This window comes from Lemur catta, chromosome 6, assembly GCF_020740605.2.
Source record: "Lemur catta isolate mLemCat1 chromosome 6, mLemCat1.pri, whole genome shotgun sequence".
Classification (NCBI taxonomy): Eukaryota; Metazoa; Chordata; class Mammalia; order Primates; family Lemuridae; genus Lemur; species Lemur catta.
In genome coordinates this window covers 76,697,353-76,769,441 of record NC_059133.1, presented here as the reverse complement: position 1 = coordinate 76,769,441, position 72,089 = coordinate 76,697,353, and the positions used below count along the sequence as shown (strand labels likewise).

The 72,089-nt window shown below is 40.6% G+C and overlaps 1 protein-coding gene across 1 annotated transcript; it reads left to right on the top strand.

Annotated features, from left to right (window-relative positions):
* The first annotated feature begins 20,557 nt into the window (after positions 1 to 20,557).
* On the top strand, positions 20,558 to 52,244 carry SSPN (sarcospan). Its single transcript, XM_045554172.1, has 3 exons — positions 20,558 to 20,889; positions 45,849 to 45,935; positions 51,809 to 52,244. Exons 1-3 carry the CDS (start codon positions 20,686 to 20,688, stop codon positions 52,175 to 52,177), a joined length of 660 nt encoding a protein of 219 aa, XP_045410128.1. The 5' UTR covers positions 20,558 to 20,685; the 3' UTR covers positions 52,178 to 52,244.
* Positions 52,245 to 72,089: the final 19,845 nt, after the last annotated feature.

The following is a 72,089-nucleotide window of genomic DNA, read 5'->3' as shown; positions in this document are numbered from 1 at the left end:
TGCCTTGTTTACGACCTAGTAAAGATGAAATAAAAATAAATCGAGAAACTTCTTTGTGGTAGCCGTGAAAAATGTTGGGCGTTATCTGAAGGTCGAACTCACATTTTCAGGGCATCATCACTAACTTATTATACACACCTGATATCTAAATACCACTTTGGTTAGATATTGATTGTGCTTCAGACTCCACTTCAACTACAAATACTGACCACATCTAACTGTTTTTTCCATTAACAGCTTTATTGAGGTATGATTGACATACAATAAACTGCACATATTTAAAGTGTACCATTTGATAAGTTTTGATATCCATCACCCTCCAACATTTTCTCATGTCCCTTGGAAATCCCTCCCTCCATCTCTCTCCCTGCCTCCCCTCCCATCTCTGGCAAACCATTGGTCCACTTTTTGCCCCTATAGATTAGTTTGCATTTTCTAAGATTTTATAGAAATGGAAACGTTGGATGCATTTTTTTTGCTCTGGCTTTTTTCTCTCAGAATAATTATTTTGCAATTCAGCCGTGTGTTTGTTTCCACGTCAGGGCTATTACAAACAAAGTTGCTATGAACTTTTGCCTACAAGTCTTTGTGTGCAGACGTTGGCTTTCATTTCTCTTGGACTGGGTCATGTGATAGGTATCTGTTTAACTTTTTAAGAAACTACCAAACTCTTTTCCAAAGTGGTTGTCATTTTGCATACCCACTAGCAGTATGTGAGAAATCCAGTTCCTCCACATCCTCACCAACACTTGGAATGCTCAGTCTTTTTAATTTTAGCTATTTTAATACATGTGTAGTGATAACTCATCGTGGCTTTAATTTGCATTTTTCTAATGACTAATGATATTTCACATCTTCCCGTGTGCTTACTTGCCATTATCTTCTTTTGTGAAGTGTCCAAATCTCTTGCCTATTTTTTAAATTGGGTTATTTCTTTTGTTATTATTGAGTTTGAGAGTTCTTTATTGTCAGGAGCCAGCTCAGCCTTATGTAAGCGCCATTTTAGGCTTAAGTGCCATCTTAGGTCTTCTTCTTCTTCCTTGCATAGAAATAGAGCGTGAAGAAAGCCCGCGTAAAGCCTGCAACACCCCTCCCACTTCTCCTCCTCATCTCACGCCACCCCTCTCCTCCTATCAGCAGCTGCCACAAGTCCTTATTCCTACCCTCCCCCGTTACAGTGCATATAAGCAGCCACCCAGCAATAAAATTTTGGGGCTTGATCAGAATTTTGTCTTGCCTCCATTTTGTGTGTCTCTTGTCTCTTTTCTTTCACCAGCAGCAGGTAGTCCTCCTCGCTCCCCTGCGTTGTATGCCCCGCTGGTCGGGACACTTTATATATTCTGAGTACATGTCCTTTATCAATATGTGACTTGCAAATATTTCCTCCTAGTCTGTGGCTTGTCTTTTCATTCTCTTGTCATCTAGCTAAGTTTTTGGTGTGTGGTTTTTATGAAAATTTTTATTTTTTTAAACAATGATGATAATCATATTTAAAAGTAGCACATCCAGGAATTCAGTTGTCTTAGAGAGCTACATAAAAAAGTTGAGATGATGCCAAAATTTTACCTTAATAAACCTACATTTTAATTTAAAAAGGCAGTTTACTTGATCTGTTAGATATGTCTCTATAATGGGAAATACAATTCTATGTAATTCACAGAGCTTGCTTCTTAAAATTAAAAAATTACAAAAATTATAATTTTAATGGGATTTAAAAAGTGAATTATATTCTGAGCATAAAATTTATTTTGAGTTTCTTAAATTGAAAAAAATATTTCAAATGTAATTCTTTTAGCTCTGTCTCTCTCTCTCCCTCTTTTCATTTAGATATCTTAACCTGAATTATTCTAATGAAATAATTTATTCAGTCTATCTTTCAACCTTCTGTAGATAGAAGATTCATAATCATTAGATTGCCATAGAATATTTGATTATGTGGCTCATATTTGGTAATAAATGAAAGAGAAGACTACGAGAGATGGCCCTAACCCTTTTACAAGGCTCTCTAGATTCTTACAGTGGTATCAAAGTTCTGCTAAATTTGATCCTGGAATTCAGACAAACTCAAGATAAAGATAATCAAGCAGTATATGTTAAAGCCAGCACCCTGGACTTGGTTATGCCCCTTTCTGCATGCAGTGGGAAGCTGAGTGTCACTGCACAACTCAGTAACTTCATTATCAAAAATCTTCTCCTTTATTTCCCCTATTGTATTCTCAAAGGCTTGTGTCAATTAAAATAGTTATTCTTCCAAAAACAGTTGAGGTTGCATGTTCTAGATAATCTTTGGAAGCAGCTACTTTATCTTCTATCATGGAAACACCATTTTCCCGTTGCTGAAGTCAGATACTTGGGCACTATTTAATTTCTTCTCTCATTCCCAATGCTCCTGCACTGTCCAAGCCACCATCACATCTCTGCTGGGCTGTCACAGCAGCCTCCCTAACAACGTCTCCGTCTCTAATTTTTTCCTCCATCGGTCCATTATTCACACTTTAGCCAGGTGACATTTTCAAAATATAAATCCAAACACATTACTTTCCTGCACAAATATTTGCAATAGCTTTGTATTACCTTAAGAATAAAGTCCTAATTATTTTTAGTGTGACTTTGCAAATCTCTCTTCGTGGGACTTTATAAGAAGAATACAAGAAGAAAGGGAAATAGAACCCAAAAGAGTTAAGAATGTAAAATTAGCAAAGCTCAGTGACTGGATGGATATAGGGTTATGGAGAGGACAATGAGAGGACAATGAGACAATTTAAATAAAAGGGCTTTGTGAGACATGAAACATTATTTTAATGCTATTATCATATTATTATTATTTCCACCTGTCTCTCAGTGAATCTCTGAGTATAACTGAATGCCAGAATTTCACTTCTAAGTGGCTTGTTATACCAGCCTAGGCTCACGACACCCTGGGATAGGGGTTGGTTGCTTCCTGGCTCTAGACATTCAGATAAACGTGGGAGCACTGGGCACCTTTATCTGTGTCCCCAATGCTTAGAGGTGCGACCTTGAACAGCCATGCTGCCTGATGGCCAGTCAGGGTCACCCTAGGGAGGAACGAAGAAGGTGATGGAAGCTCCTCAGGCCTCACATGGGATACAGACCCACTCAGCACCCCCTGTGGCTTCCCCCTCCCTTCAAGGAGCTCCCCGTTTTCTCCTCCTCTTCTTGGACTCATCTGGAAGGGCTGAGCAGGGCCCTTGAAGGCCAGAAGACTTGAGGCAATGGAATCTAGTCATAAATTCTTGGGTTGCAAGGGACAGGAATCTTGGAAATTGGAAACTAGAAAAACAGCCACTGGAGCTTGTGTCTCCAGGTCATAGGTGCTACGTGGTCCCAACACGGCTCCCCGCCCAGTTCTCTCTCTTTCTCACGAATATCATGACTGGTCATCTCCCACGTGCACTAATGACAGGTCTAGTTGCTCGTTTCCCAATTCCATATTTTCTAATATGATTGGCCCAAATTGTCATTTGAGCAAGACCCCAAGTCTTAGCTCACTGACTGGCCTATGGATCAGGGCTCTTGAGTCAGGGTACCCATCAGTTAGTTGTCTAGTTACTTGAGGCCATAAAATACAAGATCACGTGCTTTGATGCTCACTTAGTAGGTACTAAGAGCAAGGATGCTTCCAGAAAGCAATGTGATTAGGGCAACAATAAGTGGCATCCCTAATACATGAGAAGCAATAGGGTATATTACCTAAGAGCATAGACTCTGGGGTCAGCCCACTTGGGTTTAAATCTTGACTCTATCTGGTAATGTTGGGCAAGTTACTTAACTTCTCCGTGTGCTTCAGTTTCCTCACCTGTCAAATGCAAATAATGATAGTACCTGTCCCACAGTATTGTTGCAAGGACTAAATAAGTGTGTGTGTGTGTGTGTGTGTGTGTGTGTGTGCACGTGTGTGTATGTGTGTGTGTGTGTGTGTGTGTGTGTGTATGTGTGTGTGTGTGTGTGTGTATGTGTGTGTGTAAGCACCTGCATGCTTCTTATAAGTTATATAAGTGCTAGCAATCATTATAAGGATGGAAATATGAAACACAGAAGTGGGTAAATTACAAAGGGCAATGGATGACTGGTGTATGATAACTACCCAGATATAGGGTGAAACCCAGCTTAAGTAGAGATGGGTGGGGGACAAAAGCAAATTAATGAGCACACTAAGAATGGATTCAGAATTCCTCAGTTGAAATTTTGGGGACAGAAATATGGAAGGGGTTAGGGACATAAGAGAGCTCGGGTGCAGGCACATGCCTCAGTAGCACAGGCACAAGGAGCCTGGATATGCCCTTGTGGCCACTGCATTTTCCACATGGGTCTTCAGCAGCCCCTAGCCCTAGTCTGTTCTCGCTGTAGAGCAGCTGATCTGGGGTAAACACCTGAAAGCCTCCTGAGATATTTAAAGATATTATATTCTCTAAAGATAACAATTCCCATACCAAAAACAACAATATATGTAGATATCTGGACCGGATCAATTCATTAAATCATTCACTCAATCAAAAATTCATCTGGCACTCACTGCAGGCCAGGATCTGTGCCGGGGATGCAGCGATAAAGACGTCTGTTGTGAGAGCTGGCACTCACAGCTTACAGATGACAGGTCCCAGGAAGGACTGACAGTGACAGGAAGACTTGCAAAGGAGAAGCCCTGGGGAGAGGGCTGGAGAGCAGAGCTGACCTGCTGGTCGGCAGCCTTCCTGGGGGAAAACACCAAGGTTGAGCTTGCTAAGGGGAGAGGGGAGGAGAGTGTCCCAGATGTGGAGAACCGGATGTTCAAAGGCCGGGCAGCAAGAAAGAGAGCAGTGCTTGATGAATGAAAGGACCTGAGTGTGGCTGGAGAGAAGGTGAGGGTGGAGGGGCCAGCTGGGGGCCACGCCAAGAGGGTGGCACTTAGGGTGGTGGGAAGCGGCGGATGAGATTGAGCTGGTCACCTGTGGACTGGACCTCACTCACGCTGACAGGCTGCCCTCTCCTGTTCTGCTGGGGACAGGAGCCTGGCAGGTGCTCCAGGGGGTGTAGGGGCCACGGTCCCATCAGGGCAGAGGAAGATTCCAGAGCAAGGTGGGTCTGTGTCAAGAGCAACCTCATCTATTAATACTTCACCGTTTTGCGAGGGGCCCTATATTCCTTAAACCATCACCAGTAAGCAAAAGCTCTGTGTGGGTGTGTTTGCAGTTTCTCACGACTGCTCCCCATACAGCATCAGAAATACTCTTTTTACTGTTTTCCTCCTGATGCAGTAAATGCCTCTTAAAAGGCCTACAGAACGATGCCAGTGGACTATATGAAAGTCGTGAAAAACAAACAGAATTTCATGCCCCCTGGTGTCAGACTACCTGTTGAAGGAGGCCACAGACCTGAACAATTCGGTGGTTTCTCTACAGCCCTCACCCATATCCAGATGGGTTGCAGGATCTCCGAGGATGTTCGTCACTTAGGAAATTGAAACCCTTGGATGATGGGATTCTTGTTTTAGCCGGCATTTTCCTTTCTTGCAGTGCCATAGTCAATTATTTACTTGGGCTGCCGTCTTTTTGTGTGAACAGGATACAGCTTGTCCTGAGCCGAGGATGTGGCCTGCGTTGTGTTTGCCGATGGCACTGCAGAAACCTGTTCCCCTGGGCCTGCCCTGTTTTCCCACAACCCGTCTCGGAACCCAAGAACCGGCAGGACTAAGTATGGATTTGAAAAAAGTTGATGAATTTATGTTTCATCTTCCTTCTTCACGTCTTCTCCTGGAGGTGCGAACAAATCCCGAAACTGCTAAGGAGGAAGGCAGCACGAGACAAGGAGGCTGCACACTCGGCCCTTGAAAATTCAGCGTCTGGATCTTGGCCATGAATCTGAGTCGGAGGTGCTGAATATTCATTCACACGATCGTGCATGGAGCGGCGAGATTTCTTTTCTTGACGCAACGAACGGAGTGTCCTGACACCTTTAGACATTAGGGTGCTTGCAGAACCTAGTCAGAGGCAACAAGGGAAGGGACTTTTATTGCACCTCCCACGCCGCCCCCTAAAAGCCTTGCCATGGTGCAAAATGACAGACACAGTCTCATGCCACAAATTATAAACCAATCGCTACATTTAAGCTATGTGATTTCTCCCCCTTAAGTGTCCCCTATGCTTTGTGAGTACAGAGCATATTTTTCCCTCCATCTAAAATTTAGCTTCGAAGTTCACTGTTTAGTAACTAAGCGATTTTGGTCAAGAGATACATTCTGGGGCATAAGAAATATTAAGTTACAGCACTCTGGGAGGCTGAGGCAGGTGGATCATTTGAGCTCAGGAGTTCGAGACCAGACTGAGCAAGAGTGAGATCCCGTCTCTAGTAAAAATAGAAAGAAATTATATGGACAACTAAAAATATGTATAGAAAAAATTAGCTGGACATGGTGGCACATGCCTGTAGTCCCAGCTACTCAGGAGGCTGAGGCAGGAGGATTGCTTGAGCCCAGGAGTTTGAGGTTGCTGTGAGTTAGGCTGACACCACAGCACTCTAGTCAGGGCAACAGAGTGAGATTCTATCTCAAAAAAAAAAAAAAAAACAAAAAAAAACAGAAAAAGAAATATTAAGGTACACAAAAATGTGAAAGGTACTTGAATGTTGAAGAAGTGCTCCTGTCTAAAATATCTGTCAAATGTTGTTGGCATGAATATAGTGTACTAAGGGTAAGCAAAAAAGTGGGGGGATATTCAGCAGAGTTTATAGTTCTGAAAGGGAAGAAACAAAAATTTCCAAGGGAGAAACAACCCTTTCTGTCTGCCAGTCTGTTCAGAAGGAAGCACTGGCTTACCCACCATAATTCTGCACAGCTCCTCTGTGCTCCAAGGAAGACATTGCTAGAGGACAAGAAGGCTTAAGGGAATGTAGGATGATTTAAATGTGCAGACTCTCAAACAAGTCTTACTTTTGTGCTGTTTAAAGGAGATCTGTTTTCTTTCCCACTTGGGTCATATCAGTACAGAAACCATGATCTCTGTGAAAATCTTTTCCCCTTTTTAAAGTTTAGTACTCATTTTTTCCTTTTATCTAAAGCTGTTGTTCCGAATAAAGTTACTCAATATCGTTGGAAAAACTTTTATTTGATCCCCTTCTTTGTTTACCAGAATTCTGAAGTACCTTCCATTTGAACAGCAAAAATACTGTTGTAAAACAAAATAATTATTGAAGACTGAAGTTGGTTAACTTTCTGATTGTTGAAGTGAGATTGGTCAACAATGGTAGCCCTCTTCCACAGCCTTGTTTTTAAGAACATGTAATATTATAGTTGTTTTCTCAATGGTAGCTTAAAAAGAGGTGTATGGTGAGGATGTATTCTAAAACCACCGTTCCTCCTGGTGCTACAGGTCAGTTTACAAAAGGCAATTAGGTAGGCAATGTTATCTTATCTAAAAACTGCATGATTGTGAAAACAGAGACACCAATTATGGATCAAAGTTTAACTACCTTTTTTTTTTTTTTTTTTGCTTTGTAGGATGATCTGAGCCAAAGTTGTGCAGTAAGATAATCACCTGACAGAAACCAGTGAACTAATCCTGGCACAGGGATGCTGTTCACTGGGACATCTCTAAGTGAAGGGTAACACTGTGCAACTCAGAGATAGAAAATCAAAGACTACCTTTTAAGAAACCAGAATTTATACATGGAAATAAAGATCATCTTGCTCAAAGTCGTTGCTTTGAAGGGCTTTCCATTCATGCAGTGTTGCTGCTGCTCAAAGTATTTTCGTTAATTATTTTTTGAAGATTGCTTCCGAATTCTGTGTGACACATTATTTTTAATACTCTATGGGAGCCAGTAGTATTCGTGAAGGATGGGTTTAGCTTTTGGAACAATGGACAGTCGTTTGGAGGTGAGCGAAGCATGTGGCAGGGTGAGAGGACTTGAGCATCGCGGATGGGCTCACCTGGGTTTGAGTCCCGCGCTGCCACCTACTAGTAGTGAGAATGTGGGTGAGCCCAACAACCAGCGTGAGCCTCATCCCAAGCAGAATCATTCATTCACTCATTCATTCAGTCATGTACAAGTTTACGGACCATTCACTGTGGGGTGGGGATAACAGAAGATGAGGGATGAAGTGATTACCTCTGACTCAAAATTTCTGTCCTAGGTTGGTGGTCCATCTTTAAAAGAATAAACAAAAAATAACAGCCTAGGTTTACACTAGTATTGCACAATAAGGATGATTATCTTGGATGGCTCTTAAATCACCTTTGATGAAATGTCCCCCCCAAAAAAATTCCGAATATTTTGAGCAAACTTTTACTAAGTAAACGTTTAACTTTTTTTTTTAATTGACAAAGGTAAAGACCAAGCTCATTTCAGGTGCATTAGTTTAGTACCTGGATCTATCGTCCTTCCTTCTTCTTTCTTTCTTCCTTGCCCCCCCTCCCTCCCCTTCTCACCCCTTCTTTCTTTTTCTTTTAAATTTGGGACAATGGCTTGCAATCCTAGCCATGCATCAAAATCATCTATGGAGACTTTGAAAAGTACTGAAAAATCTGTACTTTGAAAAGCACAGATGCCGTATGCCAACCCCCTTCCTGAATTAGAATCTCTGGAGGAAGGTCTAGGTCACAGGCATTTAAAAAGAGCATCATGGGTGATCTGGACACACAGGGATAAGAACCACTGGCTTATATTAAATTATAACTCCTTGTACTTTTAGAAATTTTTGCCTTTATATTAGTATATTATACCTATCTCTTCTCACAAAACTTTCTTTTAAAAAAATCACTTTTTTCTGGGGAAACTGGATAGCCACATGTAGAAGACTGAAACAGGACCCACACCTTTCACCTCTCACAAAAATCAAATCACGGTGGATAACAGACTTAAACTTAAGGTGCGAAACAATTAGAATTCTAGAAGAAAATGTGGGGAAAACCCTTATAGACATTGGCCTAGGCAAAGAATTTATGAAGAAGACCCTAAAGGCAATCACAGCATCAACAAAAATAAATAAATGGGATCTGATTAAATTAAAGAGCTTTTGCACAACCAGAGAAACTGTCACAAGAGCAAACAAACAACCTACAAAATGGGAAAAATTTTTCGCAGGCTACACATCTGATAACGGACTGATAACTAGAATCTATTTAGAACTCAGGAAAATCAGCAAGAAAACATCAAACAACACTATCAAAAGTGGGCAAAGGACATGAATAGAAATTTTTCAAAAGAAGACAGAAGAATGGCCAACAAACATATGAAAAAATGTTCAACATCTCTAATCATCAGGGATATGCAAATCAAAACCACAATGAGATATCACTTAACTCCAGTGAGAATGGCCTTTATCAAAAAGTCCCAAAACAATAAATGTTGGCGTGGATGCGGAGAGACAGGAACACTCATACACTGCTGGTGGGACTGCAAACTAGTGCAATCTCTGTGGAAAGCAATATGGAGATACCTTAAACAGACACAAGTAGACCTACCATTTGACCCAGCAATCCCATTATTGGGCATCTACCCAAAAGAACAAAAGACATTCTATAAAAAAGACATCTGCACTCGAACGTTTATAGCAGCACAATTCACAATTGCAAAGATGTGGAAACAACCCAAGTGCCCATCAATACATGAGTGGATTAATAAAATGTGTTATATGTATACCATGGAGTACTACTCAGCTATAAAAAATAATGGTGATATAGCACCTCTTGTATTTTCCTGGATAGAGCTGGAACCCATTCTACTAAGTGAAGCATCCCAAGAATGGAAAAATAAGCACCACATGTACTCACCGTCAAATTGGTTTCACTGATCATCACCTAAGAGCACATTTAGGAATAAAATTAATCGGGTGTCAGGCAGATGTGGGGGAGGGGGAGGGGATGGTGTATACATACATAATGAGTGCGATGCGCACCATCTAGGGGATGGACATGCCTGAAGCTCTGATTTGGGGGGCGGGCAAGGGCAGTATACATAACCTAAACTTTTGTACCCCCATAATATGCTGAAATAAAAATAAATAAATTAATTAATAAAAATATATCACCTTTGCACATCTTCAGTTAAAACATGATCTGGGCCGGGCGCGGTGGCTCACGCCTGTAATCCTAGCACTCTGGGAGGCCGAGGCGGGTGGATCGCTCGACGTCAGGAGTTTGAGACCAGCCTGAGCAACAGTGAGACCCCGTCTCTACTAAAAATAGAAAGAAATTATCTGGCCAACTAAAAATATATATAGAAAAAATTAGCCGGGCATGGTGGCACATGCCTGTAGTCCCAGCTACTTGGGAGGCTGAGGCAGTAGGATCGCTTAAGCCCAGGAGTTTGAGGTTGCTGTGAGCTAGGCTGACGCCACGGCACTCACTCTAGCCAGGGCAACAGAGTGAGACTCTGTCTCAAAAAAAAAAATAAATAAAATAAAAAAATAAAAATAAAAATAAAACATGATCTGATCCAGAGAGAATTTCTCTATCAAGTTGCAATATCTTTTTAATTTATCATCCATTATGTACCTCATTCTGTATTTGTTGTTTAGGTGACTATAAAAGAAATTTAAGATTCAGCCTTCACTGAATATGGCCAATGTTAGAAATTAGGGAAGATACTGATAGAATTATGAAACGGGCATACAGAATACTCAGGTCTGCCACAAGCCGCGGCCTCCCTTCCTCGTGGATTTCCTGAGGATACAAACGGGTAGGGAGTGCTGCAAGTTGCTAGCTGGACTTTGCGCCCAGACACCTCTGCAGATTGCAGTGTGGTCACAAAGGCTGGGCCAGCAAGGCTGGGCTAGACACCCATGCCGAGCCCTATCACAACTTCTGGTCATCTCCCCACATCATGCTGCACCTTAGGTAGCAACATGAAAGGAAGAAACTGGAAAAAAAGAACCTGCCAGCCCATGAGAGCATCAGGCGGCCATAAGCCTTCTAAGGAAGCAGCCCTGACTCAGCCTGCTACCTTTGCTTCTGGGTGGAAAGTTGGGGAGAGAAGCAGCAGGCAAGCTTGCCCAGTTTCCAACCACTGTGCACAGAGTCCAGCAAGCCCACAGTAGCTTCTGAGGGGTGGCCGTCAAGGTGTGGGGTGGAGCATGGGAAGATTAAATCACCAAAGTCTGCAGACGACAATCTGAATGGGCAAAGAGTAAGGTATTCCCTTTGTGGATGTGCAAAGCACTAGGTATAGTTACCAATTGAAGTTATTTACTACATTCATTATATTCTAAGTGTTGCCTGTAATCCACGCTGCTTATTTTCCTTATGGCTAACACAGTTCCTAGCACACAGTAGGTGACCATAATGCTTTATAAATGAATGAAGACTATTATCTAAAACAATTATAGAATACAATACCATGTAAATAATAACTGTGTCACACATATAATGCTAAATTCAAGAAATAGCTCAATGGCCTGGATAGTTAGGAAAATCTTGATGGAGAAGGTAGGCTTGGGATAAGCCCTTACACAAGCTAAGCTTTATATTTATGAAGAGGACGTCTGACCTGTGACCAGGGCTGTGGACTCTTTGGGTGTTGGAAGGAGAGTGACAAATCAGCTAATGCTTTGAAAGCCAGCATAAACTGGAAATCTGTGCAAAGGCCATTCTTGGTCAATATAGGCCATTTAGTGGCATATTTAAGCTCTCTTCTAAATGAGCATCCGTGGAGGAAAAACTATTTTATAGAAAACAATAAATAAAATGGAAACATTTTTTCCCATAGAGAGGAATGGAGTAAAAATGCAACCTGTACAATGACTGAAGGGAGTTTCTTTTGAAAACAAAGAGTTTTCTTTTTTTTTCTTTCCACATCTAATGTAATGTGCTCATTAGAGGACAACAGAAAAAGAGGAAGAAAAGGAAAGTATCACCCAGGTCCCACTGCCCCCAAGCAGCCATTTTTAACATCTCAATGAGTTTTTTCCTGGGTGCTGGTTTTGTTTTTATTAAACCTCAAAAGCGACTTGATTCAAGAAACATTGCGCATATCCTGCCTTTCCTTCTCTTTCGTTGCTTCCCCTGCTTTCTCCAAGCAGAATGTATAAGAAGCTTAAGTTATTTTGATTTAAAATAGAGATTGTTTAGGCCTTTAGGAAGAGAACTTAAAATAATGTATGATACTGGAAAAAATACTCCTTTCCAAAATTTACCTGCTATAGTAAATGTTTATTGTGGCTTGCTGTGGACAAAAAAAGGTTAAGTGAAAAACAGGTGTTGAGGAAGAGTGTAAATGATCGACAGTCGCGAGGTTGCTGACCTCTGGCCAGACCTTGCTTCTGCAGCATTCGGGGCTGCTAGGAGCCCTGTCACCCCAGGGGCCGACCAAAGAGTTGGGTATTTCGAGTGAGTCAGCCCCTCCTCCATCCACGCAGCACCTGGGCCTGACCTGATGACACCCGCACTACCCTGGGCAGAGGAGGAAAGAAGTGAAACTGAGAAGAATTGTCTCTACAGACTAGGAATAGGGAAGAAGCCATAGGCTGGGTGAACACATGAGGTCAGTCTGAGGTAATGTCCTGACTGCACCAGGTCTGCCCTGACACTTCCAGAGTCATCTCCCGGGGATAAATAACCACAAGGCGCCAGTGACCCCCCTGCTTTGCCAAGTCCGTGAGTGATCAGGTCCCCGCACATTTCCCAATGACGGACTGTGTGCCTGAGACTGACACGTGGCAGTGGAGTGACTTGGCCCCGTGTGCCCTTCTGCACCTTACACACGATTCTGTTCTGGCGCATGTCATGCTTCAGGACACCTCTCTGGTTACGTGTCTATCTCTGTTCAATTGAACGTGAGCTCCTTGGGGTCAGGAACTTGATGGCTACCAGCTGGCTTGGCAATATTAGCCACCCATTAAGTGCTCATTGAATGAACTAAAAGAAAGAACACTGCCCAGGCAGCCCACTACTGAGAAGAGATAAAATGAAAAGGTAACAGTCCGTACAGAACAAACGCTTCCTTTTGCCATAGGGATGGAAAGAGTGTTGAGCTTAGCTTGGGGTGTGTCCTGGGCAGGTTTTTAGAGTAGGACTTAATCAGGAGAGTACATCATACCTATGCCTGGAGCACACCTGCAGCGTAACTGAATCAGGCACGTGAAAAAAACACTTTTTAAATGTTCTACAGATGCTTCCGACCTGCATCCCTGGCTAAAAACCGGTGTATTCAAGTATCTGTTAACAAACCATTTAGTTTTATGATTTAGGCTAATAAAAGAGAAATAAAGTTCCAAGTATAATTAACTAGTCGAGCATAATGGTTTATGGGTACAAATACACCTAAGCTAAAAGTGGTACAGATTATTAAATAGTACCTGGCATTTCCACACATGCCAAACTGCAAAAGCATTGCAAATAGACACCTTATACAATATCTACCCTGCCCCAGAATGGCCTCATATCTTCCCGCACAATTTGACAAAAACATTCTGTTATTTTTATTTATTTATTTTTTTTGAGACAGAGTCTTGCTCTGTTGCTGGGGCTAGAGTGCCGTGGCATCAGCCTAGCTCACAGCAACCTCAAACTCCTGGGCTTAAGCGATCCTCCTGCTCAGCCTCCCGAGTAGCTGGGACTACAGGCATGCGCCACCATGCCCGGCTAATGTTTTTCTATATATATTTTTAGCTGTCCAGCTAATTTCTTTCTATTTTTAGTAGAGATGGGGTCTCGCTCTTGCTCAGGCTGGTCTCAAACTCTTGCCCTTGAGTGATCCTCCCGCCTCGGCCTCCCAGAGTGCTAGGATTACAGGCGTGAGCCACCGGGACTGGCCTCTGTTATTTTAATATTCCTATCTTTTTGAGAATGAACTCACTGCTCACTTGTCACTTCCACACATTTTCTTTATTGCTCCTGCAGGTCTGTGACTGCAGAGATGAGGATGCTCACGGCTTGTGCTGAGGGTCAGCGCAGTGGGTGCCTTAGTCAGGGCACCTTCAAGAAACAGAAATAACTTTCTTAAATAAAAGGAATATTTATTGGCTTATTTATTTAACCATTCAACAAGCATGAATTGAGCAAGTGTACACCAGCTACGGTGATGCGGTGGTGAGCAGGACAGCCTCCTGCCTCGGGATGCTCCCGGCTGAGCTTGCTTCAGCCGTAGTTGTTTTCCAGGACTCAAATAACGTCATCAAATCCACCTCTCTCTCCCTCTCTCTCTCTTCTCCCTCTCTCTTTCTCTCTCTCTCTTTCCCACTCTCTCTCTCTCTTTCTCCCTCTCCCCTCCTACCCCATCTTTTTCGTTCTTTTAGCTTCTATTTCTCTTTGCACGTTGCCTTTATTCTCTCCTGCCACAGAAAGACTCCCTTCAAGTTGTGGGAGAGAAGCCTTCCACTGGCAGCCCCTCTTCCCAAAGGAAGAAAGGACCGCACCCTCCACCCCAGCCTCCTTATCTCACGCCTAATGGAAGGGTTCTGATTCATCCTGCTCTGGCTTTGCCCTCCAGGCACCCAACCCTTAGACTCACTGGGAGCAGGGATGCCATGCTGGCCTGGCCAGGGCCAAGGGCCCACTCCTGTGGCCATGGGTGAGCAGCAGTCCCACCAGCCATGTTGGGGTAGGCGAGGGATCCTTCCTCAATATAAAGGGGATTTTAGGCCTCACCTCAAAAATGATGTGTGATATTTTAGGGAGTAAAACGTTTGAGAAATGTGTACTTTTTCTTGCCAAGATTTGGCTAAATCTAGTTTAATATTAGATTACCAAAACATCGTCCTTGAAATGCCTGTAATTCAGTACTTTCTAGGAGGTAATTTAAAATCAATTGGGGAAATCAAGTGTGGATTTCCTACTTATTTTGATGGAACCTTTACAAGGTGCACAGCAAAAGATTAGAAATAAAATGGCAAGCCTTTCATGATTGGCTGGGGTGGGTGACAGACAACCTCTGAATACAGTCTCTTCCCTGCACCTGTGGGTGGATTCAGAGAGGGGGTCCAGGGCTCTAAAGACATACAGTACACTACGGAAGAAAAGGGGGTGAATCATCTTCCTCTAGGGGCCATTCTGGAAAAGTCTCAATCACAGAGTTGGGTGAGAGCGCAGAGGGTAGTGGTGAGGAGAAATAAAATGGTATTGTGAAGCAAAGCACTAATTCAGTAGTCGGAACCAGCGATCTCAGGCAGTGAGTGTAAGAGAAGAGCAGGGAGGATGATCCTTTTCGTGGAGAGTGTAGGAGGAGAAATAATGAGAACAAGATTGCCAAAGACAAGCTGCAGAGAAAGATAATGGATGTGAAGGGAAAAGCGAATAAGAAAAGACGGCAGGCCAGGATGTTGGTCAGCCATTACTGATTACTTGCCCATACCGGGAAATGTGCTCCATGTTTTCATCAATTATTGTATTTAGATATCATAGCAACTGCCTGAGGTAAGTATTTTCAATATTCACATTTTACTGGGAGGAATCCGAGGCGCAGAGAGGTTAAGGAACTTGTCCACATCACACAGCCGTTAAGAATTAGAGCCAAGATTAGGACTCAGGCAGTCTGAGTTCAGCGTTTATACTGATAACTTCATAAAAGTGAGAGAATGCATAGAAGAATAGTAGGGGCAAAAGAACACAGCCTACACAGACTTAGGGCCATGATGTATTTAAAGGTGTTGATGATTAGATCCAGGAGTAAGTCCATGGAAACATGCATATTATAAAAATGATCAAAGATGTCAATCTGGCTTAGAGTCAGTGACTCCCCTGTTCCAACTAAGGAGGGGGATTAGTGGTCAAAATGAAAATCTTACAGTTTTTGTATAACACACAGGATATTTAAAATGACTCTCAGTCTCTGGATCTCTCTTTCTGGTTCAAACAAGCCACCACGTTGTGAGGATACTCAAGCAACCGGGTGGAGAGGCCACATGGAAAGGAAACAGCTTGCCCACAAGATGAGTTAGCCACCTTGAAGCAGCTCCTCCTGCCTCAGTTAAGACTTCAAATGATTCCAGCCCTCCAGTCTAAATCTTTCAGCTGAGACCCCAGATAACAGGCAGAAACAAACCATCCCTGCTGTGTACCGTTTGAATATTTGACCCACAAAAACCATGAAATAATAAATAATTAGCAGTGTTTCGAACCACTAAGTTTTGGGGGTGATTTATTATGCAGCAATAGACAATTAATACAGAGGATCCAGAAAGGCAGGAGAGGAATTAGGAGAATTTGGTAAGATAAATTTACAAAAACCCCCTACTTGTTCTACTGTTAATTACTGACTCCCTGCATTTCTCTTTTTATTATATTTTTAAAAATTGAGGTGTCATTATATACAATAATATACACAGTTGTTCAATGAGTTTTGACAACTGTTTACACACATATGACAACCACCCAAGATATAGACTTGCTTCCATTGCTGAAGGTCACCTTCTGCTCCTTTCTAGTCAACTCTCCCATCCCAACTTCGAAATTACTTTTTAAATTCTAGTACCATAGATTAGTTTGGCCTTTTTTTTATTTTAATATAAATGGAATTATGCAGCATGTATTACTTTGTGTCTGGTTTCTTTCACTCAGCACATTGTTGGTGAGATTCATCCAAGTCATTGCCTTTATTAGTAGTTCACTCCTTTTCTTATTGGCAAGTAGTATTCCACTGTATGGGTATATATCACCATTTGTTTATCCATTCTTCTCCCTGTATTTCTCAATTAAAATAAATTTAGTTATTTATATTTCATCATGTGCAGTGGAAACATCAAAATTACATGTAGAAAAATTTGATATTATAAATAGCATCTTATATATAGGTGAAATGCATGATGAAATGATTAATAGTTATTATCTCTATAGAATCTCTATAGAATGAGAAAGTTACAAGCCTTCTCTTGACTATAAAGAGTACCTTGCCTATATGATATTTAAGTTGAAAATACAAACTGCCACGTAAAAAGTATAAATGGGCCAATTCTTCTGAGAAAAAAATTGAGCCAAAGACACATTTAGAATTAATGACATAGAGATAAAGAAAAAGAAAAAAAGCTTTCTTTTCTTGGTAATATAAATATCTACACACACACACATACACAGACACCAGTAATATCCCTAGAGTCACTTTAGGTATGGAGGCCAGTGAGGCATATGGTACCAATAATACCACATACCACAAATTAATTTCCAATTGTTTTCTGCAGATTATTTGATACTTCTTTAAATCAAATCTAATTGAACATTTTATATATATTTAATTACATATTTAAAAGACTTGATACAGACCTTGGAACTGTAATAATTTTTCTATGAAATCCTTTTTTGTTCTTGTATAATCTAAGATCATATGTTCAGAAATGTGTTGGTTTAGAGATTATTTCTAGTTGGATTTCCTAAGGACATTTTGTTAATGACACTAGTTTTAAAGAGTTATCATCTTCTCTATTCTGAACTTCTGAAGAATAAATACTTCAAAATAATGTTAAGTTTGAGATAGACTGCAAAGATAAAGATACTAAGCTTGATTTTTTTTCCTCCAAAGGATCAAAATAATCTCAAACCATACATTAAGTACTCTCCTGCAATTTCTAATGTACAATCTCTGTCGGTTTTGAGTTATGGGAGCAGTAAAGAATACCTGAAAACACTTTGTTTCTGCTGTACTTTTTTTCTTGGTAATATAAATATCTGAAGAGGTTATTGCTTAAGCTATAAACAGTGGCATCATAATGTATGAATACTAAAAAGACCCCATTCATTTCTATTAAACTATATGACGAACTAGAAATGATGCTTTTTCTCAGTGGAAAGGACATGTTAAAGGAAAAGTTTTCCTTGTTGTGTCCTTAACGACGGTCTGATCTCATTTTAGCCTTGATTACTCTCTATCACTAACCATTTGACAAGAACTCACCCTCTTCTCTGTTTCTACTTTCCTGTCCCAATTAGTGGAAATACCATCCTCATCACTATTATCTCATGGTATTGCCAAAGACCAGGCTCCCTCAAACCCAGACTCAACCATGCTGTTGGAAATCTGAGCAGGTGTGTTTCCCTAGACCACTGCCTTCTTCGCTGGAAGCTGAAAATTGAAGTTGGCAGTTGTAATCAGACTGAAAGGATTACAATTTATCTGGGATGTTGTTCATCAACACTGGTTTCATTTGTAACTTGGCTCAGCTAGGCAATTAAAAGTAAGCCTTTATTATAAGAATATATGTACAACCGTTTTACAATTATAAGCCACTAGTTCCAAAACTTAGAAGACAAACTTACAGCAATATCCTATTATCTTGTTTGTATTCTAACATACATCTAATTTAAGGTTTTGAGGAAAAGGCTAGGAATATTTTGTTCCTAACTAAATGACAGCCCAGCAGTATGATCAGCAAATAGAGCCTATATCTAGTTATAAATTAGTAATAATATGAATAACTGTCTCCAGCAACCATTGTATATATTATGGTGGTGAATCAAGATATTTTTGTAAAGCACTGAGATAGTCTTACTTTCAAGTCAATAACTGTGCTATGACAGATACAATACTATCCATGAAAATTAAATTGTTTAAAATCACAAACTATTTAAATAGGCTATTCAGTTGTTTGCCTGTAGGCAATAAACATAAAAGAAGTAATTAATAAAACAGGTAATCCACAAGACCAATGACTTTGAAATTCACATCTGGTTTCTCTTACCTTCATTCCTAACTAGCTTAATGGCTTAATAATCTGGTAACTTAATGATTCTGATACTCAACTTTTTCATCTTTAAAATTGGAAACTACAATTATAAGGTTGTTGTAAAGAGTAACAGTAAAGTATGTAAAGCATCTAACATGTACTTGTTACAGAATAGATAATAATTGGTAGGCATATTATTAATAACAATTGATTTCCAGGTAGTCAGTTGGCTTTTTATAAATGATTACTATATTTAAATAGGAAAACCAAGCATTTTTCTGTTTTGTCATTTGAGTTGTCTTCAGCCAGGCCCAAGTCAGGAGGATATCTTGGTGTAATGCCAGCTTTTGTCTGTTCACAATAGAAATCCTAGTGGTGTGAGGGCCCCAAAGCTGACAATGACCTTGCCTCAGTCAGTTTCTCTAGTGAGAGTGAGCACTGTTTCTACTGCCTCTTTGTGGAACTGGGATGTATGGTTTAGATTCTACTTTTGAAGCTATTGCATTTGATCCACGGCCCATATTTTTCTCACTGGTCCAGAAGGAAGGTTCAAGGAAAACACTGATGTTCACAAAATAAGTAAGGGTGAATATCTCTTATACCTTCAAAGGTACCTTGTGGGGTCTTGGCAGTTTACAAGGCGAGCTGATGATCAGTTTATAATTCTAAGCAAACAGAGCAGGGAGTTAGACTTTCTTTAAATTAGCTGATAGCAAATAACCTAGCAGTAGACTTTATCCTAACATCCTGGCAACATCCTGGACTTATTTATGTATTATTTTATTTTTTAAGAGACAGGGTCTCTCTCTATTGCCCAGGCTGTAGTGCAGTGGCACAATCTTAGTTCACTGCAACCTTGAACTCCTGGGCTCAAGCAATCCCCCTGCCTCAGCCTCTGGAGTAGCTGGGACAATAGGCACGCACCACCACACCTGCTAATTTCTTTATTTTTGGAGAGACAGGGTCTCACTATGTTGCCCAGCTGGTCTCAAGGCTGCCCAACTGAGCCTCCCAAAGAGCTGGGATTACAGGCACAAGCCACCACCACACCAGGCTATCATTTATTGTTGAATACAGCTTTCTGAATGTTACAATGATCATACCAAAGGAGATATAAATACTCCCAAAATGATGGGATCATTTCTTAGTGTTTTCTCTGAAATTTGCTCTAAGTACTACTGAGTAATGTGTGACTAAGAATAATCAGTTTTATTGATTTCTTCTGTGACTCTGGGCCAGGACCAGGTCTACCTTGAATATCCTTATATCTTAGCACATTGTAGGCACTTTTAAAATAACTCTTAAATGTTGACTGAGTGAGCAAAATTATCCATCTCAAAGGTGGACAGTCCCCGTAGGCAGTGTTGTGGAGATGAGCGAAGACTAGCTGGGGACTCCATATAAACTATTACATTAAAAGAGCTTTTAAAAACAAATTCATGTGAGAGAGTTCACAATTACTCCACCATCTCTATAAACAGTTATTTCAAAAGCAAACACCTCAGTGGGAAAAATGCCCTTATCAGCTGGACTATAGAATTTAGAAAGAGAAGAGCCCATGCCTCTGTTGGAAAATAAGAACAACTTAAACTTCTGGAAATGACTTCACAGCTTGGAGCCCAGGAATGCCTATTTTGGATTAAATTGTCTATTAATTAAACTCAAATGATTTAAACATTCATCACCTTGCATTGCAACTCACAGGAAACACAGACAACCAAAAGAGTCTTGCAGTTTTGCGTAAGGAGAAAACACATACACCGCCCCCCCCCCACACACACACACCCCAAGGCACCCGCGATGGGTAGAGCCTGCCCGGGCCCAGCGGAGGCGCTGCGTCCCGGCGCGTTGGCAGTTGGCGACCCCCCTCGAACCCCCCCTCTGCTGCAGGCGCCCCGTGGCCTTTGGAGGCTCGACCAGTCGGCTCCAAATGTTTTCCATATTTGTTCAGCCTCCGTAATTCGAATACCAGGGCCGGCTGGGCCCGCCGCTCCCGCAGCCGCCCGCCCGCCCCCGCAGCCGCCACGGGCAGGGACAAGCAGCCCCGCGGCCAGCAGAGGCAGGGGGGGCCGCCGGCCGCGGACGCCGCCAGGCCCGACGACATGGGGCCGAAGAAGAAGGGCACGGGGGCCCCCCAGGAGTGCGGGGAGGAGGAGGCCCGGACGTGCTGCGGCTGCCGGTTCCCGCTGCTGCTCGCCCTGCTGCAGCTGGCCCTGGGCATCGCCGTGACCGTGGTGGGCTTCCTCATGGCGAGCATCAGCTCCTCCCTGCTAGTCAGGGACACTCCATTTTGGGCTGGGATCATTGTAAGCACCGAGTCTGTTTTTGCCTAAGCGCGTTTGCCAAACAGGAATGCAAAGCCGCATGAGGTCGAGTTGAGACTAACCCAGCTGCATGTGCCCTTCCCCAGGTCCACGCCTCTAACTCGCGCTCCGCTCGGTGACCGATGCGGCGCACTTGGCTTTGGCTGGACGCGGTGGGACTCGCGCCCGCTCCTGCTTGGTGCTCCGAACGCCTCCGCGGGCCCGACTCTAACGCTCTGCAGCCGGGGAGGGAATCTCAAAGGCTGCTGATCTGGGTCAGACTGAACAGACTCGGTAACAGAAGATTCCCTTGGGCTTTGCCTTATCTTGTTCCCCGCACCCCACCCCTGGCCCTAAATAAGTAGCAAAAAGTGAAGTAAGTTCGTTTCTAGTAAAAGCAGGTGAGGAAAAAGCCTGGACTTGGAGTTGCCACACTGGGTAGTATTAATTTTATTCTCTAAATCGAAATTCCATTAGTAAGTTTTACTAGGTAATGTGCAAAGGCAGGAAATGCAAATACAGCAAGCACAGCCTTAAGCCACTGGAGCCTAAAGTGGGATAAACCCAGGGCGCTGGCCGTGGCAGAAATATATTTGGGAGTCCCGCTATTTGGATGTACTTTTCTAAGCAGAGCACTGCTCAGCTGTTGGTGGGTGTTGAAACATGTGGCATACTTGGCTTGATTAAATGAATTCTTTTATGTAAAACGGGAGCCATTTATTGAACACCTACTGTGTGCCTGCCCAGCTAAAGGCCATATATATATAAATATATATATATGTATGTATGTATATGTATAGTTTCTAATCCCCACATCATCCTTACAGGATAGTTATTATCATTCTCATGTCTCAAATGAGAGAACTCAGGCCAGACAGACACACCCAGGGTCATGGGTTGGCAAAGCATTCAGCAAGGTTGATTCCTTTTTACACCAGACTCTTATCTTCATTTTCCTCATTGAGCCACGCTGCCACCCACATTTTGGTTTGTAATTTTTAATATTATGCTATATTACAGTGCCTTGATGCTTATTAAACTCTCTCACACATTATTTCATTTGACCTATGAAACAATGCTTTCAGGTGGGAATTGTTATTCCTCTTTGGACATGAGGAAACAGGCTAAGAGAAATTAAATGACATTCTCAAGCCCAGAGATTAAATGTGGCAGAGTTGGGAGAGACTAGAAATGACACTTTTGATTCCTAGTCTCATATTGCATCATTTCTGCTATTACTGGCCACAGGAACTATAACTCATAGAACAGCCCTCAAAATCATTTTGCATCAGGGACAGACATTCAAGACACCTGATACATATGCATCAATGCAGGTATTTTCTAATTAAGAGTATTTGAATTCACAAATGTTTGCAGAGTAATTTAAAACTTTTAATTTTTGTACTAAGAATTCCCATGAAATTATCATGATTGGAGTTTTCGAAATCAAGTGATTTTAAAAATAACTTTTCACTAAGATATACTAGGTATTTTAGTCACCTCAATGATTGTCAACATACTCAGGGGGAAAAAAATGTCTGTCCTTTAAGCCTGGGTGGATTAAAAGGAAATGGGAATGAAGCTCTTTCATTCAGCATTTTTGAATATCATTTGCGAATGTGTTTCCTGTCCTTTCTTTATTGCAACTTCAAAAAGTCCAGCACCAAAGAAACAAACTATATGGGGGAAGAAAACTTGTTTTAATGTTTAAGGCATGAACATACAACTCTGAAATTTCATGAACTAAAGCTCCTTTGGGATATGATGTTCCTAATTGCCCTGGAAGCTTCCTGGGTGTGGCACAAAGGGTCTTCTATACAGCCAGGTCTCTGTTCTTTCTGGTTTTCTTTTTTATAATCTAGGATTCATTTGAAGTTTGCTTTCAGTAGGTAGTCCTGATGACATCTGCAATCTTAAACTTTCATTCAACAGAGAACCTATGCAGAGCAGAGCAGCTGGCAGGGATGTCCTGAGACTAGTGAGGAGGGTCTCTGAGAAGCTGGGCCTGGAACAACTCTCACCCCTGCAGGGCCAGAGCTGTGGGCAATGTGTCACTGTGTCACACAGACACCATGCTTGTCCTCACCAAGCTGTCTGTGGTTGGTCACAGGGCACTCTTCCAAGCTTTCAGGGAAGGGAAAAGATAGCGAGGCAGATGGCGAGGTGCAGATGTGTAAACACTGCACCTGGTGCTGAGCCCTAGCTCACCATGAGTTGCTGAATAACTCTGGACACGTTACTTACCTCTCTAGGTTTCCATTTCTTTACTGATTAAATCAGAACGGTAATCATAATTCCTACCTCTTAGGGTTGCCTTGAGGATTAAATCAACGAATGCATGCAAAACACTTAGAACAGTGCCGGTGAGTGGTTAAGAGTCAATGAGTTAGCTCTGTTTATTAGCTGCTAGGGACGCAGTCACTGGTAGTGGAACTCCTCAGAGGCTAAGTGCTTTCGTTTCATCTCTATTCTTGCAGAACAGTCATTTTTGATTCGATACCTTTCCCAGACCAGTTTGAGCTCTGAAGGAGATATCAATTTGGCCATTTCACCTGTCTCTGTTCTCAGCCAAATGACTATTTAGCAATCTCAGTGATACTAGGTTAGTCTAGTACTTTCTGAATCTCTGGAGGTTTATAAAAATGAACTTGGAGGAGAGTGGCCTCCTTAGGGCTATTTTCTTTTTGGGATACAGTGTGATTCTGGTCTGGTATATCCTGCAGGGAATACTGAAAAGTTTGCCCCGTTCTGGAGACCCAGCAGACCAAAGAAGTTCAGGCCAATCCATGGGGCTAGGCAGAGCCACACCAGCTTCCAGGATGTAGGCTGAATCCCAGATGACTGATGCACCTGGCCCACCTACAACTTTACATGCTTCGCTCTTGTATTTCCTTTTATTCTGGTTGCCTCTTATCATATGGGAGTTGCTTCACTTTACAAGGGCTGCTATCCCTTTAACTTGGGATTTGGGCATTGCCATTCTCATAATAGAACCTGGGTAGGTGGATAAATCCACCTAGGTGACTTCTCCTTGGCCAGTGTCTGAGTGACTTGATGAATATTCAGTGAACTTCTGGTTACAGAATGAAGAGGCCTTTGGTGATCTGTGATCAGAGATTTATGTCCAGTGGGAGTTTAGGAAAACAAATAGTTTATTTCCTTTTTTTCTTTTCTTTTCTTTCTTTTTTTTTAGAGACAGGGTCTCACTCTGTCACCCAGGCTGGAGTGCAGTAACACAATCATAGCTCACTGCAGCCTCAAACTCCTGGGCTCAAGCGATCCTCCTGCCTCGGGCTCCAAGTTGCTAGAAGTACAGGTGCACACCACCATATCCAGCTAATTTTTTTCTTTTGTAGAGATGAGGGTCTCGATATGTTGCCCAGGCTGATCTCAAACTCCTGGCCTCAAGCAATCTTCCTGCCTCGGTCTCTCAAAATGCTGGGATTCCATTGTGTCAGGCCACAAATAGGTTATACTATCCATAAATGTGACTCCACTCACCCCCACTCAGAGAGATGACTGAAGCCCTTTTACTATAGCTACAAAAGATTCCTGTAAAGGAAAAAAAAATAGAATGGAGCAACTGTGGAGACTATGAAACCTGTAAAAGTGCTGTTCATCTCTTAAAATTCTTTATAGATGGTTTGAGGGTTGTAAGTCACAACACAGTGACAAAACAAAGTGACATAGCATCTTTGAGGATGCACTTGGCTAAGGGCACAGGATCCTAGGAAAGCGAAGTTTGTTCTGCATTTTATTCTATTAATGGCTTGAGTAGCTAAGTCAGATAGGTATTCACATTTGCTCATCATTGTGGAATTCATATTGATGAAAAATGTGTATGGATTGAAAGAATCTTAAGAACTTTGGGGACTTCTTACTCAAATGAATACAGTTTTGGCTTAGGTGAAGCATTACATGTTTGAACTTTAGCTTATTCTTCTTCATTCAGTAACATTGGTGGAGGGTGTCTGTCACGCCAGGCATTGGTCTAAAAACACTGAATAATATACCTGGAGGAGAGCTCCAGATACTGATGGACAAGTGCCCTTATCATATCTGACAGTAATGAATACTTCCGATTAGAAAATTTAACCTACACAAATATTTTTAAAGCCCATTTACCTTGCAGAGTATTTCATTTGCAGTGATTTATTTGCTTTGGCATCTCTACTCTGAAGTCAATTTAAGAGCAAACTCTTGCTTCTCCTCTCCAGTGGGGATGTTTAGTATTTGTTAGTCTCTTGGCCCTTGTAGGGAATAGTTCCATGGAAAGTGAGAATTTCTTTGCCTTGTTGTACTTTTTAGCTTCCCCCACTCTCCCTCCATTGCTTCCATACCCCACCCCCTGGGGAAAAAAATACCCCGAGTTACATACCGCATTAATAACGTTAGAAAGTTTAAGGCAAGGGCTTAAAAGAAAAGAAGAACATTTCTGTTATTTTATGTCATTCATAAAACTCGTCATATAAATCTGTAATGATTACAAGTCCTGTCAAGAATTTTGATAACAGTTTTCATATGTTAACTTTCTCTAAGGAATTCAAATTGCAAGTGTATTCAGATTTTTAAAATCTATTTTAAGTCTTGACTTAATGGAAGGGAAAATTGGGTGGTTATTTATTTTAAAACAGAATCTACTGTAAAATTCACAAGTAGACATATGACAGATAGCAAGTAAGGAACAGATACAGTTATTATCCATAATTTATAAGTAGGGAAAGCAAGACATAATGATTTAGCTAAATGGTTTGATCATTGTTATGAAAAGAAAAAAACGAAAGAGAGAAAGGTTTGGCATGGGGTTTTGGGTACACCCTTCAACGGGTCAGGAAGCTAAAAGTGGTGTCAGTTTTCGATAAAGGAGTATTGACATTTGAAAATTCTAATCTGGAATTATATTTTTAGGAATACACTGCATAGTAATACATTATTCCTCATATTGGGACTTTAATATGCTTCCAAAACCTAATGTAGCGTCTCTGGTACCACTGGGAAATAATTTTTATTATAGCAAATGTCACAGGGTTGTTAGGAACTGAGGAGTGATAATTACATGGCCCAACTCAATCTCCATTGAATATGTATAATAAATAATGACAGGAAAATCATCTCATAGGCACATGAAGTTCTCATAGTACGTACAAAAATGGAATGTAATTGAATTAGTGTGGCAAAATAAATTAATTTTAATAAGTGTAGGAAAATAAAGTGGAATATTCAAGAATTTGGTGAAATGTTTGCTGAAGAATTTCAGGAATAGAATATGAATAAGGGAGGTTAAGATTGAACGAAATCATTAGATGCTTAGAATCACCAGGAGAAATGTGTTTTCACCTCTACTTACAGCCACATTTGAAGCCAGATATGCCAAGGTCAAGGCAGTGCTTTTATAATGAGGAAATTGTCCCTAAATCTTGTTTCTTTTTTTAAAAGTAAATGGCAGGTCAATCCTGAATTGTGGATATATTCAACTCAGAAGGTTAATCTCTGGAAACTCTTGAAATGTCAATCATCATTTTGGTTTTAATTTTTTATGATAAAAACACTAGTGCATAGAATTTTGGGATGATCAAATGAAAAATAAAATAATTTATTCTCTTACTTTAAGTATGCTATATATTCACGGGACTACCATGTATCCCTTGACACATAATGGATACTCAGTAAGTGTTGAATTGAAGTCTGCTTATTCTGTACTTGCCATTAGCAGAGCTTCTGTTTGAATTTGCAAATGCCTGTTTTTAAACTATATACAGTAGTCTCTTGATATCTGTGGGAGATTGGTTCCAGGACCCCCTACAGATACCAAAATTCACAGATGCTCAAGTCCCTGATATAAAATGGCATAACATTTGCATATAGTCTAACACATCCTCCCATATATTTCAAATAACATCTAGATTACTTATAAGACCTAATACAATGTAAACGCTGTGTAAATAGTTGTTAGACCGTATTGTTTAGGGAATGATGACAAGAAAAAAAGTCTACACATGTTCAGTACAGACACAACTATTCTTTTTTTCTGCAACTATTTTCAATTCCTGGTTGATTGAATCCGTGGACATGGAACCCACAGATACAGAGGACTGACTATAGTTGTCTATACAAATACAGACAAATTTAAGTTTATAACATTTAAGAGAACTGTGAAGTAATAATAAAGAATGTATTATTACTCTATTTTGGCTTCTGGGTTGCAGAAGTATTCAAAACACATTAACTTAGCCTTACCTAGATATTTTATTTTATGTTATAAAATGGTAGGACTAAAAAAAGGAAGAAGAGGTGATTTGACTTATTTTGCATTCTCCTAATTAGAAAAAATTAGGACATTTTAATATTGATGTGACTGAATGCTGGATGTCGATATTATTAATACCAATCCTACCTTCTATGAAGAAATCAGTGGCATAAGATTCCTTAATATTTGATCTAACAATTGAATAGATTGCCAGTATGATGTCTACTTTCAATTTGGTCTGAGGAAATGAATGTTTTCTAGGCCATTTCTTGCCTTTAGCCTTGCCTGTGACATTTCTATGAAGGATGTTTTTTAACTGGATCCACTTGCTTGTTGTGTGTCCTGAAGGCTTAGCATCAACATTAAAAGCATACACACAAGGGTACGTTGAAGAGTTCAAAATGCATGTTTCTATGTTACTGTAGGACAGGAATGGAATCTGGTCATTAAACCTTAAGTAGGTATCATTTCATTGCAAAATGCAGTTCATTTTTAGGGCCTAGATCCTGCCAAACTAGAGAAGTACCAGTCAAAAAAACCCCATCAAAATCTAGAGCGGGACGGGACCTCATGATGTCATATTTTAGCCTTCTAGTTATTACTTGCTGTGAATGTTCAAGACTAGGTTTGTTACAATGAGTTCATAAGCTGACAGTGAACCTCTTTAAAAAAAATAGATACTAGAAACAAGCTTTATAGCATAAACTATATAAAAACCTATTTCAGAGGCACACCCTCTTTCAGATGGTTTGGATGCAGCCTCAGATATCTGTGTATTGAGATAAAACTTGGCAGGAGTAACTGTCAGATGCCTGAGTGAGGCAGCTCACTCGATCACCCTGGTTAATTTTAAAATTCATGTGTGTACACCTACACATATGGCATTAACTAAAATGCATTTTTCTTTCTGTCTTAGTAGGCTCAGGCTCCTATAACAAAATACAATACAATAGACTGGATGGCTTAAACAACAGACATTCATTTTCTCACGGTTCTGGAGGCTAGAAGTCCAAGATCAGGGGTGTCAGTATGATCTGAGTCTGCTGGGAATTCTCTTCCAGGCTTGCAGACGGCTGCCTGCTTGCTGTGTGCTCACATGGTCTTTTCTTGGTTCATGCACATGAAGAGAGGGAAGGATCTCCCTCTCTCTCTCTCCTCTTCTTACAAAGCCACCAATCTTACCGGATTAGGACCCCACCCTGAAGGTCTCATTTAATCTTAATTACCTCCTAAAAGCTCTATGTCCAAATATAGTCACTTAGGGCGTTAGCACTCCAACATAGGAATTTTGGAGGACACAATTCAGTCCATCATACTTTCAGTGAGGGTTATACGTTTGTACAACCACCTCAGTGATTCTTAAGCTCATTTTGCAGCTTATTAATGAAAGCCCTACGGCTTTCTTGGAACAGCTAGAAGTCTGAATGTTTCCGATGAAATTTCTGAGCCAGCAAACTGACACCTGGCGGTACAACCGCGTGGCGTGGCTCTGTGCTCCTGCCAGTAGTGAAACATATGGAAGATGTTTTCATTGTGTGTGCAGATTGTTTCTTTTGTCCAATTTCTGTAAAAATAAAATCAAGTAGCTCCAGCGAGTGAATACGATTCTAAGGGTAGCTTAAGCATTTCATTTGCGGCATTAGCTCTTTAAGCCTTAGGAACCACCACGTTGTAAATTTCCTGGCTGCCTCAATGCTCTAGGGAGTAACCTGATGTCAAGATGTGACACCTTGAGTTCTGCACCAAAGATGGTTGGCTGAGTGGTACCGTTGGGGGATGCTCATATTTTCAGCCACTGGATGAGCCTGCTGTCCTGTGGAGGGCAGTGATCTCACACTTAGTCTTTCTAGAACTCAAGGGAAGCCACCTCTCAGCTCTTTTTAGAATATGCAGCCATCGTTTTCCTTTTTGATGATGATACTGAAAATGAGATGACCGATGCTTGTTCTGTGGAAGGTATCAGAATAAAACCCTGGGGGCAACCCCACCGGGGGCTTTGTTAATATTGTCTAAAAGCCCCTAGGAGGAGCCTACACCTCTTTGCTAGATCCGCACTTGGACCCCACGTATTCAAGAGCTTCTCATAGGATTCTGTTTGTCCAACTTAGAAATCCCAAGCTGGGCTCTGCTCTTCCTTTACCAAGTACAGTGATGCACAAACCCAAGTCACCAGGGAGGGAAACACAAGGGAAGACGGACGAAAACTGTCAAACACTCCACCTTTCATAACAATTGGTCCCATCTCAATCTCAAATGAGTAACCCACAAAAGGCATGGCCACTATTAACATTCCAGAGGGATCCTGTAATATCTCGTTTGATTTTTGAGCACATTTCAAGTTGATGCTCTCTGACCCAACACTGCTAGAGCCACAGCCCCTTCCTCACCATGAATGTCATGAATGTGAGTGTGTCAGCGCAGGGCGGCAGAAGGCCAGTAAGTGACTGGACATGGGAAAGCAAAGTTTGTTCACCAATGAGCATTCCCCGACTCGGCCGAAGAGGTTCTGTTGGGCCTGCTTCTGTCGGTGCAGAAATGAGCAACTCTCCCCTGGCTGGGAGAGGCGGTGAGAGAGTCTGAGGATGTTCCTTTAAGTGGCATCCCGCTCAGTGGTCATTTCTAAAGTGTTGGATTCCGCATTCTTTATAACAAGCCACTAAAAACCCCTTTAAGATAAGTTATTCTCAAGGCCTCTCTCTTCTTTGGAAGATAATGACAGGAGACCAGAAAAGAGGGGGACTGCTAATGTGTTAACTACACTCTGATGAGGGAGAGAATTTTAGCTTTATTACGAGGGGGGAAAATAACACCAGGTTTCCTTCTAGAGTATCAAGCGTGGCGTGCACACCAGGCCATTAGGCACAGGCTCAGCCTCATCTTCGTGTTGAGCTGCGCCAGGAAAGCTATGAAGGAGGCATTTTCCGGGATAAAGGCAACAGCATTTCAGTCCTCATCGTTTCTGTTGGAGGGCAGAGGTGCTCTTCTCTCAGAAAGGAATTTGCAGGAGGACTGTGCCTCCCTCAGGGAGAGAGTAGAGCACCCAAGGCAGGGGGCAAACTCAGACTCCCTACGGTGAACAAATTATAATAAATGAAAAGGAATTTCTTCATGACCGCATACAGATGAAATACAGAATTGGGATATTTTAGTTTACGAGTTACATGCCCAGTAAGTCTCTGTGCTTCTCTCGAGCTTCCTGCTAATCCGATTCTGAGACAGAAGGACCAAACCCACACAGGTTGGCTCGGTCTCAGAATCTTTTCATGAGCAGGTAGTTCGAGTTGCCTTTTAAAGGGTTTCGGTGTGCATGAAGGGCTTGGAGACCAACTAGAATTTTAAAAGCGAACGTAGGGTGACCGTAACTATTGTGTTATGGAGCTCTTGATAAATAATTCTCATTCAGTCACCAAATCTAGTGCGTCACAGATTTTTCCACCTGGAGACCTCCCTGAAGCCTCACTCCCCTTCTCCCGGGTCCTCACACGCGTCACAAAAAGCTCAGTGTCCGGCTAGCCCGTGTTGCCATGGGAGGCCAGGGGAGAGAGGCGGGAGAGGCGGCAGGCTACTTGGGGACAGTGACCTCCTCACACTGAAAAGGACCAAACACTTCTCAAATGAGAAGTAATATTACTGTATATTCCTTTAAGTTCCCTTACACCCTGTTTATTTTTGAAAGTGCTCTCCATTAGAAAAACCACCCGATAGTATTTTCTTAAAGGTTAAACAAAATGGTTCTCTCACTTATACTCCCGTTGCAATGTTATATAATTGAATTTATATTGATTTACTGTACAATTTCTATATACCATACTCTTTAATATATTTCTATTTGTTGTCCTGTTTCACCTAAGGAACCCAGGGGTTTGATGTAGAATTATCTCTGCAGTCACTTCTAGAGTGGGACCTCATTTGAGAGCCTACTTAATTATGCCTGGATAATGACATCGAGCCTATGACTACACCCCTGGAGCAGACTAAATCCACAGGAGCAGCATTCTTTTCCCTCTTCTGAGGGCTTGAAAAATCCCAAAATGAAATAAGTAAACTATAGGTTGTTTATTTTTTTCCTACAAATACCATATGTAACAATTCTACCCCTCCTGTTAATTCATAAGAAATGTTGGAACACAAGCTTTGGTTCTTGTACATTCCTTGGAAATGGATTCTTCTGCAAAAATAAGTGTTTACAGAACTTGTTGGTGATTAGTTTCTGGTAAGTCATCACAAGAGTGAGTTGGGTGGCCGATAAGCCACAGCATGCAAGCTTGTAAAAGAGAGAGAGAACTTTCTAGGGCAACAGGAATGTCTCACATCTTAGCCACTCTCGCTCTGTATTTCCATACGCCAGGGATGGTCCCCCCAGCAGCTTAGTCTGGGAGAGGAAACACATGAACAACCAACTACAATAGAGTTTAAATAATCAAGTGCTAACAGTGGTAGCATAGAGGAGGGCATGATCAACTAACCCTGCAGGGGAGGATCAGGAAAGGAAAGGAAAGGGGGCCTGAAATTGTAGGAGGGGTCCTAGCTTTGCTGTAAGACAAATGTGGGTAGAATCCCGGCTCTACTAATTTATAACCATTTGCAAAAAAATGTTTGATAATGATTATGAATTCTCATTTTTGTGTGAGTTTGAACAAGTATGGGCAATTCTGTGCAATTCTATGATTTTTTTTAAATTACAAAAATTTTCAATTCTATAATAACATATAGAAAGTAATAAAACAACCACTTATTCATCCCTAGCTTTTTCAAATTTTAATATTTTGTTAGAATGGCTTTCGGTTTTTTTTTGAAAGAAAACATTACAGTGCTTTGAAGTTCCCCTGTGTTTTATTTTTTAATCACATTCTTCCACCCCTCCCTTCCTCCCTAGAGGTATCTACGATCCTGAGTTTGGTATTTATCATGCCTATGCCTATTTTCATACTTACAAAGCATGTATATATCCATAACTAATAATTATTTTATGTTTTAAATTTTATATAAAGGGGGTCATAATATCATTTTTGCTCAACATTGTTTTTGAGATTTATTCATAATAGTACATGAATCCATTCATTCATGTTTGCTATGATGTATTTCATTGTAAGAATATATACGACAGTTAATTTATGCATTCTCCTATTGATGAAAATTTAGGTTGTTTTCAAATTGATTTTTTTTTTGGAATTACAATATTACAATGGACATTCTTGATTCCATGGCTCCCTGTGCACATATTCAAAGTTTCATTAAGGCACATTCCTAGAAGTTGAATTGTTAGGTCATAAGATACAGGCATCTTCAACTTATTAGATATTGCCAAATCAAATTGGACTAATTTACATTCCCACCTATGGTAAATCAGGGTTGTTTTTTTTTTACCTATATTATTTGTATGCAATGGTATCTTATTTTAATTTGCATTTTTTGATTACTACTGGAGTTTAACATATTTTATGTTGGTTGGCCATTTTATTTTGTTTTCTATCATTTATTCAAAAATATTAATATTTTCTTTGGGTTGTTTGCTTCTTATTCATTTATTTTCATAGGATTCATTTCTTTTGCTACTTAATCTTTGGGGTTTAGGTACTGCAAATATCTTTTTCTAGTTGGCAACATGTCTTTTGTTTATGGTACTTTTACAATGAAAAATATTTAATTTTAATGTATTTATATTTATCAATCCTTTTTATGGTATGTGCTTTGATATAGTTTAAAGAAATGTCTCCCTACTCCAAGGGCATAAAGATATTTTTCTATATACTGTTTTCTAAAAATGTTAAAAGTTTGCTTTTTGTATTTATATCTTTAAGCAGTCTAACTTTTTGCATGTGATGTGAAGTAGGGTCTATATTTTTTTCTCATATAAATTGTTAATTGTTTTAGCTCCATTTAATAAACAATCAGTCCTCTCCACACTAATCTCCTATGCCCATTTATCTATCAAGTTTCCATATTACATTTGATTTGTGACTTTCTTCGGTTCCATTGTTTTATTTGGCTATCACTGTGCCAATGCCACATTGTCCAAATCAAAATGACGCTATAATGCATCTTGATATAAAGAAGATAAGACAGCAACCCGTCCCCAACCTGCTCCTCCTTCACCATATTCTTCTTCAAAATTGTCTTGGTGAGTCCTAGCCATTTTCTCTTCCATATATAATTGGCTTTTCAAGTTCTAAGAAAAATACTTTTTGTATTTTCATCCATGAGCAAAGGAGATCTCTCTATTTATTTGGGTCTTTGGGGGGAGTCTTTTGATTATTGATTTCAATTTAATTGCTTTGTGTCCAGTTCATATGTTTATCATAACATCAATTCTTTGCAGCTAACTTTTATAAACATTCCATGAATGCTTGGAAAAATGTAAATTCTCTAATTTTGGGCTTTAGGATTCTGTATTTTAAAATTAAGCTTGTTAATCATGTTTAATCTTCCACATCCTGACTGACTTTTTTTCTGCTTAATCTAAAGGTTACTGAGAGATGCATACTAAATTTCCCAAAGTTGTGTGGATTTGTTTATGTTTCCTTATGAGTCTGCCCATTTTCATTTAATATTTTTAGTCTTTCTAATAGCTACATACAAGTTAATGATTATAAAACATTCCTCTAGTCCTGGGTTGACAGCTGTTTTTTCTCAGTTTTTTGAAAATATTATTCCATTATTTTTGTACTGTAGTTTTTGCTAAAAAGTCTGCTAAATGTCTAATTGTTGTTCCTTTATAGGTAACATGCCTCTTCTCTTGATTGCTTTCAGATTTTCTCTTTGTTTTTGGTGTTCTACAGTTTAGCTACAATGTGTCTAAATGTGGAGTCTTATTTTGTTTATCCTACAAGGACTGGTTATGCTTCCTGAATCTATTAAATAAGATTTTTGTGTTTTTCATCAATTATGAAAAGATTTCAGGGTTTTTTTTTTTGTCAAATATTTTCTTTCTTCTCTTTAGTCCTTTTGTCTGGAACTGCTATCATGTACATTTAGAACACCCTTATTCTATCTTCCCTATTTATTAAACTCTCCATTGTTTCATCTCTCTTTTCCTCTCTGTGCTGTATTTTTGGTTGTTTTCTGAGATTTTTTACTTCACTATTCCCCTCTTCAGTTGGGTTTGATCTACCCTTTACCTGTCAGCTGAGTTTTTAATTCCAGCAATTCTATTTTTTATTTCTAGAACATCTCGATGTGATTGATTTTTTTCATATATTCCTGGTGTTTTTAAAAGTGCCCCGTTCATTATTCATGTTTTTAATTCCTTCCTGCATGTCTTTAATTATCTTGAATGTACTTTTTTATGGGCTCTGCCTGTTAGCTTCATTATTTGTAATTCTCTGGCTGTAATTCTTAGAGTGTGTGTGTGTGTGTGTGTGTGTGTGTGTGTGTGTACATACATGCATGCAAGTGATGGCCTTCACTAATAAATTATTTCTTCATGCATTTGACAATTTTGTTTTGTTGAGTTCATCTTCCCTCTCTCTCTGTGTGATAATTCTGTGTGGCCTACTTGAGAGTGTAACCTTTCCAGATGGTTTTGTCTTGCCATATGTCCCAATGGTATCACAGGCCTAGAGCCACTTTTTTTCCTTAACCTACTTATTATGAAAAATTTCAAGCATACCCACGTTGTATAAAGTACCTCTACCTTCTCTTCACCTAGCTTCAATAGTTATCAACTTCTGCTCAATCTTGTTTCATCTGTATGCTCCTATACTTCCTCCATACCCATACACCACATACTAGATTGTTTTGAAGTAAATCTCAGACTTTATATCATTTCATGCATAAATATTTTGCTATGTAAGTCAAAAGATGAAGACTAAAAAAAATCAAAATACCAATATTACGTCTAATAAATTAATTTCTTATTACAATCAAGCCAGTGTTCAAATATCCATGATTAACTCATGAATCTTCATGGTTTGTCAAAATCAGGATCCCAATAAGATATATACACTGCAACTGGTTCATATATTTCTTGTGCCTCCTTTACTCAAAGATTGCCCTTTTTTCTTTTCTATTCTCTTTCACTGTCTCCCTATCCTCCTTACAATTTGTTTGTTGAAATAAACAAGTTTTTTTTTTTTCCAGGATCACTTTCATGGTACTTTCTCATCTTAATAGCTCCCAGGATCATGCAAGTAGCAGAAAAAACTCAAACCTCCCACCCCTATCAGCTGAGACAAAAAAATTTTCTTGATGACTTCCAGTGCTAGCAGGATAATTATTTTCTAATCCTATAAAGGTGTAGCCATTTAAGGGGCCTACCTATATGCCATAGTCTTAGTTCCATCTCTTTACGGCACTGTTGGCCTGTGTGGCTGTTATAACCAAGAACTTTCTGATGCCAAGACTGGGCAGCTTTCTTACTGGACTCTTCTCCTTCCTTGCTTTGATTTTTGCCCTTGTCAATTTCTTTGATAATATTTTTCTTGCTAACTCTGATACTAATATAAAGGACATTTGCTACATTTTATCCAGCCTTTTAAAGTGTTGTATAGGGAGAGAACTTTCATATAATTTAGTCCTTAATATTATGCAGAAATAAAATCTCTTGATGCTTTCTAAAACTCTTCTTGGATCAACTTGAAAGTTTCTTAACCTCTCTGAGCCACAGTTTTCTATAAAATAGGGTAATATTATTTCTTTATTGCATTGTTTGGGGGAATAAATGAGCTTATGTATACAAAGTAAGTAATATATAAAAGATACCCTTTCTCAGTAGAGGAGATTTGTGAGCAGGGTTTGAAGAATGAATATGATGATTGAAGGAGGAGTACTACACTGGGTAGGTAAGGAAGGAAAAGGACGTTTTAGGTCAAAGATATAATTTGTATCTTATGACTGTTTTGATCTATAACCAACTTCATTGCTCCACAATTCTGTTGTTTGTGCTTATTCAGTCTTTTGAGGATGTAATTGCAAAAATTCCCAGTAGTTCCTATAAAACATGAATCTTCACCTAGATACACAAATCTATGTTGTAATACAAAAATGAAAAACCCAAACAAAAGGTATTCTCCTTGAAGGTCTCCATGATACTAGGACAGTCATATACTGGCACAGTTGTTGAATTTCCCTTCTCAGTTTTCTGTGAGTTAATGAAACACTTAGCTGTGAGATTCATTGGTTTTAAATGATGAGTTATTTGCAATCGTTTCAAGCAAGGTTTTCAGAAATTATGAATTGTAGCAACTTTGTGCTGGCACACCTCTTATATGTAGATCTTCCTAGCTATCCAGCCACACTTTGGCAGGAACATCAAGGAAAGCACACTATATCCACAGGATTTGGGAGATTCACACTCCTCTCATCCAGCTGCTGGTCACAAGTTCTAACTCATTTTTTACCAGCTGCATCAGGGTAGTTTTCTAATATCTTACAAAGCAACATATGAGATACAAGTGAACATCTGCAAAGCACCATGTGTATTGAGAAATAGGGCAGTCACTTAACCAAGCACATTTTTCTTCCCACTCTTTCTGTGCTTGTACAACAGATCTGGCTATACTATATAGCAATGCAAGTTACAATGCAACGTTGGTGGAAAAAAAATTCAAAAAAAATATATAAAATTCTGGTTATCAGATAGTTTAAAATCATGATAAAACCTACCACTTTGAATTAGAAAGGATGTGTCTAGCCACACTAAGGACTTCAGCCTGGTATGTGAGTGCTCCTTAATGCTCCATACTTCCTTGCCAACCAATCAGAGCTCTGATCACAACAGAGCAGGTGAAGCCACTCTCATTTCTGGCAATTGCATAAGCAATAATTTCCTTAAGAATTACTGCATAGATTCTTAAAAATTTTATTTTTACAATGTCTTTTCCAAAGAGATTTAGATTTAGCAAAGTTGTAGGTGAGGACAGGCCTACTTTTGTATTATTAATATAAGTTAATTAATTAGCACATAAATCATTTACTTTGGTTTCCTTTAAATACTCATATATGAAAAATACTTACATTTATAGGAATTCAGAGATAGACCTTCCAGATAACAACTCCTCAGGCAAAAGGACAATTATAAAGGGGGAGAAAAAGATTGAGTGGATGTAATAAATGGGCTAAATTTAGATGTAGTTGAACAAGTGTCTTTTCTCTTTAGATCATGAAAGGAAATACTTTTCTGTGATAGAATTTATCACCTACAATTGACTTTTCACTGAGAAATTTTGACTTAGATCTCCACCAGCTTCTTTTAAAAAATAATCTTGCAGGTCATCTTTGCAAAATCAATATTACAAATTGTTTCCCCCAACTCCCCGGAAAGATGTGGAAAAGCACAGATGAGGCCCTGTGTGTGTCAAAACCCAAACCCCTCGTGGGCAGGCAGAACTTAGTTCTTCCATAAATAGAGGATTTCTGCACTAGAGCATTCCATCGGCAACTTTTACTGTAATGAAAAAAAACAAAGAGTAAAATCAGTGATACTCTGGGGTTGTAGATTCCTAAGACAAATGAAAAGGCATTGAATGCCTTCTGGATAGATCATAGGCCAAATAAAACAGTTCTTTGCAAAACTTCCTAGATGTAAAAAGTTGTTCCTAGCTATCATTTTGCTCATAGTGGAAAAGAAGCTACTATTTTGAGCTTGGTTTGATAAAACCAAGAAAAAACATTTTTCCAAGATAATGATTAGTGCTCTGAGTATTAATGCTGGTCCACTAATATTCAGTGTTCCCCTCATCTTGATGGTAAATTCTACCATAAACCTTATGTTTGATTTTCAATCTTAATATGTACACCCTTATCACTTCTGAAATTTGCTATGAATATCTGTGCACTAAGTTTGGCTGAAACACTTGTGTTTTTTTTTAAGTAATATTAATTTTGCATCTGTTATGTCCAGAAACTATTTTTAATTGAACAGCATTTTTTTTTCAGAAATTAAAGGGTTGTCTTTGTAAAACCACAATAGTGTAATCAGAGAAAGATATAGAGCTCAACATGGTTACTAAGATTGGCATTTCCTGGGTAGTAGATAATAAATAGGTTGTGGTAGAAATAAAAAGATGCAGAAAAGGAAGATTTATAATAACTTTTAAAAAAGGAAGATTTATAATAACTTTTAGGTATTTGCAAACTATTTATGTCAACATTATTAGAAAGATTTTTGAAAAGTGGGTCTTTGCTATGAGAGCAAAAGTAGCCCAAGTTACTAAATAAATGGATTTACTTATTTATGCAACAAATATTTATTGACTACCTTGTATGTGCTAATGCATAGTAGACTGCATGGTATACGTAACTAAGACGCTATGTGTGTCATCAATTCTAAACATGCCTATGTTGATAATACATGTAGCAACCCTTACATATACTCTAATTTTGGTCTATTCTAATAAATTAATACTCAATACACTAATAAAAAGTGAGTCTAGTTGCAATGACAAGGATGATAGTAATCACTACTAGTTATTCTGTAGCTATATGGTAGGCATTAGACACCTTCTTTACATTAATCCTTGGATTAACTATCAAAAGGAGGCATTATTGTCTCCATTTTGTAGATACAGAAACTAAGGCTAAAAATAAATAACTCCATCCAAGATCATTTAGATAGCAGAATAATAGAGTCAAGATTCAAACTTTAAAGCTCACAAATTTTCCACTATGCAGCACTGTCTCCTTAATTATACTTATAGTTCTATACTTGACTTTAAAGGAACCATATAAGCAGTTATCACTTGTTGAATGTACTGTTACTTAATGTTTCATGCTTCTGAGAGTTATTTTCAGCTTTCTCACTTTATCTAATTAGGAGAAAGAGTATATTTCTGAGTTCTTTTATCTTGTTTTTACCTAAAATATAATTAAAAATAATAATAAATACAGGGAGGGGATACCCTTCATAATTCTATCATAGTTAAGTCCTATTTGATTAACATAAAAAATTTTGCCTTTAAAACATAATGCATTGTGAAAAACAAAACCAGCTGATTCAATGTCTATTACATTGTAAAAAGGACTCGGGATTTTGGTACGTGATCAGTTAGGCGGGAGCTGCTATTCTCTGCTCACTTGCACACCTGGCCTCGACCGGTCAAATGACATCACCCACGGCAGTTGATTTTCCTGACTTTCAGCAAAGTGGGGATTAAACTGTAAACTTCTAAAGAGCAAAGACCATATCTGCTGCTGCTTCTTCATACTCCCAGTCCCTATCACAATAAAGGCTGTCGAGCTAAAATCAGTTGGGGAGGGTTACCTAGGTTGGGGCAGCCATTGATAGCAAGATCTCAAAGATCATGTTGTGACCACTCTTACTCTATTCCCACAAATCAGGAAATAAGAACTGCAATTTCTCCTTTGCTCTCCCTTCTGCACCTTTATACTGATTCTGTAAGCTGATTGTAGAGATTCCCAACCATTAGTAAAGAGTAATGTCCCAAACTTAGCTATGAACCAATCCCACTTGGTAACCAAATGCTTCTGTCAAAGAAGGGACACAGAGGAGGCAGACAATGTGGTGGAGGTGCTCGAGTGTTTCCACTGGGCTTATGAAAGCTGACTGCACGCATCTCTTCCAGTTCTGCTCAATGACTTCCTACTTGTACCTTGAAATCAGCCATAGTAGAAGTATTTACACCATGGAAATTAGCAAAGGCTACAAATAGCCCTTCTCCAACGGGTTGTTAAAATTTACCATCACGCCACTGTAGAGGTGGTACAATTTTGGAAGTAATTGCTTTGCTTTGGGTTGGAGTGGCTGATTCTTGTCAACAGTAGCAGAATGCCACATCCCAGTACTTGATGAGTTAGAGATGCTCCCCAACCTCTGACCATATGCACTGTGGCTACAGACTCTGCAATGATGTCATATTTAAGTGTAATGAAGACATAGGGTTCCCCCCTCCCCATTTTAAGGACTCCTACAATAGCAAAGACTAAATTTCTTCGTGGGGAAATAATTGGAGCCAATACCTTTATTACCCAATAGTAATAAAAAAAAATCAGGTGCAATGAATGTATACCTAGCCTTTTACATTTCAGAAGCCTCAGTTTTCTCTCCCTTGTAAAATGCATTTTTGAGACAATTAAATGCAGGAATGTACGTAAAGTATTCAGCTCTGGGCTTAAAACTTTGTAAATGCCTATAAATAGTAGATATTATTATTATTACATTATTGCTTATAATAAACAATTCTCTATAGGAAATTCCACTAGTTAGTGTACTGTGCTGGACCCGTTTTGGTAAATCCCACACCAGGCATCAGCATTTGGGAGACTATGTCTATAGCTTAGACTGGTGGTTCTCAAGTGTGGCCCTGGGACCAGTAGCATCAGCATTACATGGGAATTTGTTAGAAATGCAGATTCTCAGTCCCCACCCTGACCTATTAGATCAGAAAGTCTGAGGATGGGACCGGTTTTTACCAAGCCCTTCAAGTGATGCTGAACCACGCTCTCAGAGTTTTTCTTACCATAAGGCAATGGCAATGAGACTCCAGTAAAAATGTTTAAGTCATGATAAAACATTCTCTCTAATCCCTCTGAAATCTTGATCCAATAAGCAACCTTTAATAGATCCTTAAAAAATGTTCTGTTTCATGTTATTTAATTTTCTGGTACATTATGTGTTAACAATCCTCCTGAGTGAGACTACATTCAATTGACAGACTGCAATATATTTATCACTTGTTGAAAATGCCTTCTAATATCTTTCCTTAGATTATATTAAATAGATGACAATCCATAGAAGCTCTCTTAAGAAATATCCAGAGAAACATTTACAGTTCTGCTACTTCTCTTGTTGATCAATTGATTGAGCAAACATGAGAAGAGAGTTCATCTTGGTACTAGATTGATCGAATTAAAGCACTTTAAATACGCAGGTGAAAGTTGATTAACTTACAGAAATAGAGTTGAATTTCAGGTACACAAATGAAGGGGGGGATGGAAGGAGAAGAGAAACATTGAAACGCATTTGACAGGGGAAGGTTGTATTCCCCAGACAACCCTGTCAAGCAGCTCTGTCAACAACAAAAAGAAGAAAACAAATAAATTGGAGGTTGTGTGAATGTCACAAGACCAGAATATAAATACGTATGACATGGAGACAGTAAATACCAATAATTCTCATTCTCACAAAATGTTTTAGGGCGGTACCTTCTAGCTGTGACAAAACGAGAAGGAAAAAAATAATAATATGTAGGTAAATCTCCAAGACACTGGGCCACCTTCTGCCTTTTATTCTCACCAACCCTCAAAAGGCAGCACTGCAGGGACAATAGGCCAGATCACAAAAGCAAAGGCAATGTGTGACAAGACGCAGCCACAGAAAAGGATTTAACATTCAGAGAACATTTCAACCCTGCTCAACTTTCTAACTCACAAGAGAGAGTGCAGCCTTCACTCTGTACAGACAACACATATCTTCAGACAGAATGTGAAATTTAGGACTTAGGTTTTCTCTCTCCACTAACCAAATCGTAGAAACACAAATCGAAAGATAGGTTAAAATAATGATTATTGTCTTTTTTTGTTTTTCTGTGAAAGATGTCACTTTAAGCTCTTCTTATCAACGTAATTATCCACCGGTGCATGGTCTAAATCTTGTTATGAGATGCTGGCTGCTCTGTTGCCCTCTCAGGACCAGTTTTCCCAGTGCCACCCGCTTCCCCTTTGGCCGTGTGCTCTGACGCCGCCCGTCTGCCTCAGGACTGGGTGTCTGGTCCAAGGAGAGCCGTCCTGAAAACCTTAACTGCCTTTTGCCTGTCCCGGGGCCTCACCTCACCATATCTCATGGGAGCTCCGGCCTGGACTCCAGGAACGTTGTTCCAGGTAGCCCGGCTGGTCTCGCTGCTCATTAACATGAGCCCCCCTTCCTTGCCTGGGAAGCCAGAACGCCGTGTCTTCCTGGCACGTCCTGCCAGCTCAGGAAACAAGACCCTTGGTCTGGCATGAGAAATCTGTTTTTCTTGCCATGGCCATAAAGCCTTCAGTTTTTAAGTATTCAATAACTACTACCCTTCTAAAACGTGCTTACACTCAACACCACCAACTCTCTGATAAAGAAATCTTGTTAGAAGGTGCAAAGCTATAGGTAAGAAAATGAAAGCAAACCCCCTCCCCTCCCAGAACCTATTGAGCCCTATCAGAAGGCCAAGAAATTAAAATATGTTGAATTAATCCAAGCTGTATAGCAAATACCCTACAAAAGGACCTAGACGTGAACCTTTCAAAAATCCAAAAGGACAGTTTCATAATTTTTAGGTATGACTGACGTACAACCAAAATTATAAGAAATATACGTGAGATGCTTTCTGTTCAAAAGTTTCAAAGGTTCTTCCTAACTGTGTGACTTCTTTGGCCCTTTTCTGCTTTCACTAGACTCTCTCTGGATGGGCCAGTGTTTCCATCACGTACGCTGATGACTGACACATCCCTGTCTCCAGCCCAGACCTGGTGCCCGACTCTAGACCCCTATGGCTGAGCTCTCAGTCCACGTGGGATCATCATCTCCACTCCCATTCTGCCCCTCCTCTTGTATCTTGTTTCTCCTTAAATGTCTACACCACCCACCTGGCAGCTCAAGTCCGGTAGGCAGCTGAGCACCTCCCGGACCCCTCTCTCTTGTTCAGCCCTTACATCTAACCCGTCCTTAGAGCCTCTGGATTCGGCTTCCTTACTGTCACTCAAACACACCGACTCTCCTTCCCCACTTCTACCTGAGCACAGGTGCTCATCAGTTCTCCACAGGAGAACAGTCTCCTAGCTGGTGTTCCTACCCCAAAGACTGCCCCCACGCAATCCATTCTTCATAGATGGAAGGACCATTCTAAAAGGCAAAGTTGATCAGACCCTTCCCTTGCTTAAAATGTCCTAGTTGAAATAAAAGTTCTTCCTTCATCTCTGCAAACACACCTTTTGCAGTTCCTGTCTTTCTCTGCGCTGGCCCTACAGGAATCCTTGAATGTTTATTCTGCATTTCTCCTCACGTTAGCCCCTGCCTGCTATTACTTTCTCTGCCCAGAATACCTTTCCTCACACCCTCTTCTAACTCATTTTTGTTTATCCTTCAAAACCTATCTTTCTCCAGGAAATTTCCCCACGTCTCCTTCAGGTAACCTACCCCTTCTGTGTATTCTTACAGCAGACATGGTTCTCGCCTTACATGATATTGTAGCTTTACTCTCCTTTCTTTTCCCACAGGACTGAGAGATCCTTGGAGGCTGGATAGTTCTTGGGATAAGGGACTATGTTTTTCACTTCTCATCTCCCAGGGTCACACAATAGCACACGGCCTGGCCATTGTGTGTCCTTAATAAACCTCTGTCCACTGAATAAGTGAAATGCTTTAGAATGAGATCATGTGTTCCTATGCAACTTCTTGCTGGAAACCAGGCTAAATAAAGGCTTTAAAGAAGTAGCTACTGCTGACCTGGGAAATTTTGCTCAAGGAGAGGCACCGAATCAGATTTTTAAAATGCTGGTCAGTTAGGCCTGATTATTGGAATGTATCTCTCGTAAAGACAAAAAGAAAAGTCTTGGTACTTGCCAACTTCAGCACAGCAGTCTCTAGGGACAAAGATAGTTCTGTGGGAGACAGCCTGACCTTGTGCACCTGCAGACAGAAACTCAGGCATGTGCTTAGGGATATAATAATCCCCATAGAAGCAGGTTTAGAAGCCTCAATTTGGTTTGTCGCCAATAAACAAAAAGGAAGTCTTTCTTCTATTGTTTCAAGTGCTGTAAGTTCTGAATGTGAAAATACATAGTAAACCCCTAGAGGCCTTATCAAACTTATACCCCAATTTAGTATTTTTTAAAAGTGAGCTTTAAAAAAGAACTTCATCCCTGACTTGGGAATGTCACCCACATTAGGGGCTACGCAAATAACTTCAGGCTTATTAGTGTGTCATCTGCCAGCCCTCTGCTAAAAAGCTGCCGCCCTAGGTCCTGTCTGCTTTGTTTTCTCTCCAGACCTCTCCAGTCCATGCCGTGCTCAATGTTTTAATGCTGTGTCCCTCCACTGCAAATGTTATCTGCTGCTATTAAACCATGCCGCCAGTCCTAATGATGGAAAACCCTGGAAACAGCCTGTACTAAGAGAAGGCTTGGCTTTTGGCTTCATGGTGCAGTAGAAATGCGAACAACTCTCAACTTGGGAACCGCTGAGGGCACGGGCAGCCTATTGATTGCGTAACCAAGGGAAGAACTGGATAGAAATATTACCTTAAAGTGCTATGTTGGCTTTGCAAACAGCTCTACCACCCTAACAGGCTTGCCTATGGTTTGAAGCTGGCCCTGGGGGAGGAATTATGAATATTACCAAACCAGTTGTTTAATGACCTGCTGGGTTACTCTTTATCAACCTTTCCAACATCTGTCTTTAGGAGAACTGTGCTTATCAGAAAATGAAATTCTGTTGCTTATGTTTTCTATCGAAAAGTATAGAACTTTATCAGCATTTTAAGCCTTCCAGAATTGAATGTGAATAGATATGCTTTGATTAGAAACTCTAAATCATAGTTTTAACGACTCCATTTTATGAAAAAGAAAATCCAGTTTGACTAACAAGTCAAGTATGTCTTCTCTCAAAGTCGCTGTTCCTCCAGGCAGCCTTCTTTCAGCCAGGCACGTCCACCCTCTTTCCATCACCGACTCTCAGAAACTTGAAGGTCTCTTTCTATTTCTCCCTCTGCAGTTTCCCCCGTCAGTCATGCTATAGCCAATGCATATAGATTCTGCCCTGACTACGCCTGTGCCCCCAGCTCTTTCTCTGAATTTGCCTGCCACCACTGGGCTCTGGCCCACCTGATATATTAATCTTGCTCAGATTAGTAAAAATAACATCCTGACATTCTCCCTGCCGACCACCCAACACCACTGCTCAATTTCCCAAAACCTGTCTCTAATCAGGTCATTCCCCCGCTCCAGCATTTTCAAGGGAGTGCCACTACTTACCAAATCAATCCCACATCCTCAGATTTCCATCCTTCCTTTTTTGCTCTGTATTTTGTTATTTCAACTATGGGTGCATATTTGCTATCATTTCTACAAATTCTTTGTGCAGTCCTACCCCTGCACTTTTATTAATGCTGATGCTTTTCACCTAGGCTACCTGGTTTGAATCCTGGTTCCATTATTTTATTGATACTAGCTTTGTGCCTCCACTTTCTCATTTACAATGTGAGGATCATAATAGCACCTACCTTACAGAGTTCTGTGACTGTTACAGGAGGAAATACACATAAAGCGCTTAGAAGAGTCCCAGCATATGCAAGTATTTAGCCGATGTTAATGATCATTAATATTATCCCTTTCAAGGACCATTTCAAATTCATCTCTTGAGTAAAGCCTTTTCTCTTGCCCAACTCAATGTAATTTCTTCCTCTTTTTGTTCTTCTCTGAAGAGCATTTGACACATAATACCCTGCCTTAGAATAGTGTATGCATTTATTTTGGCCTGTGCTGGACTATAAACTGATTAAGCTTGAGTAAACTTTATTTATCATCATATACTCTTAAGGAGCTTATATAGCACCTGGTACATCAAAAGGACTTAATAAGTAGTGGCTAAATGGAAATAAATCTATTTAACTATTGTAAAAACAGTATTCCACAAACTGAGAAAGAAAAACCACAGCACATAAAGATAAGTAAATAAAATGGACAGCTTGATCACATGGATGTCACTGGTGAAAGACACTAATGTTGATGTGATTCGCATGCACGACTTGCTGTGATAACATCCTTTCTTCCCTCTTCTCCATTGCAGGTCTGCTTAGTGGCCTATCTTGGCTTGTTTATGCTTTGTGTCTCGTATCAAGTTGACGAGCGGACATGTATCCAGTTTTGTATGAAAGTAAGTTGTGGTTTTTCTTTCTCTTTTATATTGCATAGAAAGAAATCCAAGTACAAAATAAAGGAGTGCCTTTTTAAGGGGCTGCATATCTGATCAGTCAAGAAATTGCATTTTTAGGCAGGCCAAAAAATGTTTTAAGAGGGCATTGATCCAGACCCCAAAGGTAATGCTGATTTTTTTTAAGTCTTAATTTCCATGAACTAGGTTGGCATGGTGGATATGAAGTGTGCCCTTCAATGTCCTTAAAAGGAATACTGAAAATTCATCAGTTCAAGAAAACATTTGGCCAGGGAAAAAGGTGTCTCTTTCAGCACCCACTTCCATATCTTGGGGGTTATTTGGAATATTTTAATAATGAAGCAATCTAAGTGTATTTCCTCTTGTAGGTGGGATCACTGAGACAGAAAAAGTACATTGGGTGCATCCAAATGATCTGTGCCAAGAGTCTCAGGGCAAAGAGGAGGGTGGTATATGCATGGTTTGGCAAGTGTGTGTCTTTTATTTGCATGTGTTTTTTTCTCTATTAGGGACAGTGCATTTGGTTGGAGCCAATTCAAGCACACAATATTTTCACTGCACAATAGAATCTACTCTAAAAGGAAACATAGACCACCCCTTCAGAGTTTAAGGACATAAACACTGAACTCAGCAATCACAGCCAGTAGAAATCAAATTCCCGCATTTTCTCTCTAACTATAGCAGAGAATAAAAAGCTTTCTGTTTGTTTTTTTTTTGGTCCACATTGTTTACTTTTCTTCTACAAGAAAACATATAAAAACTAGATATTCTTTTGTTCACTACAACAGGAAAACATAAAGCATAAGAGTAAGTTAATGATATTATTTGGAAATTACTAAGATAAAAAAATAAGATGTGTTGGAATTTCTAGTATAACTAAAGCTGTTGACATAAAACAGCAATGTGCTGATTTTTAAAAATCATGCTATAAAAAGTAATTAGTGGAATAAAAAATTTACATTATATTAATTAATGAAAAAAAGCTGGTTACACAAAGTGTATGATGTGATCCTAGAGAGAAAAAAAATTTTTAATGTATTTAGAAAAGTTATCTGTGAATGGTGGGATTCTATGGGCATTTTGTGGTTTTTCTATAATTTAGAAATGTTCTCCAATAGTTAGACATAATTTTAATTGAAAAATCAATAGATGCTATTTTTAAAAATTGATAAAGTTAGAATTTTGGTGGATATGCCTCCATGTGGGAATCGTACTTTTTCTATCTGAGGATTTTCCTTAAAAGGTCAGATAGGGTAGACATCAGTTCATGTTTGTTTTTTTGGTAGAGGTCTGACTAAACAGCAAGGCCTGGTGATTAGGGGGTGGGGAAAGCCAGAAAGCCTAGTAAGAAATGGCCTGTTAAATTATATGAACTTCATCCAGTAGGTGAAAAAGAACCTAAACCAGGTTTTCATCAATTTATGTCAAATGCCCTCATCGCTCCCACTCATGATCTCAGAAAACAGCAGAGGCAAAAGTATCAGTTTCACAGAGGCCCCCAAAGCCACACCTCAAAACTGCACCTTAGTTAAAATAAGGAGCAAGAGGAAAGAAGAAAGAAAAATCAAGTCGCTGCCAATGTCAGCCAGGTTGAGAATTCCCCACTAGGAAGATCTCATTAGCTACCATGCCCGCCCCCCCCCCCCCCCCCCCCCCGTCTGTGACAGACATTGACAAATACTGAGGCACTTTTCTCTGACCTTTAGTGATGCCTGCTGCCAGCTCTCTAAGGTTGCACTCTAGATTATCACCAGGTGGAAAGCGAGCTTAAAGCCAATCTCCAGGTTTTCCAGTGACACAACAGGGTACAGCTGACTTCCCTCATGCTTCTCACCCCATTTGGGGGAGGGGACATGAAATGCACCTTCCTAAGGGGTTTCTCCTCTGCATAGCTGCATTTTAGTGCCCCATATTGGCACCCTGGCCTAAGCTTTGTATGGAGGATTTGCTTCCTCCTGTTGAATGACCAGATACCAGGGCAAGCAATCAGGCCTTAATGACAGTCTCACTGTGATCTGCACGGGCACACACTGCCTTCTTAGAGACAACAGCCACAGGCTCTCCTCCTTTCATGCAAGCTGGAACAGTCCCCAACACAGGCCCCCTGGCAGGCCCCCGAGGCCACGGGCGCGTCCCTTCTGTCTCCCGGGCTCGGCCGCGGGGCGCGCCTCCTGCCTTTCCTCGTGGCCCGGCTTGCTCGGCGCTCACCTGGAGGCTCAGAAACGTGTCGGGGTCATGTGCTTGCGGGAACATTCCGGGCACATTCCCTCCCGCCCACATGCAGGGGCCCCCCGGGGCAGCTGCGGCAAGCCTCCTCCGAGCGGCGCGCTGCACAGGGGCCCTTACCATCCAGGCCACCGGGGAAGGTAATTAAATCGAAGCGCAGCCACCCTCCTCCCGAAGCCACCGAACGTGAAAGCCGCAGCCGGGTACCAATTAGAGGCAGCGAGCGGGGACGCGCCTGGGCGCTGCGGTTACATAAGCGCCCGGGGCCCCCGCGCCCCCGCCCCGGCGGAGCGCCAGACTAACGGGCTGGCACCCGCGCGACACATGCCACCCGCGCGACAGTGCCTCCCGCGCCGGCGTGTATCGAGATATATTCGCTCGGACTCCCAAGGTCATCGTAAACACTCTCGCTGATGGTTTATTCGTGCTGTGTCGGGAAAGCAAGCCACTTGATTTTAAATTACAGATTCTAACCCAGAAGCTTGTTGCTGTCAGATGAGTTAAAAGCCGTGGAGGAAAAATGCTACAGCGCTGCAGAGGTAGCCCACAGGCTTTGGGGGATTAAGGATATATTTATGTCTTAAAATGGATAAGAGACTTGATTCCGTGGCTCCCTCTGGTTTCCTTGGCCTGATGTTTTCTCCGACTGGAAGAAGCCCAGTCATTGTGTGTGCAAGATGTGCACGGATGTAAATGTATTCATAGTAAAAGAAGCCAAGAGGCATAGTTTCTCTCTGTGCTCTTGCCGGCTTCTAGCATATTTAAGCGCTCAATTAAAATTGAGCAACCACTGTGTTTGTGTAAATGTTTACATCCTTCCTACAAGCCAGCTATGCATTGTTACTCCCACATGACAGAAAACAAGACAAAGCTAGTAGAGCTGATATCCTGAGTCCCGAGACCTGGCACCTCTTCCCATCTCTACTAATTTATTTATTTCACAAATACTTAAATAGTGCTACTATGTGTACCACTGTTCTAAACTCTTTACAGATATCACGTCTTTTGATCCTTATAATGATCCTGTGAAGTAGGTGCTGTTATGATCATCATGCCAAGTTTACAAATGAAGAAATACAGGTGCACAGACATTGATTAATTTCCCCGGGGACTACAGCTAGTGAGGACAGAACCAAGATTCCAGCCCAGGCAATCTGGCTCCCTGGTTTATGCTCTTAATCACCACCCAGTACTGCTGTGCACTTGTTAAATGGTCTTGGGCAAATCTTTTATCTCTGAGCCAAAAAGTCATCTTTTAAAAATAGGCAAAATTCCCATTTTCAGCAAATAGATTTTTATGACTATCATGAGAGAATAAAATATTTTGCAACTATTTGGATTATTTGCAGATTGAGAATGAGGGATTATTGTCATTGCTTCAAGATATTGCCTCAGTGAATGTTACAGAGATCTGCTATCTAAGGTTTGCATGTGTGTTGGAGTTATGAGGGTTAATACAAGACCTCACCCTCCCACCCCCACTTCCATCCATTGATGGCAGTAAAACATGTAGAGAAAACTCTTATTGGGGCCATTCTGCTAAGTAGATGACTACCAGTTAGGAAATGATCATTTTAACTTGGGCCTTCACTGCTGGCTAGAAGATATACCAGTGTTCCCAGAGCAAATAGTTTCCAGTTCTCTGCCGGCTGCACAGGAAATGCAGATACAAGAGGCGTATACACACAGCACAGCTCTTGGCACCAAGAATTGAAGTCAGTCATCAAGCCTGAATATTTCAGAACAACCCAGAATAGTTCAAATATTTTGCCCCATTAGCCCCACAAAATAAAACCATATTTTTTAGCCTAAGCAATCCCATTTTTGCATAAACTATAGTCATTGAAAACACTAGGGACAGGATGAAGGCGGTACTTTCTATATTACAAACTACATATTTCCATTTAAAATTGTATAATGGTGCCACTTTGTATTTATCTGGTTCCCTTCCTCCAAGGAACACTAAACAGGATGAGTGTACCCCTTGTTATGTCCCTGAGATATGAGATGTTTCTATAAACTGTTTCATAGATGAAGATACTTGGGTTATATCTGACAACTCTTCAAATGATTTGAAAATGAAAAATAGTGTATGTGTTTAAGATATCTTTGGTGAGAAGATCTAAAGAATCCATGCACTCCTTGGTTAAGACATATTAAGATGTATTCAGACAAAAATGGCTTTAACCAGTTCCAATCTCTTCCAATGACCTCAGATATATGGTCAAGCATTATGTGGTCTCTGATGGATTCCCTTACAGGAAAACCAGATACATGCTTGGGGAACCAGCAACCACTATGCACACAGGTGTGCACATATACACACACGCTCCATTCAAGAAAGAGAAAAAATAAAATTTTAAGTACGATATTCCATATTTAAGACTTGAAAACACTTGAAATTGTCACTGTGTGCAAAATCATTGTGTGGAAGATCACTTATTTGGAGGACTTTCCTACAGATATTTTATAGTTTCACCTATGTTTTTATTTTGAATTATATATAATTGGAGGTGGGAGGAGAACATAATCTTTTCAGAGATACTCTAATTTGAACCTGGAAATGACTGGAATCTTACTTTGGGAAGTTCTCATTCATCAGAATTGTTCCCTGTAAAGAGCAACTTTTGACTGTGGTGCTGTAAATCTTGTACTAAGAACGACATACACCAGTCCCAAAAGCTGGGGACTCTGATCTTACCTAGAACCTCAACACGTAGGTCATTAAGAGAAATATTTCCAATAGGTGTCCGATCACGAAAACATTTCTTGTTCTGTAAAACAAATTTTATTGTGGCCATGCCACTGAATATTTCAGATGTAAGCGAAATGACTGAATTGTTCAGAGATTCCACAGTTCTTTAGCAGCAGAGTGAGAGCTTTAACCAGACCTTTCCAGTCCCGAGGCTAACATGGAAGTCAACAGGATTCAAAACTTTGGTGGCCAAGGAACCATTTGGAGCTTATTTTGATGCTCAGGAACTACGCAGTTATAGTTGGACTTGGGATAAGATTCATAGGTGATGAAGCTGACATCATGTCTCTTGCCTTCTGGGGCCATAATTTTTTTTTTTCTCTCAGCCACCTCTTGGTGGGGACTCTGGCATTCATGGACACAGTTTGGCAAACACTACATTGAACATAGTCTTTTAAAAAATTATTATTAACGTGTGTTGTTAGTTTACCAATCATTGCTAATTTTGGCCAATGCGATGTTGACATTACAGAAATCTGTTCTTTACTTCCTAGTCTTGTTTCAGTCTTAATATCAGCAGTTCTTAAGGTCAAAATAAGCACAATGTGCCATCCAGGAATGGCTAGCTCGCTTGGGATCGCCACATTGCGACATAAACATCCCACAGTCAGGCTAATATGGTTGTCACAATTCACAAAAAGGGCTCAACATCTGGATGGCAAATGAAAATGTGAGCAGGGTTTAAGGATTGCTCACTGATAAATAAACAGGGAGCTATTTGCATGTCTTGGGCACTGTGTTTCTTAGGAGAGACAGCCCCTCTACCAGGGAATTTCTGGAAGAGAAGAAAAAGAACAGTTTTGACTCATTAGCTTTGCAAATAGTCATCCAGTGTTCTTTGTAACCAGAAAGGTTTTCTTGTGCTTTCTTGCAGCTGTCGTACTTCCTGCTGAGTGCCCTGGGCCTGACGGTCTGTGTGCTGGCCGTGGCCTTTGCCGCCCACCACTACTCGCAGCTCACACAGTTTACCTGTGAGACCGCGCTCGACTCCTGCCAGTGCAAACTGGCCTCCTCCTCCGAGCCGCTCAGCAGGACCTTTGTGTACCGGGATGTGACTGACTGTACCAGCGTCACTGGCACTTTCAAACTGTTCTTACTCATCCAGATGATTCTTAACTTGGTCTGTGGCCTTGTGTGCTTGTTGGCCTGCTTTGTGATGTGGAAACATAGGTACCAGGTGTTTTATGTGGGTGTCAGGATGCGCTCCCTCACAACTTCCGAAAGTCAGCAGCAGAAGGCCTAACCTTCTTGCTCAAAGTTGGGAGAGAAAACAGCACGCTCATTAGCTGAGGTTGAAAAAAAAAAATTTTTTTTTTTTTAAACAAAGAAAGGAATAAAAACCTTTTGACAGTATATAATATTCACTGTTCAAAATGAATATTTTTATATTTTTCAGGAAACAAAAGAGCATTTCTTTAGGTTTCTATCGTATTTTTGAACATTCTTATGAAAAAAAACAAGACCCAAATTGATTTTGGGATATTAAAAGTTAAAAGAACACTGAAAAGGGAAAGAATGGCATAGATCTATCTTTACAGTCTGGAGTTTATTCGTATTACTCATTTTATCCATTACTTTACATAATCTTCTTTCCTGTTAGTCTAGTTCGATGATGGGACTTGTGAATTTCAGGCCCACTTGTTAAATTTTGTGGGGTCCACCTCTGATGCCACCTCCCGCCCTGGGCCTCACTGTGCCTTGGAGAAAGGCAGGAGGTGGGGGAAGAGCTGATTATCCAGGTTGGATCTCTTTATTTTCCCTAGCAGAGATGTCTTCAAGGCATGAAATAGCGTAAAGGAGCAGGGTAGAAAAGGGAGCGACTTTGCAAAAGGCTGAGTAATTATAAACACCTGGGTTGGGGCGGCGGCCTCTTCTTCGGCTCCTTAGTTGGGCTGTGTGAGCAGATCACTTGCTAACTGCTTTGGATGACTGTCTGCTTTTTAATAATTGAAAGGTGGTAGTAGTTGTGTTCTTAATGATGTAGAAGGTTTAAAAATAATTACATTATGCTTCTATTCTATCGTCTAAAACAAATCATTAAAACTAATTTCTAGCTAATTGTTAATTATAATTATGCTCAGAAGTCTATTTAATGAGCTCTGACTCTACTTATGCAGCACTGTTGGTGTTAAGAGAAATTACTCTCACAAGAGAAGAGGCATAAAGATTTTTTTTTTCTTCTGACAGCCACGCACCACAAGGAAAAAAAAAACTTTTTTACATTAATAGCTCAGGTTAAAAACACTCATATAAACAAAAACAGGAGCATTTGTAATAGGAAATGTTGATACAAATAGCACATTTGTGATATGTTGAAAAGTATCACAACCAAGTACGTTTGAGGAAGACTGGGTAATGCCGATGTGCTCCATTCACAAAACTGTATTATCACTTTTGATAATCCTATTATTGGTTTGTATGCACAGAACCTGTATATAATGTTTTGAAGTTCTTATTCGAGCAGTATGTCCATTGACTTGGACTGTAGTTTTAGTTTTGTTTTGTTTTTAAGTGACTGTAACTTAAAGCACAAGTCCCCTGTGGGGGGAAACTTCTCTCTGTTATTATTACATTCTGAGCTATCTCAGTGTATTAAGGAAGGAGCTCAAAATGGAAATTCATGCAACATAAATGTTATCAAGAACTTTCTCTATTAGCATGCTCTCTGTTGAAAGCACGAATTCAAGATAAAAATTGAGCTCAATTTGCCTCTCTACGTTGCCTATTGATATACCTCACTAATCATGAAATTCTACCCTAAAAGAAAAACATTTTCTTGTTTGCTGTAGAAGAAAGATGAATAATTCCATTGACTGTGATAATGGTGTCAATTTCCACATAATATAAATGTCTACGTAAAAATGAAAATGTTAAGTCAGTAAGCTCGAGGATTGTAAATATCTTTTATGTCCTCCAGATAAAACACCTTTTTATGTTTTGACCTGCTTTACAAATGGCCTTCCTACCCATTAGCTCAGGCCAACAAGGCACATGGGAGAGGCCAGTGACAAGTCTCTGGAGCAGAATTGATCACACACAAAAATTACGTCAACAGAATACCAAGCATCCTGATGATGACCTGAAAAATAGTTTGTGCCCTGTTAAAAATATCCTAATGACTGAATCAATTTGATTTTTGATAGGGTTTCCTATAGAAAGAAGAAAATTACTAAGAATCTGGAATTTGTAGCCTCTCCTTTAAAGAGTAAGAAAGTAGCGCTTTGATGCTAGTTACCCTGAATCAGGCACTACTAGAAGCACATCCTGAATATCTTTAACAATTTTTTATAGCCTACACTACAGGTTTTTATATTAAAAAAAAATAACGTTCTCCACATCACTCAGGTGCTCTATACTTTATAAGTGATTCATAGGATATTTCAAATGGTAGACTAGCTTATGTGCTTCCTTTTTTAAAAAATAATGCAACCAATAAGAGCTGATGTGGTAATAAGCTTTATAATAGCATAATAGTCATGATATATATATATAAATACACACACACGCACACACACACACAAAATGGGGATTTTAGTATTGTGTGATCAAATCATTCTTAAATCCCCAAAGAGAGAAAAAAATGTCATAAGTGAATAGAAGGAACAAAACAAGAAAGAAAGAAACAAAAAAAAAGATTCCTTTGCTGTGAGCTCACTGTATATTGATACGTGTAAGAATTGTGTTGCATGAATAACAGCTTTGGGCTGGATTTGAAGTATTTTGATGTTGTGTTTTGCAAATATTGAAGTTACAATAATGGCAACAGAAAAGGAACAGATACACAGCTTTACACTTAGCAAAATGTTACATTTAAAATCTGACAAGGAGCCAAGATGGTGACTGTCTCCTCGAAACCATAAAACAGTAAGATTTGCGCAATCCTCCTCCTCTTCCACCTCCTTCAGGAGAATTAAATGAATCAAGACTTTGGAAAGAAGGGGAACAGCCGGGTCTTGGCAGTACTTGAAATAGGAGGAATACAGCAGCCTAAATGTACAGACTTTGTAAGTGAGCCCACTCAATCAGTCTGTGCCTTCACGTGACCACCATCTGTGCCTCCCTCACTCCATCCAGATTCGTGTAGGCTGCTCCTTGGAGCCATGCCTAAAAATATAGCTACACCAGAGCCCTAGAAACTGTAGTCAAGTAACAGGCCTAACTTTTTTCCCTCTTTGGCTTAAAAGTGTGTATGATCTTTGCTGAGGGGTTTCCAGCTGCAGACATCAGCGTGTTGTTCTGACAGCGAGAACCCATGATACAGGTATTTTTCTATTCATGTCCAGGGCATCAGAGTCTTTTAATATTCTTGTACTTCCCTTCTTGCATGCAGCATATCGGGAATATGTTTATAACATTTTACTAAAGGGTGGGATAAAGGACCATGGTGGAGTGGTTATTTAAAGATCATCAGAAACAAACCTAAAAGCTGCCCGGCAAAACCAATCATTTCCTATCATGAAGCACACCTTTATATTTTCTGGTGATTGTCTCTGAACTGTTGCTATGTGGCCATACATTTCTGTAAATCATGTTGGCCGTCAGTTCTTACTATACTCAAAGAGTTCTATCGTGCTTTTAGATGTACATTGTACATTCAGGATAGCGTTAAAAAGAACTGATGGCCAAATGTATTGACTCACAGTGGAAACATTCGTTTGGATGAAGAATTAGTGGTTTAGCCTTTGAAATGAATACCTTGATTTGTTTCTTCTTATTTTTCTAGTACTTTATTATCTCAAATGATTATTATCCCCTTCAAAAATACTGGTCTGTACTTTGGTGTTGTGGTTTCATTCTTCTGGCATTAATCAAGTAGCAAATAGAAAACGAAGTGTTTCTACATGTTTGAGGTGGTTGTTTTTAAAGGGGATGTGTATAATGCAGATTTCTTTATTAATAAAATTTTCATGATCCTAGAAAACACCGTGTTTGGGTGTGCATTAAAATGACTGTACATTACACATGAATTGGTACACATAAAATCTCTCAGAGTAGTGCTTATTTCAAAAATCTGATTTTGGAATAGACAAAAACTAATATTCATTTGGAATCCTTTGTTCCAATGGCTGTCTCTATTTTGGCACTCTGCGTCCATTGTAGAAGTCAAGGTTGCAATTGCTCCTAAGGCAAAAAGAGTCCGAATTGGAAAAAATCTTGCAAAAGGTTCCTGAAATGCTGATTCTCAATTTTATAGCTACTAATGTCAAATAAAGCTTGGCCTGAAGAATGAGATGCATGTTGAGTGCCACATACGCAATCACATTCTACATTTCATTATAGAGAAAAACTGACAGCCTTTTCCATGTCAGATCTGAACTCAAGGACCTCCTCTTACCAACTCCGAGGCATTTAAATAGCTGATTATATCGAAAAATATAATGGTTCTTTTTGTTTCATGGAGTTAGAAAAATCTTTAGAATGCAACAATTTAGGACACACACTCTGAGCTAGATTTCCTATGCTTAGCGTTAAGGCAGTGGGTCCTAGCGTTGGAAGTCTGTCTGTACTTACTGGCTCTGGTGACTTTGGGAAAGCCATTCAGTCTTTAGTTTCCTTATATGCAAAGCAAAGTATAACTGTCTCACGCCATCATAGGGAGAGTTCAGTGAAACAGCACTTAGCAATGTGACTGGCTCATAGAGGGTGCTTAATATGCACTTGGGTTCTTCCTTCCTCAGACAGATGGTGCATAGCCTGTGACACTTCTGCTTGATGCAAGCTCCTGCCCCACATCAAACTAGAAAAGTAGTTCTGCTTTGCTGTTCCATTCTGTGATTCCCTTTTTATAAACCAGAAACATTATCAAATGGGCCTCAAAGAAAAATTTTGCTTTTAAAATAAGATAGCACCAACTTTTATTGATAGACATATAGCACATGGAAATATGTGCAGGTCGGATCCCTATTTGTTGGTTTGCACATGCGGATGTTTCTTGAATGTGCCCGTCTTATCTCAGTTCTTCTCCCAGGCAGAAGTAGAACTTGAGACATTTCTTCTGTTTTTCTGTATTACTTCTAACTGCATGTTTAACCTCAACTTTTTAAGACAAATCTTTCTTGAGCTTTATTGAAAATTATCAGTCCACTGTATACTAGGTTGTAATGTACAGTCCCTCATTTATTTAAAAACTAACCATTAAGCACCTTTGGTCTGCTTGACTCTGTGGGTCACTGATTCTCATTCAAGAGTTACAAAGGTTTACTTTTGAGTGTAGTCAGAAAATAGCACATGGAAAATTTGAGGCAAATTTAATTATTGAAATTATACAGCCAGTAATCTGTATTTTCCCTTGACAGAGCCTAACAGGTCATGATAAATTATTATTCATATCCTTTATAAGTTAGTGTTTATAAAGTATGGGACTAATACTAGATACTATATTTTTTAAAATTCAGATTATAAGTGCAAATAAAACTAATATATGGGGATGCCAGTGCAGAGACAACAATTCATTCTTTCCTTTCTTTCCAACAAATGTTTATTTATGTTTATTGATCCCTTCCAGAACATGGGTAGGTGCTTAGAGGAAGTCTTTCTTGTTTGGGAAGGTCATTAGAAAGATCCTTTAATCAAAGGAGTGAAGACATGTATTCATCTGTTACACCTGGGGAAAAGTGGATACTATAGCAGTGATCCAAAAACAAAGATTTCATGTGAACGTGAAGCCTTCTGTTTAACAAGACCCTCTGACGGGGGATGAGGAGGGCTGGAGTCTCTTTCATGGGACGTGGGCTGGTCCTTCCTGTCCCACACGGATGCTTGCTGGAGAGGACATCAGGGGCCTCTGAATGGGACTGAGGCCCATGTGATGCTGCCAGGAGTTGTAGGGGAGACTTAGACGATACCTGACAAGGGACCACACAATGAGAAGTCAGCGAGCACTTTGGAGCCCCTGAACCTGGAGACTTTGGCTGCAGCTCTCTCTGGGCAGGGTGCCCCATTCCCTGTTTGATTTCCTACCCAGACCCTTCTCCCCAGAAATTTCCACTGTATTGTCTTTGCATGACCAGGTGTGATTGTAGAGAGTAAGAGGATGATTATCAAGGACCACGGGGGACAGTGGAATGGTGACCAGAGAAGATGACTGTAATCTTGTGAAATCCACCCTCAGTCGGTCTCCTTACATCTTCCCAGACACACATTTATTAGACCTTTGGTCACAGGAAGGCCTGAGAGTAGTGTGCCAGCCATAGTGGACTGTCAAAAACAGAGGAACCAGAGTCTGAAAATTTTGTGATTATAGCTTTCACTAATCTCAATGGCTTATTTTTAATTCTCTTTCACTCAGGATAGGAGTCTTACCAAATAGATAATGTTCCCTTAGATACCTTCACTGATAAGAGTAGATTTAATTTTTTATTAATTTGTTTTCTAGATTGCAACAAGGTGACAAAAGGATGGTTATAAAATTACAAAGAGAAAGAATGAGCTTACTTCATTTTAATATAGGAATGCTTAGCGCTCCAGACATTGAGCTTGGCTATTTCACCAATGGCTGGGGATGTGAGCTGGGGCAAATGTGGGGAGGAGCAACACCACAAGTGTATTTGGAGGCTGAACGAGGTGACCACCAGTGCAAACCTAGATTCTACTTGGCCTGGCTTGGGTTAGAGTAGCAGCAACCGTCTGGTACAACCCTCACCCCCAGCCCCACCAGATTTTAAAGCCACTGCAGACAGCTCTGGAGAAAATGACCAAGAAGGTCCTCTTCACTTCTAGATTTCTCTCTCTTTCCTCTCCTGGGCTATCTCTATTCTTCCAGAGAAAAGAGACACCCCCACCCTCACCCCCACCCCCACTAACCTCATTTCACAGCAAAATCTGCCCTTTCCTTCCTCCCCTGTCCCATGGCTATGAGACTCTACCAAGGTGTCGTGAACTTGAGCTATTGGTAAACACAGAGATCCCCATAAACGTTGTTTTCATTTTAACAGTATTTCTAAAGATCAGAACACCTTTCAGATCCAGGGAAATGAAGCATGATGCCAGAGTGGAGACCTGCCCAATAGTCCTTCCCACCCAACCGTGTGGGCAGCCGCCTACTCTGTCTGACCAGCATAATCAGAGCTTTGGAGCCGGTGGGCCTTGGAGAACACTGTCCATCAGCCCCAGCTGACTGTGGCTTGGGAAGCTGTGTGGGTCAGCAGCTGCTGCTGACATCTCAGCAAATCTCCGCTCAGACTGGTTGAAGGGAGGTATCCAGGAGTCAGGGAAGGGATTTTCCTCCCACGATTTCAGAGAGCATTTTATTATGGAAGGCAGGATGAGTAAAAGGGAAGAATTCATGCAGAACCTCTTTGTCCCCAGTGCCTGGCTCCCAGAGCATTGCTTGTGACAACTCACCAAGGTTGACTAACTTTGCTCAGAGCCCTGGGCTTCTCTATTCATCCCACACAGAACACCCTCAGACACTGGCTTGGCTTCACATTGCTGCCCAGAGGAGGACATGTCAGCCAATAAGCAGGAAAAAATGCTCATTTCTTGTTGAAAAAGTCTCAAATTGTAACTTACCAGGGTGATCTTTTTTTTTTTTTTCTCCCCAAAATGTGTTTTTCCCCCAGAGTCCTTGAGCACAGACCTGTGGTTTTCTCTCTCCTGGTTTTACAGTCTGTCTGCCTCAAGCCAAGAGACTTGGCTCTGTCCCCCCTGAGTCAGAGTCTCGGCTGGTAGCTGAACCCAGGAAGCCCTGGCCCCACGTCTCTCCCTGGAACCACCAGACCACACAGCCTCCTGTGCTCAACCCTTTGGCTGGGTGTCCTGCCTCCTCTTTGTTTGGAAAGAGATGTCTTACGTAACTCCACAACCTACTAAATGCTCCATTGTCTTCTACTTGGGAGAACTCGAAATAACCCATTAGTGACTTAGGGCTTATCACAAAGAATCTATTACCCACATACCCACAGCCCCCATGAAGCTTGCCTCACCTATCTTACTTAGATCAATAATCAACAATGAGACTGAATGACTGTGGTCTTTAGGGAATTACAAGTTCAGTACCAGGTAGAGGAAATACAAAGGCTAGTTCATCTATAGGTCACATTACTTTGCTCAAGCAGCACATGAAAGTCATTTGTAATTCAAGATTGAGACAGGCATAAACAATTCTGATCTGATTATTCTTTTTAGTAATCTGATTTTGATAAACAGCTGATGAAAATGGAAGGTGTCTGGTCATCGGAGGAGAGATACCTGGGCAGTGAAATCAGTTTCTCTTATCTCACAGGACAGGGATTTATTTCAAGGCTCCTATTAATAGCCCACAATGCCAAGGACTGTGATCACTGCCCTGGACTGCAGGAGCCTTCTGAGCAGAATGACAGAAACCCATTGGGTAAGGTCTCCTCCATTTGTATTGTCTATAAATCTCTGATTAGCTCTGTTGGGAATTCTAGTAATTATTTTAAGCTGGCACCTTTAGAAAAAAATATATACCTCTTAGGATTCAATTAAAAATGAAAAGAACCTCTGCATGGAGTTGCCAAGGAGCTTTCACTGTTTAAGGCAAGGGTATAGACCAGGACGAATAAAACGCTGTGTTAGGTGACATTTCCATCTGCTTCTGCTGCCAGAGCAGCCCTGGGGAGAGACGCTGGAGAGAGAGAGAGAGGGGACAGCCTGCTCCAGCCTGCTCGCTTCTCCCCATGGACCTCAGAGTCTTTCAAGGATCCCGCAAGGCCCTTGCTTATTTCTTTCTGCAGCAGACATTTCTCATCTGGGACTAGCTATGTGACCAATTTCAGGTGGAGGCACATTTCTTTGCCTGCTCAGTGACATGTGAGTCCTCAGCAAAGCTTTCAGAAAGGGTCCCTGAACTTGGCGAGGTGCAGCCATCTCCAACCGCCTTGTGAAGCCTCCCTGGGCAGCATGAAGACAAGAGGGGAGGGGCCGTCTCCCCTTATGATGGTTTTCCCTCCCATTTCCCTGGATGCCCCCCTCTCAGATGCCAGTCCACCAAGTTCAATGCACGGATCTTTGGACAGCAGCTGCCAAACTGAGAGTGCAAAAAACTGCGCTGTGCTGAGTTTTGTGTGCAGATGTGGCTCTGTTCTCATCATATTCAGCTCACCGCGTTTTAAAAAGTTGGCAGTAGAAGGGGCTTTCCATTCTGGCTTTAAAAGAGGAATTTCCCCTAAAATCACTGAAGACCCTTTTAGTCTTTGGGCCCAAGCTTCTTGAAGGACATACTTGCCTCCATTACAGAGCAAAATTTTAGGACACATAATTTGAAAACCCCACCAACTTTAAAGTAATGTGGGGGAAAAAAAAACCCTACTTCTCTTGATTTCTTATTGCCAGGAGACAAGCTGAAGTTCAAGTTCACCTCACATGAGAAACCTGGATTGCTTCCATTTTATTTGTATACAACCTGCATGCAAATATGGGTGGGGACTATTTAAACTGCAAGGACAAGAATTCAAAAGGCAGTGCTCAGCATAGCTCATGGAAGTGTCATTACAAACCCATTTTCTTTTTCAATGCTAACTGGCTATGTAGGAATGGTTTACTTTTATTTTTATTTATTTATTTTTTTTTTTGAGACAGAGTCTCACTCTGTTGCCCCAGCTAGAGTGAGTGCAGGGGCATCAGCCTAGCTCACAGCAACCTCAAACTCCAGGGCTCAAGCCATCCTCCTGCCTCGGCCTCCCAAGTAGCTGGGACTACAGGCATGCACCACCATGCCAAGCTAATTTTTTCTATATATATTTTTAGTTGTCTAGATCATTTATTTCTATTTTTTTAGTAGAGATGGGGTCTTACTCTTGCTCAGGCTGGTCTTGAACTCCTGACCTTGAGCGATATTCCCACCTCGGCTTCCCAGAGTGCTAGGATCATAGGCATGAGCCACCGCTCCCAGCCTGTAGGAAGGATTTAGAATAGACATTAGGAAGAAGTTTCTAACTATGAATGTGTAAGAAATGAAAGAAATTACCAAGGGATCTTGTAGAATCCCTATTTCTGTAGGATATGAAATCATCTTCTCTGAAGATTATTAATAAAATCCTATCTAACTCTCTATAGAATGGCTTCATTCAGATACTGCCCAAAAACTATAAGAAAAAAAATTCTTCCAACTGGAAATCATGGGAATTTACCAAACTAGCAGAGACTTCTAATGCTGTCACTGCCCCTTCTTGTTTGTTCCCTGGCCTCTTCTAGTTCTAAAAATAATTCTGGTTTAGGGAATTTTGGAGACAGGGTCAAAAGTAGAGAAGTTAAGGGACTGGAGAAAGAAGTAGAATTGAAATACCAATAAATTATCACTTTAAGGTCACAATAAAAATAAAATTTAAAGTAAAAAAATTCCTTAAGAATAGTCTACATATTTTAAGTACATGAAAATAATATGCAAAAACACAGTCCTCTTTAACGAGACTTGGGAAATCCCAGAATGATATTTTGAGGAGCCCTTGAATTCCACAACTACATGTATGTGAGAGGCCACATATCATGGTCCTCAAGAGTATGGTTCTGGAACCAGCCTGCCTGGCTTTGATTTCCGGTGTGGCCTTGGACAAGCCATCTCATCTCTTTGTACCTCCTTGACTCAGTCTCCTTATCTGAAGGAAAATAAATGGGAATTTTGTGAAGAATGAATGAGCTAGTATTTTATGTAATAGATTTAAAGCAGTGCCTATAGTCAGTGCTATGTAAGTGTTTGATGACGATGATGATGATGATTATAAACTGTCCACAAATATTCATGGGGCACATCAGGAAATCAGGAAAATAGTGGTAGTACTCAAAAATCCTATAGCAAAGCACTCTGAAGAAACACAAGTTAACAGCTTCTATCTTTTGGAGCCTAAGTACAAAAAACAGCAATCTCTCTGCCCCTTGAAAACACTGGAAAGTGCAATACAAACAATTTTCTTGTGTTTGTTACCCAGCCATGATTTCTGCTCAGTGAGCAAACTGGATCAGAGCTTCCAAGGCCTGGTGTTTGGGAGTCCAGAGGCTTAATGATGCCAGGGCCAGAATAAGACTTTTAGAGCCCAGAGCCAGCCCCCGGGCCACTCCCTACCCCCATAGATGCAGGCAGCTTCAGATTATAATAAATACCTCACATAGCTTTGAAGAGAGTGAAAAAGTAACACAAGCTTGTATTAACGAGCAGTGTACACAGGGAAGAACAGTCCTGCCATCTTTGCTTTGGAGACTCTGGTGGGTTTTTGAATTCAGACACATACGACTTCTTTCTTTAAACCCAACTGGTAGAGTTATTTTCTTCCTACCCATCCATTAGCTCTGTTCCTGAGCCCTGCTCAGCACTAGTGACTCAGGTTCCATGTAGGGGCAGGACCTTGGCAAACCCCTGGTAAGGACCTTTATGTGACAATAAGATGGCTCATAGCAAGCTGGTATTTGTAAATTTTACAGATCCATGTCCTGATAGTCAAGGTCAGCCCTGGAATCCACCAGATAAAAATTTCGGAGGCCTTTTCCAAAGCTGTTCTTACCAGACCACAGTGTCTGCCCCAGAGGCCCCATGGGGTGGTGCCAGAAGTAGGCTTAAAACGCAAGCCTGCTCTGCTCAAAACTAAATGTAGAGTTCTATAAATTGACATCTTGGGTACTCTGAAGAGCTAAGATAGATGAGATTTAGACTCACAGCATGTCAGTAATTAAAAATAGGCATGAAGTACAGACATGAGCAAACTGTCTTGCTGGAGGAGAGATGCCTTCCTTGTCTTTGGGGGAAATGTCATGGGATCTGATCTGACCATGAGCACACACTCCAAGCCACATCCGTGGCACCAACAGTAGTGGTTCTACGAGGTCAAAAGAGGGACACAGCCAACATCACACTGGATCCCAAACCACCTCCCCCTCCTGCCCCTAGTTCCCTCTCTTCCTCTGCTTTTTTTTTCATGCAGAGGAGGAAAAACCAAAACCAGGGCAAGGGACCAAGAAGACATGAGCATGAAAACTCTTGGATATCTGCCTGCAGAGTTTTATATTCATTACTCTTGTAACACAAAGCAGTTTCTGGATGAAAAAGAGTTGAAGGTCAGAGTGAATGAATATGCAAGCTACTTAAAGATAAGCACTAAGGTTTTCACACTGTGTTCTCTAGAAATCTAGGATTTACCAAAGGTGCATAAATTCTTTCGTAAGGGGAATCAGGCTTCAGATGGGGGTTTTTGGAAATTACTGGATCTTAGTATGTTTTTTAGACAGTATTTCTCTTCTTCTGCCCCCAAGTTGCACTCCCATCCACACTCTACATCTGGGCATTGTTCCCCAAGTGCAGTTATGGCCCTTGACACAAAGCAAAGGGGAGAAATCTTTTTCAGCTCTTAAGTTTTAAAGTTTGACTCTTGTTACTTACAGTCAAAAGTTGTTTCTATTTTACTTGTTTTATGGTAATAAGGAAAATATAAAAAGGGGGAAAAATATTATTACAGCCTCTTTTAGTTACTCTCACCTCTTTCAGGGTTACTTCTTATCTTAAAATCATTGTGCTAGAGTTAGAAGGAATGCCTCCAGCCCAGCTCACTCATTTTACAGATGAGAAAACTGAGGTCAGATGAGGTTAAATGACTTGCTCGAGGTCACTCAGCTCAACTCTTTCTCTAGCTTTCCTTTTTAACATAAATTTTTGGCTTAGAACTGACACAGTTTTGCTTTCTCACCCTTTTCTTTTTACTCTTTACCTTATGATTTTGAAACTTTTACTGTTTGATTGAGATCTGCAATCACACAAACTCTAATTCCAACAGATTTGAAATCCCTGCTGAATATTCTCAAGGAGGCTAGGCACGAACTTGATTTTTTTCTAGGACAGGGCAAAACCTCTACATTAATTTTGCTAATATATCCTAGGAGGTTCGTCTATTTTTTTCTTTTAGAATGACAGAAAGTAAAATAAATGTTATGCACCTTCTCCCAACCTTAATGACTCATGAGTGAAGGAAGAGAAAAGGTGATTTGAGGGAACCCAAGAGCTCACTTGAAGAGGCGTCGCTGTAAGTGTGAGTAGGAAACACTAAGGGGCAGACCAAATAGCCTCTTTCTTTGAGAATATGCCTGATTATATAACATTGGCCACTGCAGTCCCCAAGGGAACTTCCCGTCTGCCTCAGTGTGGTTCAGTGGTTAAAAACAGACTCGCGACCAGTCAGCTTCCCGGGGTCCAAGTCTAGATTTTGCTACCATTTTGCTACCATTTACTAGCTCTACATACACTTGGACAAACTCCTTAACTACTCTATCCCTAAGTTCCCTCATCCATAAAATGGGGGTAAAAAAGAACACCTACCTCCTAGGGTCATTTGTGAGGCTTACATGAGTTAATATCTGTAATGTGCTGGGAAGAGTGCCCAGAACATTCTAAGGGCTCAATTTATGCTTATCATTACCATTACCTGTTATCAGTCCTGTTTCCCAGCTCATCTTTGAATCTGAAAACATGGGCCAGAGATGGAAGAAGAGAGGGATTATTTTATTATGTTTGACCAGGTGTTCAGGAAAACAGAGCAGTTACGACTTGATGCAAGGAGGAATCCTTTTTCCTACACCTAAACCCAGCTTTAATCATTAAAGGATACACATTCGAAATAGAGATTTCCAGAGTGTGCTTTCTTAGAAAAATCTCTGGTAGACTTCAGACTTTTAAATTGAAGTCTGGTTTCTGGCTAACACAACAAGCCCTCTCTGAAACTAGTATGCACTGGGCTTTCTCACTGTGGCATCAGATCTGCAACAGGGAACGACAGTCCCACCAACTCCAAGTCTTCAGAAGTGGGATTGGCTTCTAGGCTCTGCTCCAAATGCCCCTATAGCCAGTCAGCATTAGATATTCCTTCCCCATCATCTTCCTATGCCTTTCGTGATGTCCCTGTCAAAGCTGGACTGGTTCTCTGGGGAGATACGTGCTGGTACTTTTAAAGAGTCCTGAGAGTTCAGAGCCAGCCCTTCCAGGCTGCATGGAAAGGTTTGGTGGGAAAGTAACGAAAACCATTTCTCTTCTCCATCAGATCCTCAAGCCGTCCAGTTCTGTGTCAGTCCTTTTGCCTTTAGTGGGGTTGCAAGTGCACCTCTCAGGAGGTATCTTATAATTACTGGCACACAAGGAAAAAGAAGAAAATAGAGAGGGGCTCTAAAGAAAATTTCCTGTGGAAATTAATCGGCCTGACACTGATACTTTCTGAAGGTCATTTTATGCTGGCAAGAAAAACAGTGATCAGGGAGTCCCCAGTCATGCTCATGAAATCACACTGCAGGAAAAGCTTCCACGGAATTTTTATCTATGTCTTTCATACAACCAACCAATGCAAACACACAACACCCATAATGAATGGATAACTTGGTTAATTACGTAAACTCCTTCCAAAACACCCAGGTCTTACTCCTCCGCGCCGCATGTGAGAGAGGGACCAACTATACAACGTAAAGCTAAAAAACACTGGACTCGGCCATCAGTAGGTAGAGAGAAATGAGCACCACCATTGGTCATGCCGCCAGAACCGTGAGAATCATTCTTCACCTGCTCAACTTGAAAAAAGGACCTGGCTCCAGCTTATCTTGGTAAGTGACTAATGTGAAATCAGCCCGAGGAAGCCTGCCATGACCTCAGAACCGCCTGCTCCGTTCTGAGCAGCGTTCTGGCAACACAGCAGAAAGCTAGAGGGCTGGGGAGAGGCCCCACCCAAGAAGAAGGAAAGAATGGCATGAAATCCGATGCAGCTGCTGAACTTTCTTTTCATTAACTTTAAATTATATCAATTTCTAGACTTTTGGATACCTATTGAAAGGAGAAAAAAGACTAAAAAACAACAACAACAACAATCTGTCTGCTCTTAACTCAACTGAAATTGAGCAATAAGGAAAGTTATTCAGCCTGGGCAGAGACAGGACCACCGCTATCACTGCTCCCTGCCTCCCGCTTTTGTTTAGCGAGGAGATTCCATTTCAGCTCTCCTTGGCGGCAAAAAAACCACAGCCTCCGCTGCAGTCTCCTCTGGGCCTGGCTTCCCTCTCACCTGCAGTGACTCACCAAATCAGCCCCTTCCCGGGCATGAGCAAGGGCAGAGCGTGTGCACCATGGCTGCGGGAGTCTGTGCCATCCTTCCAGCGTGCTTAATCATGCCGTGCCTGAAGCACGTCTACTATAAACAGCCGATGGCTCCTGGATCGTTAAATTATCGACCTGCTCCAGAGTCCAGGTGTACGTTGGGGAAAGAGGTAACCAAGATGTTTCTCAGCTGTGCTAGGCCGGCTGAGGTTGGGGTGGGTGGCTGGGTGGGAACACGGTGGGTGGAGGGCGGCATTAGCCTTCATCCCCCAATGCCCAAGCCTTCCTCAAGATCCTGGACCTCCAAGTCCTTCCCTGACCTTCTGCCATGAAGTACTTCTTACTATAACTTGGTCACAGGATAAAAAACCGAAGACAAGACGGAAAGGAAATGTAAAAGCTTCAATGTACCCAATTTGTGCTAGTCACCTTTCTAGGAGCTAGATGTCTAGAGATCGATGGCACAGACAAGCTTACATACAAGTGGGAGAGACAGACGAAAAGACAAGCAAAGAATAGATCATTTTAGACAGCGGGCAAGTGTTATGAAGAGCACCAGTCTCATGAGAGAGAGTGAAAGGGAGGATGGTGAGGGAAGGGCATGCTGTTTGATCTGGAAGCTGAATGATCCGAGAAAGCCAGGCAATAGTCTAGGGGGAAGCTTTGCAAGTAGAAGGAACAGGAAATGCCAAAGCGCAGGAAGGAGGCTGGGAAATCAGAGCCACAGAAAGAAGGCGCGGGTACCTTGATCAGTGTCTGAGGGCAGGCCGCCCCCAGATGGGAATGAAGTGGAAATTTGCGGTCGCAGAGGAGCTTGTGGCCGTGGCAAGGAGTTGGGGAGCCACTGGGGCATTTGTAAGCAGTGGCGTGACATGGAGCTCGTCCCCTCTGCTTCCCACATGCGTGACACACATGCGTATATTCCCACACACAAACACAGGGAAGATGTGCCGTTGGGAAGAAAGTTTAGGCTATGAAAATACTTCATGTTTTTATAATTGACTGTGCCTGCAAATCTGATATTTAGAAGGATGAACAATTTCTCAGACGTACATATGGAAGGAAGGGCTTGATGGGAAAATTAGGCAAGTGTTTCTTTAAAGCCCTTTTCTAAAATTAATACCTGAACTGGAGCAGCACCATCCACACAGAAGTCATGCTGGACATTGATTTTTCAAAGCCAATCTTTAAGACATTTTATCATGATCGGAACAGGGTCACCGCAGGGAAGGAAATGCTGGATGGCTTTCTCACTAAGCCCCCGGAGGAGGCACAGCATAGTTTAAGGAACCAAAACCCAGAAATTTACAAGTAGTGTGGTTTATCCATATTTGCACAGGGCACCAGGCCTCCCTCTGAGATCCAGACAAGAACCCTCCGTTTTCCCCACATGTTTAACCACAGTGGTCTCGCTTTGTCCCAGGACACCGCACCGCCCTGAAGACCCAGTGAATGGAATCACTGGAGCAAGTACATGCTCTGGGTGTTGAACTATGAAACTCCTTCTGATACTTTTTTCCTGTGTGACTGACTTCCATGCTTCCTTCCTTCCTTCCTTCTTTTCTTCTCTTTTCTTCAAGAACTTCAAAAGGAGGAGAGAAAAACCTGAGAGAAAAAGGAGGACAATTTTTATTATGAGCTCTGAGTATGTCTAATACGGCTAACATTTCAAAATATTATTCTTGTAAAAGGATGGAGTTTTAAACACCTAGGGATTAGAGGCATTCTCCTAGACTACAAGTAAACAGAGACTTCATATCCACAGAGTTTCTTGTTGTTTAAAGCAAATATGTACAAAAGGCAAATACCATTTTTAAAAAAACAAAGTTAATGTCGAAAAAAATTATCATGACTTGAACAGAGGAGTTATTAACAAAGAATACATGAAAACATGAATTCCTTGTAGGCATATTTTTATTCAGCTCATCATATTTATCCTTTACCAACTTAGAGATAATAATGAAACACAAAATACTTTAAGAGGAAAAAAAACCAGAAGACAAATATTAAATAAAATCAGGAGAGTATACATAAAATAGTAAGAGATACGACAAACAAGCAAAATAAAATCCTTAACTCTGAAAACTGTGGACACTTCTTATCATCATATATTTTACTTTTGCAGTTATTTCCAGAGCCCTAAATAAATTAGATTTTAAAATTTCATTTTCACCTCAGAGATATTTCCATCATTTGGATAGACATTGGAAACTAGCTTAATGATTAAAAATCTAGAGAATAAAAGTATGGTAGATTAACTATTGGTCCTCCAAGAACATTCATGTTCTAATCCCTGGATCTTGTAAGTGTTACTGTATATGGCAAAAGGAGACTTTGCAGATGGGATTAAGTTAAGGATCTTGAGTAAGGGAGGTTATCCTGGATTATCTGGGGGGAGGGGACCTTAAATGCAATCACATGTATCCTTATAAGAGAGACACAGAGAGAGTTTTGACATGGATGAGGAGAAGGCAATGTGACCACAGATTGGCGTGACGTGGCCACAAGCCAAGGAATGCCCGGCCAGCCACCAGGAGCTGGAAGAGGTAAGCAGTGAATTCTCCCTAGAGCCTTTGGAAGGACCATGGCCCTGCCAACCCACACCTTGCTTTTGGGACGGTGAAATTGATTTCAGACGTTTGGACTCCCAGGCTGTTAGAGAATAAATCTGTGTTGTTTTCAGCCACCCAGTTAGTGCTAATTTGTTGCAGCAGCCCTGGGAAACAAATACAAAAGCTATTCTGAACTAGTACTGACTGACAAAGGAAGTAAAAATGGCTGTGAGGGGGTAGAGTTTTTTTTTTTTTTTTAATGAGACAGCGTTGAAAATTATCTGCATTTCTACATCGAAAGAGTAAACCACAGTCCTTATTTTATTCACTTTAGTGCCTATGACTTCTTCAAAGAAAAGCAGGTAATATTCAGGTCATATCAGCTGGTAAAGTTTTAGTACTAACCACATAGGAAGCACTGACTCTTGACTTGTTGAAGGGACTATAAACTTGGAAACATTTTTTATAAGTCAACATAATAAGTGCAGATGGTAGAAGGAAAAAAATCAAATCGTACAGGCAGGTTTAGACTGAGTGTTAATTGGCAAATCCTACTGCCAGCCCCACTTCCCCTCCGAGGCAGCCACATTAACCCTTTCTCATATTATGTCCACAACTCTAAATAGCAGGATGACACCTCTATTATTTTGTCAACTTTAAGGAAAAACAAAACCAAACGAAAACAAAAACCTACAAGCTCCCTATTAAGAAAGATGAAGATTTAGCTCAGTGGTTTTCTACCTGGCTACCTATTAAAATCTCCTAAAGAGCTTTTAAAACATATCTACAACTGTTCCCTATAGAGTCTAACTTAATTTTTCTTGGATGGGTCCTAAGCATCCGTCATTTTCAAGATATTCAGATGATTCTGCTTAGAATTTAGGGCTAAGAACTGCTAATTTAGCTCACTTTCAGCTCCCGACATTTCTTCTCTCCTCCCTCCCAATATCCACTAGTTATATTACATATTTTCTTTCTTTTTTTCCCATCTTACAATTAGGTGTTACAATGTGTCTTAATTTTATTTATTTAATATTTATTTTAAATAATATGGCTAAATATCTGTTTCTCATCTGTCAACTTTGGATGCTATTTTTCTGCTTCCTAACTAGCAGGCAGAATTCTGCAATGGCCCGCCCAGTTTCTATCCCCTGGTGTGCATCCCGTTATAACCCCCTTCCTTTAAGTGTGGGCGGGACCTGTCATTCATCAGTTAAGTCTGAGTTCATCAAGAGGATACATCCTGGGTGGGCCTGACCTAATCTGCTGAGTCATTTAAAAGAAGATGCTGCTCTCCCACCGGCCTGGAAGAAAGCAGACAGCCATGTTGCCATGTTGTGAGCTGTTTGTGGAATATTCCGTGGGGGAACAGCAATCCTACAACTGGAAGGAACTGAATGAAGTCTGCTGCAACCAGTGAGCTGGGAAGAGGACCCCAGCCTGAGACTGGATGGCTGTCCTGGCTGTCTCCTTGGTTTCGGTGTGGTGAGATTCTGAGCAGAAAACCCAGCTGGTTCATGCCAAGACTTCTGACCTACAAAAACTGTGAGATAATAAATGGGTGTTGTTTTAGGCTGCCGAGTTTGTGGTAATTTGTTATGCAGCAAGAGAAAACTAACCAAGCAAGATGAGGACAGAGTGACCCTTACTGGTTTCTTACACTACTTCTCTGTTTCCTGAATCCTAGTTTCTATCCACACATTTATATTCATGTTTGCAAAGTTAATAACATTTACATTCTGTTCTATAATATGATAGTGTTGTGGTTATGAGAACAGGGTCTGTAGCAGACTGGCTGTATTGGAACTTGGTTCTATTCAACATTAGCTAATGAAATTTGGGCAAACAATATAATCTGTCTGTCACTCGGTATCTTCATCTGTGTTATGGAGAGAGAAAAATCAGTCCTACCTCATAGTATTGTGAGAAATAAATGTCAGTGCATGTAAAGTGGTTAGAAGTGTGACTAGCACATAATCATTATTCAATACGATTGTTATGTTTATGTTTTTCATGATTTGACTATGAGTTTATTCTAAAACTTGAATAGCAATAAATTGCATTTACCTAAATAAGTAAATATCTTTTTACAACAGTGTCAAATAGTGTCTTAGTATTAAATATCCTTATCTGCAGGTCCAGTGTCCTGACTTCTGGACTATTTGAAGGAGAATGTTTCTAGTATCAAGGTCAAATTGATACTATTTTTTCTTATATTTCATCAATTCTCAAAAATTTGTCAAATTTTAGTTTATTTTGGATTGGGCAATGACTTTTGTGTACAGATTTTTCATTTTCTCTTCCTAACAAAAACCTAATTCTTTCATAATACTTAAAAATTATCTGGTATTTTAATAGTTCAAAAATTGCAAGAATCTACTTTCTCTCCAAAGATATCCCTCAGCTCCAATCTGGGCTAGTTCCCGAAGCTGTGAAATGGCAGTCAACCTGTGACTTTCTGGTAAATATCTGAATACTTTTTTTCTATTTATCAGTAAAAATGAACCAAAGTAGTTGTATAAAGTACATTTCTCTGGAAATTCTGTCGGTATGATAATCACAGACAGGTATAGTCCATGAGGAAGAGG

Coding starts and splice junctions, on each gene's coding strand:
- SSPN (XM_045554172.1), top strand. CDS start 20,686: ATGGGGCCGAAGAAGAAGGGCACGGGGGCCCCCCAGGAGTGCGGGGAG. Junction 20,890..45,848: donor CATTTTGGGCTGGGATCATT/GTAAGCACCGAG, acceptor TCTCCATTGCAG/GTCTGCTTAGTGGCCTATCT. Junction 45,936..51,808: donor GTATCCAGTTTTGTATGAAA/GTAAGTTGTGGT, acceptor GCTTTCTTGCAG/CTGTCGTACTTCCTGCTGAG.